The sequence below is a fragment of the Gossypium hirsutum genome, chromosome D04 (genome assembly GCF_007990345.1).
Source record: "Gossypium hirsutum isolate 1008001.06 chromosome D04, Gossypium_hirsutum_v2.1, whole genome shotgun sequence".
Lineage (NCBI taxonomy): Eukaryota > Viridiplantae > Streptophyta > Magnoliopsida > Malvales > Malvaceae > Gossypium > Gossypium hirsutum.
The window spans coordinates 51,881,048-51,953,136 of record NC_053440.1 but is presented as its reverse complement, the minus strand read 5'-3'; the positions used below and the strand labels follow the sequence as shown (position 1 = coordinate 51,953,136).

At 32.8% G+C, this 72,089-nt stretch overlaps 6 protein-coding genes across 9 annotated transcripts; 3 read left to right on the top strand and 3 right to left on the bottom strand.

Moving 5' to 3' along the window:
• Window positions 1-7,705: 7,705 nt before the first annotated feature.
• Window positions 7,706-11,025, bottom strand: LOC107898945 (uncharacterized sugar kinase YeiI). 3 transcript variants are annotated; one of them, XM_041090839.1, is made up of 10 exons: window positions 10,955-11,025; window positions 10,539-10,738; window positions 10,158-10,287; window positions 9,984-10,070; window positions 9,634-9,681; window positions 9,269-9,366; window positions 9,025-9,139; window positions 8,834-8,916; window positions 8,152-8,704; window positions 7,706-8,043 (listed from the first exon to the last, which is right to left on the bottom strand). In XM_041090839.1, exons 4-10 carry the CDS (start codon window positions 10,039-10,041, stop codon window positions 7,985-7,987), a joined length of 1,014 nt encoding a protein of 337 aa, XP_040946773.1. In that variant the 5' UTR covers window positions 10,042-10,070; window positions 10,158-10,287; window positions 10,539-10,738; window positions 10,955-11,025; the 3' UTR covers window positions 7,706-7,984. The 3 variants fall into 3 exon arrangements, with proteins under 3 accessions (XP_040946773.1, XP_016680010.2, XP_016680012.2); XM_016824521.2 differs by lacking the exon at window positions 10,955-11,025 and having other exon boundaries at window positions 9,984-10,086; window positions 10,539-10,551; XM_016824523.2 differs by lacking the exons at window positions 10,539-10,738; window positions 10,955-11,025 and having other exon boundaries at window positions 7,706-8,065; window positions 9,984-10,086; window positions 10,158-10,455.
• A 20,746-nt stretch (window positions 11,026-31,771) lies between these two features.
• Window positions 31,772-33,352, top strand: LOC107898948 (bifunctional epoxide hydrolase 2). Its single transcript, XM_016824526.2, has 4 exons — window positions 31,772-32,023; window positions 32,089-32,303; window positions 32,478-32,884; window positions 32,984-33,352. The coding sequence occupies exons 1-4, from the start codon at window positions 31,954-31,956 to the stop codon at window positions 33,225-33,227; spliced, it is 936 nt and encodes a 311-aa protein (XP_016680015.2). The 5' UTR covers window positions 31,772-31,953; the 3' UTR covers window positions 33,228-33,352.
• Window positions 33,353-45,828: 12,476 nt separating this feature from the next.
• Window positions 45,829-48,393, top strand: LOC107898947 (bifunctional epoxide hydrolase 2). Its single transcript, XM_016824525.2, has 4 exons — window positions 45,829-46,008; window positions 46,087-46,301; window positions 47,511-47,917; window positions 48,017-48,393. Exons 1-4 carry the CDS (start codon window positions 45,939-45,941, stop codon window positions 48,267-48,269), a joined length of 945 nt encoding a protein of 314 aa, XP_016680014.1. The 5' UTR covers window positions 45,829-45,938; the 3' UTR covers window positions 48,270-48,393.
• Window positions 48,394-48,523: 130 nt separating this feature from the next.
• LOC107898103 (tetraspanin-19) lies at window positions 48,524-51,755 on the bottom strand. The gene is made up of 5 exons (XM_016823649.2): window positions 51,601-51,755; window positions 49,455-49,539; window positions 49,164-49,244; window positions 48,992-49,100; window positions 48,524-48,705 (listed from the first exon to the last, which is right to left on the bottom strand). The coding sequence occupies exons 1-5, from the start codon at window positions 51,753-51,755 to the stop codon at window positions 48,539-48,541; spliced, it is 597 nt and encodes a 198-aa protein (XP_016679138.1). The 3' UTR covers window positions 48,524-48,538.
• Window positions 51,756-55,320: 3,565 nt separating this feature from the next.
• Window positions 55,321-58,688, top strand: LOC107898949 (uncharacterized). Its single transcript, XM_016824527.2, has 4 exons — window positions 55,321-57,253; window positions 57,802-58,065; window positions 58,217-58,336; window positions 58,435-58,688. The coding sequence occupies exons 1-4, from the start codon at window positions 56,162-56,164 to the stop codon at window positions 58,510-58,512; spliced, it is 1,554 nt and encodes a 517-aa protein (XP_016680016.2). The 5' UTR covers window positions 55,321-56,161; the 3' UTR covers window positions 58,513-58,688.
• A 3,479-nt stretch (window positions 58,689-62,167) lies between these two features.
• On the bottom strand, window positions 62,168-64,310 carry LOC107898950 (E3 ubiquitin-protein ligase RMA1H1). Of its 2 annotated transcripts, none has more exons than XM_016824528.2 (2): window positions 64,053-64,310; window positions 62,168-63,177 (listed from the first exon to the last, which is right to left on the bottom strand). In XM_016824528.2, exon 2 carries the CDS (start codon window positions 63,162-63,164, stop codon window positions 62,448-62,450), a length of 717 nt encoding a protein of 238 aa, XP_016680017.1. In that variant the 5' UTR covers window positions 63,165-63,177; window positions 64,053-64,310; the 3' UTR covers window positions 62,168-62,447. The 2 variants fall into 2 exon arrangements, with proteins under 2 accessions (XP_016680017.1, XP_016680018.1); XM_016824529.2 differs by lacking the exon at window positions 64,053-64,310 and adding an exon at window positions 63,486-64,006.
• Between the last annotated feature and the right edge of the window lie 7,779 nt (window positions 64,311-72,089).

Here is a 72,089-nt window from a genome sequence, read left to right as displayed (position 1 = left end):
TCGAATTTCTTCACGCCACTGCTCTGAAGTCTTTCCAAGCCCTGCAGTTCTTATTGACAGATGCAACTTCTTGTAATCTGTCTTCAAGCTATCTAGCTCCTCCTCAGCCTTGTTCTTCCCGTTTCTCAGTTTATCAACCTCGAGCTTCTGAACATCTACATCCAGTCTCAAATTCACTTTCTCTTCCTCCATTTGCTCGATTTTCTTCTCTAATTTGGCATTCTTCTTTTCAAAGTCTTGTTTTATGATCTCTAGCTCAGTGGGGACGACACGCAAATGCTCATCTATCGACTGACTATTTTTCAGACTCGGTCCAGGAATGTTATCATTGATCCTCTTAACCCACCATTTGTTGTACTCGAGAGTTGTCATTGGACCCACAGCTAACCTCTTCATTCGGCGAGTTTGATTCCACGCATTGGCCATATCACGAGCTTTCTTTTTGTAACCATCATCTTTATACGAGAATTCACACTCGGCCAGTCCATGAGTTGCAGGTACAAACTGTCTTGACCTGTATTGCCTTAACACTAACAATGGGGCATAACCAACAGCTCCCCAATTTCCAAGCAAAGGAACCCAGTCGAAATCCCCACACAGATATAGGACCTCATCTGGAAGCAACCATGGAGCTCTCCACTCAATATCCTCCTCTTGCAAATTCTGAAAAATTGCCATCCATTTCTCTTCCGAGATGTCATCTCTCCTAGGAGTAGCCACTACCTCTTTCAATGGTGAATAGCTTTCAGAGAAGACCCGATATAAACCTTATCATCCTTCCAGAAGTAACTATGGAACCAAGCAAGTAGAAGCTGTGCACATCCAATAAATCTACCCTCTCCCGCTCTTCGGCATGCATTCAGTGACCTGAAAGTTTCTGCCAAAATTACTGGGACCGGTGAAACTCTCTTATCAAGCCGATCGAATAAGTCAGTGACCGCTTCGTCAACATGCCCCAAAGTTTTAGGGAAGACAACCAAACCATATATACTTAAAGCAAAGATATCTACCTTCTTCCTAGTATCTGGGTGTGCTAAAATGAGGTCCTTCAAAATTTTCCAAGGAATGCATCTGCTATCCCCCTTTTGCTTAATCCGAGCTGTAACCCATTGCTCGCTCATCCCCGTTATATTCATCAGCTTCCTCAAGAAGGTTAGCACATTTATCGCTTTCGAATAGATTCTGTCACTTGAATCCTCGAACACCGAAATAATGCCACGTACTCCTCTATTGTAGGCACCAAATCAACCTTTCCAAACGTGAAGCAACTGTAGGCCGGGTTCCAAAACTGGGCAAGAGCTCGAAAAAAACGCTTGTCTACCTTCATATCAAGTAAATAAGGTAAATCCCCATAATTTGAATAGAATAACTGCCTAACCTCATTATTCCACTGATCCCAAATCTCCTTCAACTCCTGCAAGTTATTTTGAGCTACGCTGACACGGGTGAAGTCCCATAATTCTGATACGTACCCTTCGGCCAAACTATCACCTTTTTCGCGCTGTGTCATCTCAGCCCAAGTTCGGACAGCCGCATTGTCCTCCACTCTATCAAGAAACCCATTTCCCATGGTAAGCTTTCTGTTTAGCAACCGAATATGAACCAACACCTTTATAATGGAATGCCATGTAATTGTAATGCCATGCAATCAGAGTAAAACACAAAAAGTCAGTAACAATTAAATACAATACAACCAAGAAATAGTAAAAACTCCTAATTAGGTGTCTACTAAGGTTCAAAGTAATTGTACCTAGGGTAGGTTCCTAAGGTTCACTATATGAGGTTTTAACTTCTAGAGTAAGGGTACCCGAACCAGCAGATTCCTCGATCCTCACCCATTATAGGCTCATATAGACCGAGTTTAGTTCAGGGGGACACATTTCCCTATGGCTACACGGAGATGAAAATCTCATGAAGACATAGGTACAGATGTATCCTGAAAGCGATCCACTACCCTGCACGGAGGTGAAAACCTCACGAAGGACTAGCTTCTCACTCCCACTTAGAGGGGTAAAATTGACCATGAAATGCAAAATGCAAATAAACTAACAGCCTTAAGCTAATCAAGCAAATATATACAATGAAAAACCAATGAATGCAAAAGGGAAATCATGGTTTAAAAAAATTCTTTAATTTTCGACACAAACATACCAAGTAATCAATTTATGGCTCGACTCACGAGTTCCCCAGTGGAGTCGCCAAGCTGTCGAAACCATTTTTTTGAAAACAAAAATATGTTATCGACTTTAAAAACAAAAATTAGAGTCGCCACCGATCCTTTATTAAGGTGTGATCGGCTCACCAAAAAAAAATAATTCTGGTCTGCAAAATTTGAGAAAACAAGTTCGAGATAACGAAATGTCACGATCAGTAAGTTAGGACCCGACATTTTGAATTCCCGAGAATAAGGTTTTATTTGAAAATTGCGAATTTATTGTAAAATAAATACTTAGCTTTCTAAATTCATCGAAAAATGATCACGATCCAGTAAATTAGGATACGATCTTTCTCGAGAATCATGATTACCAAATATTTAAATTTTTTTTTTTAAAATGATGATTTAAGCATTTCGACCAAAATCAAAATATATTTTTCTTTAAAAGTATGATAAGATGTTGATGCATGTACATATATGTATACAAAAATAATAAAATAATATAAAATATATATATATATAAAGTTTACATAAAAATAAAAATGTAAGCATAATATACTAGTAATTATAAAAATAGGAACATATATGTACATATAAAAAGATTAAAAAATATATTTATAAAAGTGCCGAATAGCGTATATACATTATATAAAAAAATATATTTGGATTATAAAATATATAAAAACTATAAAAATATTATAAAATATAAATATAGGTGCGTATATATATGTATACAAAACTAAGAATAAAATAAAATTATGTATATGTAGTTAAAACCATTTAAAATATATATGTATATATATATAATAAGATACATATGCGGGTATATATATAGGTATAATAATAATATAAAAACAAAAACAACAAATTAATTATTAAATGAAAATAAACGAAATTTTAAAGCCAAGTTAAAAAATAGAAAACACACACACAAAAAAAAAGACCGAATTAAAATGTGCCCAACACGAGGAGGATCAAAAGAGAAATTTTCGCAAACTACCCAAAACGCTGTGGAACACATGGATTAAATTGAAACAGTAATAAAAGATATAGCAAAATTTAAGAGAAATAAAAAAAAGTAATTTAAAGGCATTGTAAAACAGGAGGACCAATCATGGAAATAAGCCATTTTGAACCTTATAAAACCCCATTTTAAAACCCTAAAATAATTTCCCTTTTCAACAACAGCAGCCACAAGGACTGCTTTCTTCCCCTCTTTGCTCCTCACTGAAATCTCCTTCCCTACTCAACTCCGATTCAGACGATGCGCAGCAAGGGTATTGACGGCGCACCACCACTGGTAAGAGCCTCCTTTCCTTACTCTTTTTTTTATTTATTCGTTTTAAGAAACCAGAAAAAAAAAAAGAAAGAACAAAGCAGTAAAAAGAACAGAAAAATTTGAGCAAAATCGATCACCTTTCCCAAAATTGCTTTTCTGATTTTTTTCTCTTGTATTTTCTTTTTTAATTTTCAATACAAAATTTTGGTCCCCAAAATCGATTTACAATCGGCCTCTTATACCCAAAACTAATAACCATTAATTAACTCCTATCCCTTGCCTGTTGTGATGTGATTCGTGGTTTATTTGCAGGTGGAACGAACGTGGAAACGGGCCTTGTGGAAACTGTCGAACGTGTGAGCAAAGACCTGGCTCGATGAACGGTTTGCTGAACGTGGGTAGTTGCGGCGCCGAAACCATCAGCCTCTTAGGGTTTCTGTGACCTTGAAAAATTCGGGCTGTATAGTGTTATTGGTTTGGGCTTTATTGGGCCTCATGTATTTGGTTTGTATTCAGCCAAATGTGGGCTGTAAACAGTTTTGGGCCCCGGGCAAGAATTGGGTATCACAAGATGAATATTAAGTTAATGGTTTCTCAATGGTAACATTAATCATACATTTATATGGTACAACTAGAAAACTTTGTGCCTGATGATGCAAAGTTAATTATTTTCAAATTAAAGAACTTCATCTATGGGTTTAAGCATACTTTTCGTCAATAGTATTACAAATTTTACCAAAGGATTATCTCATTCGGTTTAGAGATGAATTTTATCGATAATTGTATATACCATAATTTTAGTGGGAGTAAGGTTCTATATTTGATTTTATATGTTAATGACATACTGCTTGTCAATAATAAGTATAGTCTCAATCAATGCCCTAAGAATGATTTTGAGATTACAAAAATGCATAAGATTTTTTACATTTTAGCAATAGGAAGTCTAATGTATGTTCAGGTTTGTATACATTAGAATATTATGTACACTGTTGGGATGTTAGGCAGATATTTTAAACAACCCTGGTTTGGACCATTGGATAGCATCCAAGAGGGTTATAAGGTATTTTCAGAGAACAAAAGATTACATGCTCACATATCAGAGATCTAATCAGTTAGAGATCATCAGGTATACAGACTCTAGTTTTGATGGAATATAGATACAAGATTTTGTCACTAAGGTGTAAATTGTGAAAACAAATTGCAGCCTTTTATTCCAATAGACTTTAAGTTCCTGGTTGTTAAAGTAAAAGTTCAGAGTGGTTAGGTGCCTATAAAACATATTAGGACAAACTCCATGATTGCGGATCCGCTTACTAAGGGACTACACCTAAGGTTTTATAAGAGCACACTGCTCATATGGGTGTAATGTCATTTAAGGATATTTGATTTTAGTGGGAGTTTGTACTTTTAAATGCTTATGTTATAGACACATTTTCAATTATTTCAGTTTAAAGATATTAAGTTTATTTTTTGCAGAAATAAAGTTTATTTGGTTTATTCACACTTTGATTTTGGTAAGATTTGATCTCACTAAGGAGGACCAGTTGGAAATAGACATGTTTAGATCATATTGCATGTAATTTCCATGCTACACATCCATACTTGATCTATGTTATTTGGTTGTGTTAATATACATGATCATGGATGGATTTAGTTACGATATATGTAACGAAAGTCGCATTGGTTCTATGTTAACATAATTAATGGACGAGATTGTTCGGAATACCTTTTGGGTATAATAGTAAAATTTTGAGCTCATAAGGTTATATAATGACATATAATTATAGAGTAATTAGTATAAATATGCGGTCTAAGTGGGAGATTGTTGGAAAATATAGACATCACATATATAATAAGAGTAATTACATGTTATTATTTACTATCATGATAGGTTAGTTCAAATTAAAAGTGATCTAATTTAGTTAATCTTTATTGGGCTTTAATTATTAAATAAGTATGGGTCAAATATGTGTAAATACTCTAGTAATTGAGTTCTAATCAAATCTAGGAATTAAAACTAATATGACAAGGTTATAAGTATTAGGGTTATGGTCTCCAAATTACACACAAGATATCTTTTCTAATATCCCATCCTTAGGAAAGAACAAATATTCTCTGAATTTCTTGTGTGCTAATTTGAAAGATCAAATCCCCAAGATCCGGAAAAACTTGAAAGAATTCATGGATTCAGGTACGCTTCCGCATCTAGTTTTATTCTTGATGATTTGACATGATAGATCCTGATTTACAGTTCTAATTTTATTTTAGATTTATTTTACAATTCTAACACGTCTAACTGCTACAGGTAAACAATAAAAATCATAAATGAAGAACAAATGAATTTCAATAGGAAGGTTGACATGTCTATAGTCCTGTAGATTTCTAATGCTCCAACAACAAATTTCCAGATAAGAAAGAGAGAGAAAATATTAGTATCAAGGAAATGGTGAAGGGAATAGCCCAAATTTGGTGGTTAAGATGCATATTTTGATGTAAATAAAATTTGGCATAAGTAAGAGCATATGTATCTCATTGATCAAACTAGATTATTCAAAAAAAATCATGCACCAAGCTCCATGGATATTAGATAATTACATGATAATCAGAATTATCAAAGATATTACAAACTGAAACCTAGTAAACCATATTATGAAAAAGGTAAAGATTAACATAAGGTTGCATTAGAGAAAGGTTTAAAGGAAATGACATGGCATGTCAAATCCCAAAGCACTAATCATAAAAGGCTGAGCTCCAAGTTTTGTCACGCGTTCAGCTATATTTCTGGCCACGCCGCCTTGTACATAATGTACCTGAAGAAATTATTCTTTACTTCAATAAATCAAAGGACAAAAAGGAAAGGAGAGAGGGAAATGAGAAAGAGACTCGGTTAAGAGAAGTGGTTCTTAGATGTGGAGGAATTGAAGAAGTGGCTTGAATGTCCAAAACCATGCCACCTATCACTACCGGGACTGCCTCTACCTCTCCATCTTTCCTTTGCTTCTCCATTTTCACCCTGATTTTCCAATATTCTCAATAGTATGTATCAGAACTCCAGTTGACCTTTAAAATGCTTGTTGGGGCTAAAAAGAAAAATCACAGACCCAAAATCTAGCTTCACTCAAGATTGTACCATTGTATAGGAGGTATAAAACATTGTTTTTAGGTTAACAGGACAAATATGAAGTAAAGATTGATACTTAAAATGAGTCTCCGATGAAGCAAGGGATTTTAAAATCACAAAAAATAGAGGAAAAGAGACAGGAAAACTAAAGGAATTATTGGGGAGGGTAAAATGGAATTATTGGGCACCGAATCAACTATTTTGTGAAGGAACGGGATAGAAATGCCCATTATTCCCTGCATTAGCCCCTATTCACCATGGGTTGATTAGCTCGTAATAGTTCATTCCATTGAACCAAAAAATGGTTTGGTGGTAGACCCGCAAAATTAGGCTTTAATTGAATGGTAATGACAGCCAACTAAACATGCTTTAATGACATGTTTGGTTCACTATAATAGAATTGGACTGTAATAGAATTGAATATGCGTATTAGTGGTTTGGTTGAATAAAATGGAATGAGTATTGTAATAATATTTATACGTTTGGTTTACAGGAATAGATATGTAATAGCAAAAAAAAAATCCTCAAATGACGAATATGCCCTTTAACATTTTAATTTATTTTCCATATCAATTTAATATTAAAGAATAATATTTTCTATCAAACTATAATATTCAAACATAAAATGTTTTATTTTATATTTTTTGAAATTTGGAAATAATATTTTATATTAAAAGATTTAACATAGTTTACATAAATTAATTTAATATTTTATAATAAATTATATTAGAATATTTAGCATATTTTATATAAATTAATTTAATATTTTTTATATTAAATTATATTAAAATATTGTTTTTACGAAATGTGGAAGATTTGTCCAATCCTATATCATGCTGTAATTCTTGATTATGAGTTGGAAGTTCGTTATCTTCGATTGCTATGATGTGTTGAAGAATATCTTTAAGGACAAACTCGAAGCTGGAAAATGAAAGCTGACAACTCACAAGCAAAGCATTTTAATAGTATGCATCGGTAAAAGCAAAAATTTTGGGAAAAAAAAACTGAAAACACATGAATCCATGATTATTGAGTTAAAAAATGATCACATGTTATCTAGTCAAGGATTGGATCATGGTTTCGGAAAACAAAGCTCACCCTTATCCGGATGCATTTCAAAAAAGTAAAACCATGAGAAACAAACTTCATATCCCCAAAACAAACAATACCTTAGTAACAAAGGCAATCCAATTCCTTACAACAACAAAGATCAGTATATGTTCCATTCAGTTTAATAATAGACTGAGAAAACAAGATATAGTCATGCCAACAAAATATAAGGCTGCATTGCTATTTATTCTGCAAATATGGTGTATAAAAGCTCAAGTCGCAATTTCCAGGGTTTTTTTTGTATAACAATAAAAGAGGCAAAGCACATATAGCTCTAACTTTGGGTGTTTACCAAAACTCCATGCCCCTTCTTTGGACATTACAGCTTAGATTGATGTTGCAAAAGTTTGGCAGTTGAATATACAATCCTGGCATCACCTGCATAGTGGAATGGCATTTACTTCCACATTATTCAGATAAATATTTAAGTTGCAGATTAATGCTTAACCAATACCCAAAGCAGTGATGATCTAAAATCAAAGGTACCTGTAATTGTTGGCAAACTAAATTGAGAAGGTACATTGCTGTCCACCTCAACCGAAGCTTTGGCTGCAGCTATACCAATTGCTACACTCTGCATCACATCTAAACCTGTAGAAAGGGATGCAATCATTCCACCGACTAGACAATCACCAGCTCCTGTAAGCCTTACAACAGATGCAGGGAGTGCAGGAAAATGCACAGCTAAGAAATTTGGGCTTCTCTCAAGAACCTTAGAATCAGAATACAAATTTGAAGGACAGCTTGATGTCATATTTTCAAATAACTGTCGACTAAATCCATGTTGCTGCGTCTTTTCCAGACAAATTCTCCAGGAGATTGATTCCCCTTTAGTGCATAAAAGTACACCATCTGAACCAATAGTCAAAACAAGAATTTTGACACCCTTCTCCAGCAAAAGCCAGATTGCTGGTTTCAGCATCTGGAACAAAGTATCCGTAGAACAATTATTCCTTTCAATTGGACGAAATAAATTTTGAGAAGATAAAGCATTTGCCATAGCAATTAGTTCATCTTCATTAGGTGAAGCAAAAGTAATCTGCAGAAAACCTCTTGATTAGTAACCAAAAGATAGCAAGAGAGAGATAACTGCAAGGAAAGCACTCAACTGTAACTTACAAACAGTATCACGGATTAGTATAAAACTGCACAAAACAAGCATACTCACATACTTTACAATCGGAGCAATTCTTTTAGATTTTGCAATTGATACAGGCTCAAACCACACTGGGACGTTTGACTCAGCTGCTACTGCAGAAAAACAAACAAACATGTGATGAATAGAAGTTGTAATAGTTAGCAGAAAGCTGAAGACCAACCCAGGGGAGAGACAAATCTAAAGTGATGTTCTAAAAGTACGTCGACAAGAAACTTCTAAAGCAGGAGGACTCAAATTTGCATCAATCATCAATAGAGGAGCAGAATGTATTGTGTGCTTGAATCGTTGAATCCACTCGGGTGTAAGAAACATTTCCTGCATTAAGTCAAAACACACGCACATGAGTACAAAGAAGTTCAAATTTTAAGTATAGTTCTTAAAACTTATACAAGTTACTACTTTTAGTTATATATAAAACAAACAATTTGTTCAAACACTACTTACAACTGCTTCCACACTGGCAACACCAGCCGCCACCTCTCCAGTAACATCAAGTATATGACAGACTGTGGGAGTCTTAATATCCTTGTGCTTCCTAATGCCTGCTTGAAAACCAAAAACAAGTGGAGTATATGTAGCTGGTTTTTTGGTACATCTCAAACAAAAAACTTAAAGCTGTAAGATGTCACAGAAACCCAACTAAAGTGGCTCGTCACATCAGCACTGTTTCTTTAGAAATACAAGAAGTTCGATCAAGCTGACTGCAGTATATATCACATTAACAGGACTAAGATGACCATGTAGCTGCCGCAGATAAAAAAACAACCATAATAAATGACGAACAAATGAATTTCAATACGAAGGTTGACCTTCTGTCCGTAGTCCTGCAGATTTCCAATGCTCCAACAACAAATTTCCTGATAAGAAAGAAAGAGAAAATATTAGTATCAAGGAAATGGTGAAGGGAATAGCCCAAATCTGGTGGTTAAGACATATTTTGATGTAAATAAAATTGGGCATAGGTAAGCGCATATGTATCTCAGTGATCAAACTAGATTATTCAGATTTTTTTCCTGCACCAAGGTTCCATGGATATCAGATAATTACATGATATTCAGGATTACCAGAGATATTACAAATTGATTCCTGGTAAACCATATTATGAAAAATGTATAGATTATCATAAGGCTGCATTAGAGAAAGGTTTAAAGGAAATGACCTGGCATGTCAAATCCCAAAGCACTAATCATAAAAGGCTGAGCTCCAAGTTTTGTCATGCATTCGGCTATGTTCCTGGCCACGCCGCCTTGTACATAATATATCTGAACAAATTATTCCTTACTTCAATAAATCAAAGGACAAAAAGGAAGGGAGAGAGAGATGAGAAAGAGACCTGGCCAGGACAAGTGGTTCTTGGATGTGGAGGAATTGAAGAAGTGGCTTGAATGTCCAAAACCATGCCACCTATCACTACCGGGACTGCCTCTACCTCTCCATCTTTCCTTTGCTTCTCCATTTTCACTCTGGTTTTCCAATATTCTCAATAGTGTGTATCAGAATTCTAGTTGACCTCTAAAATGTTTGTTGGGGCTAAAAAGAAAAATCACAGACCCAAAACCAGGTTCCACTCAAGATTTTGCCATTGTATGGGAGGTATAAAACATTGTTTTTAAGCTAACAAGAACAACCCACTGAAATACAAGTAAAAAAACATATATCTGAAACTAAAACAGAGATGAAAAGGCAAACACAAAGTTGAAGTAAAGATTGATACCTCAAATGAGTCTTCGATGAAGCAAGGGATTTCAAAATCACAAAAAACAGAGGCAAAGAGACAGAGGAAAACGAAAGGAATTATTGGGGAGGGTAAAATGGAATTATTGGGCACCGAATCAGCTATTTTGTGGAGAAGAAACGGAATAGAAATGCCCCCTATTCAACAATGGCTGCATTCGCTCGTAATAGCTCATTCCACTGAACCAAACAATGGTAATGACAGCCAACCAAACACGATATATTGACATGAAAAAGGAAAGAAAGATTAATTACAAAATCACTCCTTCGACATTTTGGTAACTATAAATATTAGCTTAAACATATTGTGAAAATGTAAGCAACTTGAATAAAAAAAAGATTAATTACAAAAGCTTCTGTTTCTCTGATCAAGTTCTTAGAAACAAAAGAATTTACCTTTTTCTTCTTTTAGCTTTGATTTCGAGTTTGCATGTGCTAACTCAAAAATCTTCTATCACCCTGATGAAACCGTCACCACCTACACGATTAAACCACCATTTTCAGAAAATCATTTTTCGGGAAATAAAATATTAATATATATTATTATATTTTTCAATATTATTAAACATACATATTTAATTCTTTATCTTTAGTCATATAATAAATTATTTAATATTTTAATTTTATTTTGATAATAAATTTTTAAAAATAATAATTTTAAATAATATTCTTCACATACTATTTAAAATATTCAATATTAATATTTGAATAATAAATATTTATTACAATTATAAATATATTAATAATAAATATTTTTTAGTATAAAGGTTAAAATATGTCATAAGTCTATGTATTCTTCACAAATTTATAATTTAGTCTCTATACTTTTATTTTTAAGAATTTAGTCCATGTACTTTTTAGATTTGAAAATCAAGTCCAACTGTTGACATTCTTAATTTTTTTTGTCAATTTTATTGATACCACATTTTTAAATAAAAAATACTCACTTGGTAGTCATGTAACTAAAAACTGACGTTGTAATGAACCTGAATTTAATAAATTATTTTTAATATATGCAAAAACAATATAAATATATAAATTTATAGATATAAAATAAACTCAATTAAACAATAAAAAGATAAAAAAAATTTCAAATGTATGTCTGTTTAATTGAAAACAACTTTTATGAAATATTTTTAAAAAATATGTTAAACAACAGAATATATTTTACAAAGATTTATCCAAATAACCAGAAAATATTAACTTTTTCAGGAAAGTAAGTCATTTTCTAAAAATCATTTTCCTAAAGTCATTTTCAATGAAACAAAAAGACCCTTCGTGAAGAAAATGGAGAGGGTTAAATTCCTTATTTAGTATTTCTTTGTTTACATAATTTATATTCAGGTCCTTTTTTAGTTTAATGTAATTCTTTTTAATTTTAAATATAGTTTTAATTTTACTTTTACTTTTATATATTAAATGTAGTTTATAATTTTATTTTAATTATATATCTTATATGTAATTTTAATTTTAATGCTTAATTTTTATATTTGATTTGAAGTTTAATTTTATTTCAATATTTTGTTTCATCTTATTATTTTTATCGTTATTTATGTATTTTAATTGTATCCTTCTACCTATTTATTATTATATTTAATATATACCTATTTATTTATATAATTATTTATGTATTTAATTGTAATTTCATTTTTTTACGAAATTAATTTTTTCCTTATATATTTTTTGCATTAATTTGTACAAATCCCATTATGGCTACAGTAATGGGACAATTTACCAATAAAAACCCTTTTTTCTAAAAATTACCAAAATGGGTCCATTATTTAATTATTTATCAGAATGGTCCTTTTCTGCGAAATCGCGTCCATGTGGACGCGATTTCGCGGTTTCGCGGTTTTTCCCACGCTAGGTTTTTTTGGCTTTTAGGGTTTAGGGTTCAAGCTTTTAAGGGTTTTAGGTCTTGGAAGAAATAATTTCGAGTTGACGTTTCTGATAAAATAGTATAAAATCGCTTCTAGCAGGATTCTATTTGAGAAGAATTTGTGAAATCGCGCCCTTGTGGACGCGCTTTTGCTACAGTAGGTCACGGAAAAAATAATTATTTTTTTGACGTTTCTGAGAAAATAGTATAAAATCGCTTCTAGCAGGATGCTATTTGAGAAGAATTTGTGAAATTGCGCCCTCGTGGATGCACTTTTGCTACAGTAGCATGTTTGGGCTGAGGCTATAAATTAGGCAGAAAATGTTCTCAGAATGCATAAGTCATAGCAGAAACAATTTAGAGAGGCTAAGAAGGTTAGAGTTTCAAATATGAGTGAACGTATTAGTGCTGTTATTTACTACGATGGTGAGGTTTGCCACACCGAGAATGGTGTTGTTTTTTTATCGGAGAATACGGTGGGACTGGTTTTTAACCAGAACATAGATTTGACAGAACTTCGTAAAAGGATTAGGCGTAAAATTTTCGGAACGACGCCAATGAAAGTTCTGTCTATCACGTATCGATTTTGTTCTTCTGTTGATCCGGTGACATATGACTCATTCGACATAAAAGGTGCTCGTAGCTTTGAGGCAATGGTGCAGACTCATCTTGCTAGTGGAGCACATTATATTGAGTTATATGTACAATTTACATCGCCAACTGATGTACCAGCGACCGGTGTTCAAGATGTATACACCACCCCTGGCCGACACTCGGTCAGCGGGTTACAAAATACGGGACAACCCATGTTCGGTAGCGGTGTCGAATGCACATCCCCTGCAAGACACTCTGTCGGTGGATAGGACATGTACGTCAGTGGCTCGATGTTTGATGCTAGAAATACGTACTGGGGAGCGGCATCAAGTTCTAGCGGGTGGCAATCTACATCCAATTGGGGACGTTATCAAATGCCCAAAAGAAGTGATGATGTACTCCCTACGACGTCAACTGGTGAGGGGACCTCGTACACTGCAGATGATTGTGGGTTAGAAGATGACTCCGATGTGGATCCACCTCGAGAGCCCGGGCCGAATGGTGCAGAAGTTGGCTTATTTTCTGAACCGGTGCCTATTCCAACAGAAGCTGAAGATGCTGAAAGGAGTTCATATGAGGAAGAAAATCCACGATTCAGAGCATACTCACCTCCAGCCCACATGCATAATGTCGATCTGTCTGCAGATGATGCGTTAGAGTTTCCAGATCTACCACACCGGTTGCGTGATCGTACAAGTTCGGGGGTAGATTTCGGTGAACTTGAAGTTGGTAATCAATTTACCAACAATGATAGTTTTATTGGTGCTTTGAAACAACATAGCATCAAAAATGGCGTTAACTACCACGTCGTTAAATCAAAATCTGATAAGTTTGAGGTGAACTGTACAGTGTAAGACGGCACATGTTCATGGAAAATCTACGCCTCGTTAAGGAAAAGGACAGGGTTGTAGGAGATAAAAAAGTACAAAGGTCCACATACATGTGTTACAGGTACAGTATTTACTATATCTGAATAATACTTTTATTATGCAATGTTGCATTATTTAATGTACTCCCTTTGTAGGTGTTTCATAAGATCATCCCAAAATGGATTCAGCTATGTTAGCTAGCTTGATACTGCCCACGATAAAAACAGATCCTAGGACTTCAGTGCCGGTGTTAATTGCTAATATCCGTAGCCAAATGGGGTACACGCCCTCTTACCGCAAGGTTTGGATAGCTAAGCAAAAGGCGTTGGAGAAGATGCATAGTGGGTGGGACGCCTCATATAATGAAATATGACAGTGGTGTCAGGTGCTAGAGAGATAAGTCCCTAGTGCCATTACAGACCTTGAAACGGAACATGCGTACTACAACGGCCGATTGCTACGTGGATGCCGAGTGTTCAAACACCTGTTTTGGACCTTTAAGCAATGTCGAGACGCATTTCTATACTGCAAGCCGTTGGTACAAATTGACCGTACCTTCATGTTCGGTAGGTATACTCATCGGCTATTACTTGCAGTGGCACAGGATGGCGGTGGGAGAATTCTTCCAATTGTATTTGCAATAACACCGGGGGAGTCGTCTGATGACTGAGATTTCTTTCTCTCTAGGTTAAGGAGGCATGTGTGCCCCCAACCTGATATCTGTGTTATTTCAGATTGGGGCACCGGTATACTAGCTGCATTTGATAGAGAGGGAAGCTTATGGCAGCGTACACACCATAGATATTACCTAAGACACGTTACTTCGAACTATTACAGGCAATATCCATCTAAGAGCGAACGACGACAAGTGACCAACATGGGTATTTAATCTATATCCGTGTTATTTCGTTTGTCAATTTAAATTAGTTTTATTGGTAGAAGTGGTATAAATTATTCGCTATGATCTTATATTGGCAGGGTATGAAATAAATAAAGATCATTTTCACGAGATGTTGGCAATTTTACGATCCCAAAACGGAGAAGGGGCGGACTACCTTTGTAACATACGTTTCGAACAGTGGGCACAAGCATACAACAGCGGCCTACGATATGGCTATATGACGTCGAACCTGGCAGAATGCATAAATTTTGTTCTTAAAGGAACGCTCCATCTACCGATAACATCGGTTGTGCGAGAGGCATATTTTTGTTTGGCGGCGCTATTTCCAAAGCGAGCAGCAAGTTATGCAGACCAGATACAGGGAGGCCATGTATGGTGCAGTAAGGTAGTTCAAGAAATTAACAAGGCCAAGGCGATGGCAAACACCATGCACACAGTGTCTCACGATCGAGACAATTTATGGTTTCGCGTGACAGAGTTTGACAGACCGCACCAAGATGTTGTTGGCGAGCAATATCGTGTACACTTACGAAATAGGACTTGTGACTGTGAGATGCTTGATGCACTTCGTTATCCATGCGCTCATGTTATTGCAACTTGTCAGAAACTCCGTCTGGATCCGATGAGTTATGTGGACGAAGTGTACAAATTAGAAAACATGTACAACGTATGGAGACACGTTTTCCCACCGGTTCCAGATGAACGTAAGTGGCCGCCCGTATCTCTTGCTCCTTTTAAGCTGTTACCGGATAGAGAATTACGTCGCAAACCAAAGGGTCGACCTTATTCGACTAGAATACGTAACAATATGGATATCCGAGAAACAACCAGTCAAACGAAGTTGTGCAGATGGTGTAGGAATCCAGACCATACAAGTCGATCATGCCCTAATCACAATAGTTGAATGTAATTGTAAAAAAATTAAGTTTGTGAAATTATTAATTGATAAATTGTATTAAGTCAAAAAATTGTATTAATGGTTAGGAAAATTATCAAATTATATAAAATTATTAATTGTTAGTACCAGTCAAAACATTTTTCCAAATCTAACATTATGTGAATGTAAAATTATTAAGTCAAAAAATTGTATTAATGGTTAGTAAAAGTATCAAATTATGTAAAATTATTATTTGTTGGTACCAGTCAAAACATTTTTCCAAATCTAACATTACGTGAATGTAACATTGTTAACTTAGTTTAGGGTTTTTAATTAAATTAGGTTAGGGTTAGGGTTTTTAATTAAGTTAGGTTAGGGTTAGGGTTTTTAATTAAATTAGGTTAGGGGTAGGGTTTTTAATTAATTTAGGTTAGGGTTAAGGTTTTTAATTAAATTAGGTTAGGGTAGGGTTAATTAAATTAGGTTAGGGTTAGGGTTTTTAATTAAATTAGGTTAGGGTTAAGGTTTTTAATTAAATTAAGTTAGGGTTAGGGTTTTTAATTCATTTCTATTTTAAAATAATATCAAAATATTCAAAATATTTGTACAAATAAATTTAAATACGGCAATCAATGTCTATGCCCGGGGGATTCAGTGCCACATGGCAGTCGTTGACAGTTACGCGCTGGATTCCTCCTTTCTCTAGCTTCCGGCGGCGGTTGTTGTTCCTCCAGTGGGGATTCTGGTTTTTCCGGTTCGGTATCTGGTTGTCGGACTTGGGACGATGATCCACCTTCAAAGAATAGTGTATGTGGAGGTGTTTGCATCAAGAACAACGACGGTGTTTGAAACCCATACGTTGGTGGGGATTGGTAAAAAGGAGAGCTCCCCGACGGCCCCCCTTGCGATCCCTCGTGCGCCGCTGGCCTATACATCGGCGGTCCGCTCAGGATAACAGGAAATGGAGTTGAACCGGGCATTTGGCTCCAACCTGCCATAGGACTCGGAAAAGGATATATATAAGGGTTAAGGAACATATAAGGGCTAGAAAACGCACCTGGCATCATCTGAAAAGGAGGTTGTGTGGGTATCATCGGTTGAACTGCTGCGTCGGTGCTCTCGTTGGGCCTGGTGATTGCATGGCCGCTGATGATGAGTTGGGTGAATGTTTGGGACTCATTGAGGGGTTGCCTTCGTCTTGTCGTCTTGAATTTAGAGGCCCGCGTCTTTCCCTTTTGACACGTATTTGCTGATGCCTCTCCTCTGGCATCAGTAAATACGACTTGCCATGGATCCTAAACCATGGCATGTATTCTGGAACGCACGATAACTTTGGAACGATGATTGGTTCCTGAGTAGGTAGATATTCATACTGATCTCCCCACATTTCCATGTACTCAGACCAGTATCTCGTCCAATCCGTATTCAATTGTCGAAGGTCGACTTTATGTTGATCATCAAACACCTCAGGATCCACCGGAATAGGTTGTCTACATCCAAACTATCGTAGCACTCTGTCTGTCTGGTGCGGCTCCACGGTTGCATAGTTGACCAACACGACTTTCACGTGCCAAGCTTGTGGATTTTGTAAAAACTCTTCCGGGATTACTGCCCGAATTGCCGGATCCTCGTATGGTGTCCATTGAAACTATATAAACATGATAGAAATATTAGTTATATACATAATACTAAATACTAAATACTAAATACTAAATATCAATCGAATAACGAATGTATGGAAATATCTATTTGCAATAATACTTACTTTTGCTTCCGACCGTTGGTCCAATAAAAACCGTATATCTTCAAGAGAAGACGGTAATCGAGCATAACTTGCCTCGTTATGAGTAAAATGTATATGAGTAAAAATTAAATAAATTTTTAGCATACTTTTATTTTTAAAAATTTACATAACAATTGTAAAATGTAATATAATAAAATTTACCTCGTTATGAGTGGGAATGTATATGGGTGGTTCACTCGAGGACGTAGAAATGGAAAGCGAAACTGTACCCATGACTGCAGTAGTGATAGGCAACCTCCGATGTTTGCTCTCCTCGGTCGCGTCACCCCATACATCTCCCGATATAATGTTTCCAAGACGGTAGACCCCCAACTCAATTCCCCGACTGCTCTAAAATTAACGAGTTTTAGCAGTCATATTAGATGTATACGGCTCCGTGATGTGTCGGGCATCAGATAACCTCCAATTAATTGAAGAATGTATGCCCGAGCATATCGGATTCTTTCAATTTCTGTTGAATCTTCATCCGGATCAAGGAATGTGTCACGTAACCAGCCCATCTCGACCTTACCTCCCTCCATTTTCTTCGAAATAGTGCCCAAAAGCTCGTAGCACACCGCCTCCCAATTGCTAGATTGGGCAGACCCGGTGACTGGGTGTCCGTCCACCGGCAATCCTAACTGCAGACTAACATCTTTTAGAGTGATAGTGCACTCTCCACATGGAAGATGGAATGTGTGCGTCTCGGATCTCCACCTCTCGATCAACGCACTGATCAGTTTCGGGTCCAACTTGCATCCCGGTGTACCGCCGCCACGTGCCAGAAATCCGCTTCCCGCAGGTAGTTCTCTACCAACGGTGATGGAGGAGCATGCATATTTCGGATATTGCATTCCAATACCCGATCTACAGACTTTTATAACAAATAATAAATTAATAATTATCGAAAAATGCATAAATAAAAAATTCTTAAATAATATTTAAAAATTAAATTTAACACTTACCATTTTCATTTGTTCCATCGATATGTGATGCCTATCAAGACGAGTCAATGATCCGGCCATTGATGAAATCGTACAAATTTTTACGATTTATAAAAATATAAAAAATTTTAAAATTATTTTATAAAAGGAAATTGAGAGGAAATTGAAATTAAATATGGATTTGAGAGAATTTTGGAAGGAAATTGAGAGGAAATTGAAATTAAATATGGATTTAAGAGAATTTTGGAAGGAAATTGAGAGAATTTTGGAAGGAAATTGAGAGGAATTGAAAGGAAATATGAGAGAGGATTTGTTTATAGAAAAATAAAAAGGGTGGGGGTATTTATAGTTTTTTTTTGACAATTGGGGGGGCAACGGTCAAATTTTTGACCGTTGGGTACTGTTCACGCGCGGGTCGAAATCGCGTCCACGTCAGCAACTCGCGCTGACGTGGACGCGATTTCCTGGCGCGTTCCCTGTCATCGCCCTGACGTGGATGCGATTTCGCAAAAAAAGGACCATTCCAGTAAATAATTAAATAATGGGCCCATTTCGATAATTTTTGAAAAAAAAGGCTTTTATTGGTAAATTGCCCACAATAATGAACACTACCTAACCATGCCTCACAATTAAATAAAATAAAAAACCATCTCTAGTCTCTCTCAATTTCTGAATTGAGCAAATTGGCCCCTATTTAAAAAATTAAAATAATCTTTTTTGTCCTTAGTTGCTCACTTTCAAAATTGATAGGGATTAAATTGTCTTGATCTTGTTGATAAATTTGTTGTTGTGACATTTCAATAATTAACACTGCTAAGTTTTATAATTAACCTAGACTTAGCAAGATAATTTTAATAGTGTTAACAACTAGACTTAAAATTTTTAAAAAGTAGAGGGACTAAATTTCTAAAAATAAAAGTATAAATATTAAATATTAAATTTACAAAAAGTAAAGAAACCTAGGACATATTTTAATCTTTTTAGAACACATCCTATACTAATGAAACAGTTGGTATACATAAGACTTATACTAACAAATAAATTTAATTTGGCGTTATAGATATTCCTATACCAACAATAATAAGATGTGATGGTATAGGTTCATTATATACTAACGTATAAGTAATCCGTTGGTATAGACCTAGTTATACTACCTAATTGAACCATCAAAGCATTGATATATAACAAATTATTTGTGTAGTAGTTTTCGAATGTTTTATTTGTCAATTATTATGTGTTAATTTTATTATCATAAAAATAAATAAATTTTAATACAAAATAATTTAATATATTTTTATTAATAAATACAACAAACTCATCTTAAATAATTGTTAAATGTGGGGCAATTATTAAAAACAATACATTGAAATGATTTGATGATGTAAAATCAAAATTCATGTATCAAAATGAGTTCTAATTGAAAATTGTAGATATGCTACAGTCCGTCATGTTTCTTTAGAAAAGAAAATATGTCCGCCACTATGGTGGGTTGTTGATTTCTGCCTTCTGGCACGTCTTTGTCTGCTGACTGGCACATTTTTTTTATTTTTCTTTTTGATTTCTCTTTTCAGTTGTGTCTTTCTTTATGCTTCTTTGTTCTTGGTATTTGTTATTCTGTGTCGTGGAAAGTTTTTGTCTTTGTTGCAGGAAAGTGATGGAACGGAGTCTAACGGATCTGAGTTTGGAGGATGGTGAAGAAGAAGCTTTTTCTATTCCGAATAAGGTTGAATCACAAAGTTCAACGTATAGCTTCTATTTGGTAGGATGCTTTCTGTTTGGTAGGATGGAGAATATCTGGTACCCTTTGGAGCGAGAGCAAATATTAGATTTGGGTGAAAAACGTTTTCTATTCAAATTCTTTAATAAATTGGATATTAATCGGGTAATTACAGGCGCTCCTTGGACTTTCAATAATCATCTAATAATTTTCCATAGGATTCAGGAGAATGAAGATCCGATGTTTATTCCATTAGTGTACTCAGATTGGTAGGTTCAGATTCATGATTTGCCACCGGGGTTTTTCAAAGATTCAATGGCGGTGCAATTTGGAAATTTTATTGGAAAATATCTAGAATATGATATGAAGCAGTTATCTAACGACTACAAAAATTATTTATGCATCCGAGTCCAGATTGATGTTCGAAAGCCTCTGGAAAAAAGAAAAAAATTTATTATCTCCGATTCAAATTTTACTTATGCAAAGTTCAAGTATGAAAAATTAACTTTGTTTTGTTTCTTATGTGGCTTCCTAGGCCATAGTGATAGTTTCTGCCCAATGAGGTTACAATATGGGATGCAGGAAATAGAGATGGGCTAGGATTTGACATTGAGGGCTCAGCCGCGGAAGGCTACTATTGCAAATAGTATCTGGCTAAGGGAGGAGGGAGAATTTTTTTTTGGAAAGACACGATTTGGGCAGCAATCTGGCCAAAATTCAAGGCAAAATCAAGAGAAAGGATCATGGGCTAATATTAATCCAATTCTTAGAATTAATTTGGAAGGTACCAAATTTACAGATGTTTTGAATGGTCTACATCAGAGGCAGAAATCATGCCATAATGCTAGGAAGGATTAGGTGACTAGTAAAAGTCAACAGTTGGGGACTAGTTTGAATGGTGATGAATTAAGAAAAGTTCCAACTGGGGTGGGCCTTGCTAACGGATTGGATTTGACAATTATGGAATGTGAATTAGAAGATGATCAAATTGTCAATAAGGAAGGTAAAAAGAGACAAAGGTTTGATTCTTTGATCTCTAACGTTTCTACTGTTTAGGATTGTTGGACATTATAGGTGGGCATTCAACTTATCTTCAACAAATATCGACGGCTGCTAGTGGGTATGCTAACCGGAAGAAATGAAAATATTTTGCTAGAATGTTTGTAGATTGGGGAGTCTGCGAGCAGTAAGAAAACTTCAGCATATGCTGAAAATTTATCATCCCCAAATTATCTTCTTTATGGAGACAAAATTGAATACTAATAGAATGGAGAATGTTAGGAGATGGTGTGGGTTTTTTAATGGTGTTGACGTTCCTGCTAATGGTACACGTGGGGGTTTAAGTATAGGGTGGAATGGGGGACATTTAGTTACTTTGAAAAGCCTCTTAAAAAATCATATTGATGTTGAAATTCAAGAAGCGGAAAGAAATTCATGATGGAGATTTACGAGTTTTTATGGGGCACCGGATGTAAAGGATAAATTAGTTACGAGTTTTTATGGCTGGTTGGTGGTGACTTCAATGATATTCTCTTTGCGCATGAAAAACAGTGAGGATTGTTAATGGAGGAAGCTAGAATAGAGGTATTTCGTAGAATGTTGGAGGAATTTCAATTGGGAGACATTGGTTTTTCTGGGACGTGGTTTACTTGGGAGAGGGGTTGTGCAATGGAAAGAAATATAAGAGAAAGAATTGGCAGAGGGGTTGCTACTGATGCATGCTTACAACGTTTCCCAACTTACTCATTGAGGCATCTACCTCATTCTTTCTCGGACCATTGTCCATTGCGTATTGAGATGAAGGCTGAAAGAATGGGTAAAAGACCTAGAAGGTTTCGCTTTGAAGCTTGGTGGGTTTTAGAGGAGTCATGTGAGGAAGATATAAGGAAATTGTGGGAAGGAAGTTCGGGTTCTTTTCAAAATCGCATTTCAACTCTTGTTAATGGGTTGAAAAATTGGGCAGGTAAGATTAAGCACAAAAGAGGACGAGATGTGAAAAGATTAACAAAGAGACTTGAAGAGTTGAATAGTTATGAGTGATCAGAAAATCTTTGGCTGAGCTCGTTGATGTCAAATTACATCTGGATATGGAGATGGATAAAGAGGAAAGATATTGGGAACAACGAGCGAGAGTGAATTGGCTGAAAATGAGAGATAAGAACACTTCGTTTTTCCATAATTATGCTTCTCAGTGATGACATACTAATCGTATTCGAGGATTACAAGGGAATGATGGTTCTCTAGCTACGAATCGTATTGAGACTAAAAATATCGCTCGTGACTATTTTACGGACTTATTTTCTTCTAGAGGAATTAGCAATTTGGATCATATTCTTTCAGGGGTACATTGTTGTATTTCTGATAGAATGAATCAAAGCTTGATGGCTACATACACAGAAGAGGAAATAGTTGAGGCGTTGAAAGGAATGGGGCCTACAAAAGCTTTAAGTTCGGATGGTTTTCCGACAGTATTTTATCAAAAGTATTGGCATATTATTGGTAAAGATACTAGCGTTTTCTATTTGGATATTCTGAATAATGGTAAATCTTTGGATGAAATCAATAGAACTCACTTAGTTTTAATTCCAAAAACTGCAAATCCTCTCAATCTAAAAAAATTTCGTCCAATTAGCCTTTGTACGGTTATCTATAAGATTATTGCCAAGATAGTTGCCAATTGACTACAAAAGGTTCTGGATGTTTGTATTGATGATTCTCAGAGTGCCTTTGTGCTAGGCAGACTTATAACTGACAATGTGTTGCTAGCGTATGAGGTACTTCATTCTTTCAAGAATAAAAGATCAGGGTGAAAAGGATTTATGGCTCTAAAGCTAGATATGAGCAAGGCTTATGATCACATGGAATGGTCTTTCCTAAAAGGTATGATGTCAAAATTGGGTTTTACAGGTCCGTTTATTGATTTTATTCTCCACTGTATTAGTTTAGTTCAATATTCAATTTTACTAAATGGAGAAGAAGGTTCAAGTTTTAATCCATCGAGAGGACTATGTCAAGGGGATCCCTTAAGCCCTTACTTATTTCTATTCTGTGGAGAGAGGTTATCTGCACTGATGAGATTAGCAAGTTTGGAAAGGAAATTCTTAGGAGCAAAGGTACTTAATGTTCGTTGTTCGACAGATCCGGAGAAATACTTAAGATTACTGAATATGGTGGGTTGAAGAAGGAAAATAGCATTCCAAGGTTTGAAAGACTGATTGAAACAGAAGATAAACAGCTGGAGTATAAGACATATCTCACAAGATGGAAGAGAGGCATTTATCAAAGCTGTTTTGTAAGCAATTCCTACATACACAATGTCTTACTTTCTTTTGCCAAAATCTTTTTGCATGGAAATGGAAAACATAAATAAGGTTTTTCTGGTGGAAAAAAAGTCAAGAGAAGAGAGGCATGCACTGGTGTGAGTGGAGGTCTTTATATGCACTTAAGAAAGAGGGTGGTATGGGTTTTCGTAATTTGTCTTTTTTTAACATTGCATTATTAACCAAACAGGGTTGGCCAAATATTTTAAAGACTCTGATTTTTTAAATTTCAGTTTAGGAAATTTGCCTTTTTTTACCTGGCAGAGCTTATGACTGCAAAATGGCCTCTCTTGAAGGGTTTGAGCTGGAGGATTGGCGATGGGAGGAAAGTTTCTATCTGGAGAGATGCTTGGGTTCCTAAAAATGATGATTTTAGATTTTAGAATATGAATGTTAATTCGAGCCTAATTAAAGTTGCAGACTTGATTGATGCCAATACAAGAAAATGGAATGCTGAGTTGATTTGTAATACCTTTACGGAAAAGGATGCGAAGAGGATCTTATGCATTCCTTTATCCATGAATCTGTATGAGAACCATATCATCTGACGCGATGAGCCAACGAGGAAGTATCCGGTCCGTAGAGGGCATAAGTATCTTTTACACGATGAACGGAACCAAGAACAGTTTAATTACAGACAATTTTACAAGAAATTGTGGAACTTAGATCTACCCCCAAAAATTAAAATTACAAACTGGAAGATTTCCTGTAACTATTTGCCTACTTATAGTAATCTACACTTTAGAAGGATGATGGGTTCCCCCACTTACCGAAGATGTTAGACTAGAGCGAAAATGAGGGAACACTTGTTTAAGTAGTGTTCTACAACAAAGGAGATACGGGAGAAGTTAAATATTACCTGGTCTATTGCAGATGCAAACACAGATTTCAAAGAATGGATTAAAAACATTTTTTTATTCAATTCTATGGCTAAATGCAAGATGATAGCATGTGTAATGTGGGCGATATGGACATTAAGAAACAGATTCATTCATGAAAGAGAGATGAAATCGGGTTCTAAAATAGCAGGCTTCGTGATCAACTACCTTAAGGAACTTGATGGGTTGAGTATACACTTACCAGTGAGAAGGATACATATGGAGAGATGGGTCGCTCCGAATGGGTTAAGGGTAAAACTCAACTTTGATGCTGCATTTAATAGGCAAAGGAATGAGTCTTGCTCTGGGTTAGTGGTTCGAAATGAAAGAGCAGAAGTTATTTGCTCAAGAACAATCATGCACGTGAATATACGTCTACTTTTGCAGCAGAAGCGATGGTGTGTCTTCAGGCACTCAATCTTGGGTTACATCTTGGACTGAAGGAGATTAAAATTGAAGGGGATTCTCATTCAGTGATCCGTAAACTGGAAGCGGACGAAGAAGACAGATCTGAGATTGAAGCTTATATTAAAGACTCTAAGCAACTAAGTTTAGGTTTTGGGTCGTGTGTATTTCGATTTATCCATAGAGAATCTAACAAGGTTGCTCATATCATAGCTACAGAGGGAATCAAAAAGAGTGAGACAACTTATCTGATGCATATGGTTCCTTCTGGCGCCGAGGGAGCAGTAGATGCCGACTGAAGATGGACGGAATCCATGAGGGAGTGAAGCGACTTGAGCATTGAAGGAGAGATTAGAAATGAACTTGAATGGTTAGTGGGTTCGATGTACTTAAAGATGCCTTGAGGTAAGTGACTGTTTCTAATGAAAGTTACTAGAGAATAATGATGAAGTTTCTGCGGTTTCCCATGCGTTTTGTTGCTTTTCAGGAGAGGAGTTAATTAATTGGATAATAGCTGGGATGTAGATGTCTCTAGAGCTTCCCCGTTCTGCAATTTGGATCTGTTAAGAATCGTCCCGATTAAGCAACAAACAAGTAAAAATAGCGGAAGAAATTGAGAAGATGAACACACAAATTTAACGTGGAAAAACCCCTCCAAAGAGGATAAAAAACCACGGGCAAAGATAATTTTACTATAATGGCAAAAGAATGAAGAGTACATAAGATGGAGATAAAACTAAACCCCGAAAACCCGAAAAACAAAGAACCCTCAAAACGTAAACACAAAATTCTCTGAATGTGTTATGAGTTCTAATCTAATGGGTGTATTTACTAAGGTTGTAAAAGAGCCTATTTATAGGCTAAATTCATATGTCAAATAATAAAATAATCTAAACTAATCAGTGTTTGACTGAAACAAATAAACAGAGTTTAACTAAAAGATTATTTCTCAAATTTGACTGAAAATAAGAGTCATACTTAACAAATCTCCACCTTGACTCATATTTCCACAACGCCATCTTTGCCAAAGCCCGCCACGAGCCTATCTTGAAGTATGCAGGGAATTAACTGAGTCGAATCTGTGCTTAGAAACTGGAAGACTTCTAGCTTTCGACTTGTACACTGCCAAATCAAAACTAACCCGGGTCTGATTTTCACAAACATAGTGCCCTAACTTTTTAAAACTTGCATTCAAAAGAGAACCTCTTTTCAAAGAAACGGTCATACATTTTTCCCTCCTATGACCAAGTTGCCTCCGCTCCAAACAAGTTGACTTCGACTTTGTAACGGACGAGGGACATCCGATTTTATTGGTCACTGTAGAACCTTCCAGAATATAAAGACTGTCGGTTCTTTTACCTTTTAACAAAACGAGAGCTCCACGAGATACTTTAAGGCCGCTTGACTCGATGTTGATTCTGCATCCTTTCAAGTCTAAAATACTCAAGGAGATGAGATTCTTTCGTAAATCAGGTACATACCTGACATCTGAGAGTGTCATAATCGTCCCATCGTGTATCCTAATTTTAACAGTACCAATACCAATTACCTTACTAGATGAATCGTTTCCCATGCGCACAACTCCACCTTCAACCGAACTGTATGTAGAGAACCATTCTCTATTGGGACACATGTGGAAAGAACATCCCGAATCTAGGATCCACTCGGACGTGAGCTTAGAGTTATCGCTCGTTGACACTAACAAGAAATCATCACCGCTTTCATCAATCAAATTAGCACCAGCTACATCTTCTTCGTTACTCTCAGCAGCTCTTTTATTTCGCAGTTTATAACAATCTGCTTTGATGTGACCTAACTTTTTACAATAGCGACACCTTTTGTCTCTTTTCTTTGATGCTATCAAAATGGAAGCTTGCCTATCTGCCTTGCTATCCAAATGAAGCTCATTGTTGAGTTTGTCCCTACTCAACAAATGACTCTTTACATCTTCGAACGAGAGTTTGTCACTGCCATAAATCAGGGTCTCCTTGAAAGACTTGTATGAAGGGGGTAAAGAGCACAATAATAGCATAGCTTGATCTTCATCATCAATATGAACCTCAACGTTCTTTAAATCATTTAAAAGAGTAATGAATTGACTGATGTGATCTCTAAGAAGCTCACATTCGTTCATGCGAAACGTAAATAGACGTTGTTCCAACACTAAACGGTTAGCCAGAGACTTAGTCGTATAAAGAGTTTCTAACCTTTTCCACAAGGTGGATGAGGTCTTCTCCATCAATACCTCCTGCAATACCGTATTCGTGAGGCACAACTGGATTGCAGATAAGGCTTTTTCATCAAGCTCTTCCCATTCTGTTTTATTTAGATTCTCAGGCTTTTTCCCGGTAACAACCTTTTTCAGACTGGATTGAACTAGAATTGCCATCATCCGAACATGCCACAAATTGAAATTTGTCTCACCATCGAACTTCTCAATTTCAAACCTTGTTGTTGCCATATCTGAATGGGCTGATCTATGAAAATTGAACTAGCTCTGATACCACTTGTTAGGAATCGTCCCGATTAAGTAACAAACAAGTAAAAATAGTGAAAGAAATTGAGAAGATGAACACACAAATTTAACGTGGAAAAACCCCTCCAAAGAGGATAAAAAACCACGGGCAAAGATAATTTTACTATAATAGCAAAAGAATGAAGAGGACAAAAGATGGAGATAAAACTAAACCCTGAAAACCTGAAAAATAAAGAACCCTCAAAACGTAAACATAAAATTCTCTGAATGTGTTATGAGTTCTAATCTAATGAGTGTATTTACTAAGGTTGTAAAAGAGCCTATTTATAGGCTAAATTCATATGTCAAATAATAATAAAGTAATCTAAACTAATCAGTGTTTAATTGAAACAAATAAAAAGAGTTTAACTAAAAGATTATTTCTCAAATTTGACTGAAAATAGGAGTCATACTTAACAGGATCCTTGTTTTTTTAGGTTGTTTTTGTTCTTGACTTTTGTTTCATTTTCTACTTGTTTTTGGGCTTGTTTTTTAGGTTGTAGTGTTTTTTACTTTTGTTTAACTTTTTGCTTGTTTTTTGGGCTTGTTTTATGAATAAAGATCCAAATATTATATTAAAAAAATAATTTGATGTAGCTTTGGAAGTAATTTTATTTATACAATAATAACTTTCAAAACAAATATTTTAGCTTTTCTTTATGTAGAAAACAATAAAGGCTTACATATGGATATTCGAGGTTAACATGCCCCTTGATCTATAATTCTTTATAATTTCTTGAATTTTTGAAGAAGGGTTGTCAAAAAGGCATAGCTCTTCCTTGGTCACGAAAGCCAATTTGGCCAAAAAAATCTGCTACCTGATTATTCTCTCCAAGAGTGTATCGCACGAGCCACTTATCCACATGTTTTAAGATTTGTTGGATTCACCTTACAAGTGAAATATTTGATCTGTCTAGCTTCCGATCGCAGATAGTTTTGACCATTTCTAAGTTGTCTAATTGGATGAGTACCCTGTCATATCCTTGCTTTTGGAGCTGTGTTAGACTATCCAATAATCCATACAATTCAGCAGTAAAAACAGAACACTTTTCCAAGAACCTGTTGTATCCAAGTATCCACTTCCCCATGTTATCCTGAATCACACCTCCTGCAGCCGATAACCCTATATTTGTTTGAACAACACCATCCGTGTTGAGATAGAAACACATACATGGGAAAGATGGCGCACAAAGGGAACTAGAGTCCCCCTCGACACACCCCTATGTACTGAAGAGAATTGATTAGCCCAGCTGTATGAAACATTAATGATCTCATTCAGCCTCATTGAGATACCTTGAAAAATATAGAGATTTTTATTTTTTTCAAATGTGCCATACAAGTAAACTGAATAGGCAAGCCCAGCTTAGATCTCTATCATTACCACCTACATGATCCTCCAAGTTCGAACTCAACCAATCTATAAGACTGCTAGAGAAGAAGGTCGTCTGTAAATTTGAAGAAATAACTTGTAGCCAAACATCTTTCACAACTTGACAGTCTCTTAGTGCATGCAAGGCGTCCTCCTGTCTATGTTCACAAAGGGAACATAATTTATCATGGCTAATCCTCCTTCAGACTCTCTCAGCGTTGGTTATTTAAGAACTATCCAAATGAAGTGCCTAACTCGCTGAGGCCCAAGATACTTCTACGTAAGCTTCCAAATTTCATTATTGGGATTCCACGAGTCTAGTTTCAACAACCAGTACGCAATTTTGATAGAGAAAGTGCTTGTTTCAGAACGAGACCAATAGATTGAATCCGGTCTTGCAGAAGGCATTGGTGGAGGGACACTAACAATGTGTTGAATAATGTCTTCTGTCAACCATAATCTGAAAAAATAAGGTTCCATGTGCCAGCCTCCGTGACCATCTCACTAAGCTTGTGTTCTTGGTTTACATTCGCATGAGCGAGAACAAGTCTTTTTAATGGTCTCAAATTTGGAACCCAAGCGTCCTCCCAACTGAAAAGCAAATTGTCAAAAAGCAGAGGTCATACCTTAGAGATAGACTTCCACAAGAAAGAGCTTCTGCTTCTTGAAATACACTCAGGTAATCTATCAGTAATACCATACTTTGCTCTAAGTACGCGAAACCATAGAGCTTCAATTTTTGTGACCAAATGAAATCCAAGCTTCATTATAAATGCAATGTTCTAATCACTAAGGTATCGTATTCCAAATCCACCACGCGATCTAGGTTGGCAGATGGCTTCCCAACCCACTAATGTCATTTTCCTATTATCACCAGAACATCCCCAAATAAACTGTTGCACCATTCTTTCAATGTCATTGCATATTCCTGTCGGAACCATTAAGGTCTGCATTAGGTACCTTGGGATCGAGAGAAGTATTGATTGCACAAGAGTAACCCTTCCAGCGAAAGATAGTTTTTTAGCTTCCCAACTAGACAACTTCCTTCGAACTCTATCCACCACAAAGCTGAGCTTACCTTTAATAATTCTTTGGTGCAAAAGAGGAACTTCCAAATATTGGCCAAGATCGTGGACATGTTGAAAACCAAGAATATCAATAATCTCCTCCACTAGATCCTCTTTTTAAGAAATCGTAATGTAACCATTTTAATGTCCCAAAAAATATCCAGCAAACATTTCAAATAAACCTCTTTTTTCTATAATCACTAACACTTTATCATGTATTTCAGTAGTTATGATTATATAAATATTTCAATGTTAAAATATGGTTGTCTAAAATATGCAATAATTACTCCATATTTGACTATAAAATACGGTAAGAAATAAATAAAATAAAAACTATATTATATTTAAATTATAAATATGATTACTAACTAATAATGTATTTAATGTCTTTTTATTAATCATATATATTCATATCTCTTTTACTAACGTCATAAATATGGTTAATTTAAATCTTGGATAAAAAATTGATTATTAACAAATTTAACATTAAAATAAATTAATTTAATAATATATAATAAATAGACTATATATTATTATTTAAGTTATAATAAATTAATATTAATATTGAAAAAAATTGTATTATTTTAATATTAAATATTTTTAAAGTTAAATATATTAATATAACCGATAATAAATTGATTAAATATTTTTAAAATATTTTCTAATACATTATTTTCTTCAATTCATTAACGTTTTTTAAAGAAAATTTATTAATGATTTTAACTATAAATTAATATTATAAAATTAATAAATACAATAAATTTGCACATCTCACGTGAATAAAACTAGTAATATAACTAAAATAAATCCACCCATCAAAGTCGAATTTTTTTTTGGTAGATAAAGACAGGCGAACTAAAAATTACAATAATCTTTCAAATCTTTAACATAGTCCAACTCAACTAAATCTCAAACTGACTGTGGGGGTTCTCAAAACCTTTGAATCCCTGTGAAACTTGTCGTCATAAATTTAACCATATGATCAACAACTGCATTATGTGATCTCGGAATGTGATGAATAAGAACCTTTCAATTAATAAACTTGTCGCCATAAACATATTCAATGTTAACATCTTCATGCTAGTCACTTACCCAAAAATATAATAAAAAATGGTATAGTGATGTTTTTTGCCCTCCAACTTTATATATATAAATAAAAAAAGTCACATTAACTCTCCCTTTAATTTTTCGTCTCTTTTATCCCTTGAATACTTATTTTTTTATCAAATCACTCCAAAATGGATGAAAAAAATTAACGTTTGTTAACTTTGCTAATGTGGCATACACGTGGATTGCCACGTAGATGACATGTCAGTATTTATCTAATTTTTATATTTAAAAAACATATTTTTTATAATAAAAAATTTAATAAATTTAATAATTTTTAATTTTTAAAAAATAAATTTTATAATTATTTTTTGAAATACTAAAATTTAAAAAATTAAATGTTAATGTGTCTTCCAAGTAGTAATCCGCGTGTATGCTATATTAGCAAAGTTAAAAACATTAATTTTTCTCAATCATTTTGGAGTGATTTGAAATAAAAATACAATATTAAATTCTAAAAAAATAAAAAATTAAATAAAAAACTAAAATAATTCTTTTATAAAATTAGAGGGACAAATAAATCATTATCCCATAAAAAATCAACGTTTGATTTCTTACGATACAATTTATTCCGTTAGAACGTTTTAATTATTATTTTTATTTTTTACATTTAATTAATAAAATATTCCTTTTTACGGAATATAGTTTACCAATTTTCATTTTTTTTCCCCTTTTTATCATAGCTAATAATATTGAACATGATGTGAAAACGACGTCAAAGAATTATTAAAACTTTTACTTAAAGGGATTAAATTTGTCACCATCTTTTCTATAACCGGTCTAATAGTGAGCAGAACTTTTATTGTGTGTTGGGGAACCGATTTATCTTTTTCGTGTAAATTTTACAAAGATTAAGGGTAGATTTTGATGAGTAAAATATTAACTTGTGATTAGTGTAAAAATAGTGATGACAGTAAAATTAAATATTGTAACGATATTATAGCATAAGATAAAAAATAAGCTAAACACATTGCACGATATACACCACCCATCTAAAATCACCCTAATAGTTACCTCTCAACAATAATGTCCAAGATTCAACAGTACAATGTGACTTAAAAAAGGAGATATATACATCATCATCACTCTTTGTGAAGTCCAATAATCTCAATCCAATTCCCACCCCATCTTCTCTCTGTTTCCTTTCAGTTAGTTTCCTTTGATTAAACAATGGAAAAGATTCAGCACAGCCATGTCCAAGTGCGAGGATTAAAGCTTCATGTGGTACAGACTGGAACAGGTTTGAACCCAATATATATATATGTATTGATAGGAAATAATGGGATAACTAATGGTGTTGTGCAGGTCCTAAGGTGGTGCTTTTCCTGCATGGCTTCCCGGAAATTTGGTACTCATGGAGGCACCAGATGATTGCTATGGCTAATGCTGGCTATCGAGCAGTTGCTTTTGATTTCAGGGGCTATGGACTCTCCGATCATCCACCGGAGCCCGAAAGAGCTAACTTCAATGACCTTGCCGATGATATTGTGGCCCTTCTCGACTCCTTGGCCATTGATAAGGTAACCATTTCTTCAATAACCCTTCTTTTTTCTTGTTTGTTTGTCTTCTTCTATTGTTCTTCTTGCCTTGCAGAATATGCCTTTTCATACTCAATTCTTCATACCAAATACAAGACATTTGGCTTATTTGTTGTAATTTATACATTAACTTTAATCATATAAGGAAACATGTAGGCTTTTCTTGTTGGGAAGGACTTTGGAGCATTTCCTGCATTCACGGTAGCTGTTACCCACCCTGAAAGGGTGTTAGGTGTCATAACACTAGGCGTTCCTTTCCTCATACCTGGTCCTCTTGGTGTCCAATTTGATCTCCTCCCTAAAGGCTACTACGTTATAAGATGGGCAGAACCAGGAAGAGCTGAAGCTGATTTCGGCCGATTTGATGTTAAGACGGTCGTTAGAAACATTTACATTCTCTTCTGCAGAAGTGACTTACAAGTAGCCGGCGACAATGAGGAGATAATGGACTTGGTTGATCCATCAACTCCATTGCCTCCATGGTTCACAGAGGAAGATCTTGATGTCTATGCAACTTTATATCAAAATTCTGGTTTCCGAACTGCACTGCAAGTTCCCTACAGGTAAAATGGCTAGCTATGAACCTTTTGAACCCTTAACTTTCAACTTGGTAGACAATTCTTCATTTCTAACCCTTAATCTGGGACTTATGGACTTTGCAGGTGCATGCAATTGGATTGTGGTATAAACAACCCGAAAGTGATAGCTCCATCATTGCTGATAATGGGGGAGAAGGATTATGTTATGAAATCCCCAGGAATGGAAGATTACATTAGGAAAGGGATAGTGAAGCAGTTTATGCCTAATCTGGACATCATTTTTATGTCAGAAGGGAATCACTTTGTTCAAGAACAACTGCCAGAGCAGGTTAATGAGCTCATCCTCTCTTTCCTCACCAAAAACTAGCAGTATTTGATATGAGCCATGCCATGCCAAGGCAACTTGCCTTGTTATTCTCTAAACTTTATATGTATTTGGATCTTATTTGCTATATTAATTTTAGGAATAAAATGCTCTATATTATGAATAAATTATTTTAGTTTTTTTTTAAGAAATCGTAATATAACCATTTTAATGTCCTAAAAATATATCCAGCAAACATTTCAAATAAACCATTAATTTATGTATAGAAAAAATACAAGTATGTTTTTTATTCCTTCAATATTTATTTTTTTTGTCAAATCACTCTAAAATGAATGGAAATTTTAACATTTGTTAATTTTGCTGATGTGGCATACACATGGATTGCCATGTAGATTGTCATGATTCAATATTTAATTAATTTTTTAAATTTCAAATTTTTTTATAATTTTATACTTTTTAATAAATTTATTTTTTGAAATTTTAAAAATTTTAAAAATTAATTAAATGTTAACGTATCTTCCATGTGTATGCTACGTTAGCAAAGTTAAAAATGTTAACTTTTCTATCCATTTTGAGGTGGTTTGATAAAAAAAATGTAAGTTTAAGGGCTAAAAAAGATGAAAAATTAAATAGAGAGCTAAAACGAAATTTTTTATGAAATTGAAGGGTCAAATAAATCATTATCTCATAAAAAAATCAAGCTTTTTATTTCGTACTATACAATTTAATAATTAAAAACGTTTTAATTATTTTTTTTACATATATTTCATAAAATACTATTTTTTTATTGAATATAGGTTACCATTTTTTTTCCCTTTTATCATAGCTAATAATATTGAACATGATGTGAATACAAATGGATGAAAATGTTAAATTTGATATAATACAATTATTAAGTTATAAAAAGTTATATAAATATAAGTATTTTATATATATAATCTATACCTATATATGGAAAAGAAAAATCCCCAAAATGGGTTCATTGATGGACACCTGTCTATATATAGACTTTTAATGGCTCCAGGGCTTTTTTTTTTCTTTCAAGTTTATTGTTTTTAATTTATTTAATTCTTATAATTATATTAATATAAATGTTTTTACAACTTAAAAAATATTTATTTAATTAATTCAGTGTCAACGAAATACACATTAACTATCACGCTAAATGCCACATCAACATTTAGTGCAATTTCTAACTAGGCCTTTAAATTGTAAAGGAATTTGTTTAATTTAACAAAATGAAAAGATAAAGAGCCAATTAAAGCAAAAAATAAAAGAGAGTAAGAGTTAAATTGATAAAAGAACTTAAAGATTAAGGGTTAAATTTGTTATTATTATTTTTTATAACAAATTATATAATGATGCAAAACTTTTATTTTAAAGGTTTAATTTATCATTATCTTTTCTATAATCAGTCTTATAGCAGGACGAGACCCTTTTTTTTCTTTGTTGGGGACTAATATCTTCTTCGTGTCCATTTTACAATAAATAAAGACTAACATTTTTAGTGTTGGTTTCGAGATTACCCTCTCAATAATAATGTGACTTAGGGTGGGTTTGGATGGGTGATGGGGTAAGATGCAATGCGATGCATTTAGCTTCCTTTTTGTTTCACACTACAGTATCGTTACTATCTAATCTCATCGCCACCGTTATTTTTACACAAACCGCGGTTAAACACACCACCCATGTAAACCCACCCTTAAAAGGAAACATATTTTTTGGTTGTGTGTGGTTAAAAGGACACCATCATCACCATTCTTTTGTGAAGTCTTATAATCTCATCCCAATTCTCACTTCTATCTTCTCTTTGATTCATTTGTCAGACAATTTATAAAAATAAAATAAAATCCTTACAATTTTAAAAAAAAAAATTTAAAACATTCAAAATTATGAAGAATAAAATCTTTTACCTCATATTATTTTTAAAATTTGTAAAGAGTTAATTGCACCAACATCCTTAAACTATGATCTTTATTTTAAATTGATCCTCAAACTTTAAAACATTCTAATTACAACCTCAAACTATCAATGTTATATTAATAAGGCCCTTCTATTACTAAAATCGTTAATTTAACCATTAAATGAGACGTTAAATCTTATGTGACATAATTTAAAATTAAAATTTTAAATAAAAATGGACATTATAAAAGTATTGGTTTGAAATTTTCGAAGCTTTTACAGAAACTATTGTTCACTCTCTCTTTTTTCAATTTTACTTTATTTTTAGTTTTTAATTTTAAAAGTTATGTTGCAACAATTTACTTTCCCTTAAAATTTTCGTTTTAAATTATATCACATAAGATTTTATGTGACATTTAATGGTTAAATTAATTGTTTCATTGATGGAAGGACTTGGTCAATATAACATCAATAGTTTGGAGATGAAATTAAAACGTTTCGAAGTTCGGGGGCAAGTTTAGAATGATAGTCATAGTTTGGGGGCTTTTGGTGCAATTAACTCATTCTTAAAAATATGAAACATCTTTTAAAATTTTAAATTTAAAAAAAATAAAAAATTATTTTTTGTAATTTAAATTTTTATAACATATTTTAATGTATTTTAAAAAAATAATGTCTATAATTTGATTAAATTTAAAATTTTAAAGAATTCCATTAATCTTTTATATTTTTTATATTTTATATTTTATATTTTATATTTTATATTATTTAGTAATGAGACATATAAGACATATTAGTGCTACACCAACAATGAAACACAGTTTGCCTGTCACGTGGCTGTTACATCAACGTTTGGTGCAATTTCAAAATGGGCCTTTAAATTGTAAAAGAATTTGCCTAATTTGACAAAATTGAAAGGTTGAGAGAAGCAAAAATAAGGGTCAAATTGATAAAAACTTTAAAGATTAAAAGTTAGATTTGTCATTATAACTTTTTATAACAAGTTGCATAATGGTGCATAACTTTTTCTTTATTCATTATATCTTTTCTATAATCAGTTGTATAACAAATGTATCTTCTCCATGTCCATTTTACAATTTAAAAAGACTAATATTTTCAGTGTTCATTTTAAAGCTACTCTCTCAACAATGATCTTTAAGGTTTAACCCTAAACTCTCTTTTTAACAATATAACACCCCTTACTCGGTCCGATTGCCAAACTCAAGTAATGAGATGTTACAAACAATTACCAAATAATTTCATACAATATATTAATGAAAAAAATCAAATAAATATTAAATAAACACATACAAGCATGTATAATACGTTATTCAGTCTATTTCAAGTAAATATTGAGTATACAAAAGCCTAAAAAACAATTTGAAAATGAATAAGGATCGATTTAAATTAAAAACAGAAAGTTGGGAAAAAATTAGAAACAAGGGACACACAGCCGTGTGGAAGAGTTTGGCCACACAGCCATGTTCTAAAGTCACATGGTCGTGTGAGCAAACCGTGTAACAACCTAATGCCGTGTGAAATTGGGGTCACACAACCGTGTGGGTAGACCGTATGACAAAGCACGACCCATGTGACTTTAGAACATGGCTGTGTGGCCAAACTGTGTAACTCTCTAAGACCGTATGCAACAAAAATTACCAAAATTTACAGGCCACACGACCGTGTCTCCAAACCATGTGTCAGGCCGTGTGTGCTTGTAATTAACATGCTTCACTTAAGCTACAAGTCATCCATTTTAAAACACAATCAACCATTCCAAAAGCAATCAAAAAAAGCTAATTTCATCATTTATAATCACCATCCTAAGTGCCTAACCAATACGCCACCAGTGGCACATCAATCAACAATTCAAAGCTAACCAAATGGATATATACAAATGCACCAATATGCTTTCAAGGCACCTCAACAATTTTCATCATTCTAACACAACCAAAAGAGCATACAAATAAAACCTCAATAGTTACTAAATGATATACTCATCTTCAACTTCTTAAGCACCAATTAACCATTTAATCAATCTCAAACATTAAGCATTAACTTACCAAAACATCCCTAAACATAACCTAAAAGTATATCATTTATCATTCACATCCAAGCATTAATCAAAACACAATGCATACCATGATATTATCTCATCCATTTAAACATTAGACATAAAACAAAAGAACCTAACAAGTCATCAACAATAATACCATTAACATCACATGCATACATATATATATACATAGCCTTCAAAATGCCAACCAAACATATAATGACCATTATAAGTATAAAAATATTCCTAGGTACATGCCAAGACCAAAAGAATAATTTACCAACACTTGAGTTTGGGATTACTGCTGGATGCTGAGTCGATCATTGATTCTTTAAGTACCTAACCTGCGCACGGAAAACAAAACCATGCACTGAGTATAACTCAATGGTATTTCTATAATCCGAACATTTAAAACATAATATAATTCATAATGATGCATAAATTTAATAAATATAATATGCAATATGTAAACTCAATAGGCTAATTCACATAGTCATTAATCTCAATATGCTCATTTTACCAATATTAAGACAAAACAATCACATTTCAAAAGTCATTTGCAAATTCAACTAATGTAATGGCACATTTCATCTCAAATTCTCATTTCAAGTGTTCATTTAACAAATACAATCAATATTCATAGTCCAATCCACTATTTCATATTCCATTTCACATTTCATTTCATTCCATATTTCAATAGCATTGCCATTTCAAAATCATTATTTCGATTTCACTATTTATTTCCCTATTAACACAACTTGGACTTGGACAGATACACGAATTCAACCAACAAACTAGTTTGGCACCCAGTGCCTTACGTGATAAATCCGAGGCAAGTAGTTGCGCCCAATGCTATAAATAAGTTTGACACCTAATGTCTCATCGGTTAAACTGAAGCAAATTGGCACCTAGTGCCTCATTGACTCGTAGTCGAAGTAACCCTGAACTCTTTCTATTCTATGGCATGCCAACTATATCTGACTCTGCCCAAATAGTTAATAGGGTGTTCAATTCATTTTTCAATATCATTTAATAACTCAATTCACATCACTTTAATCATGAACTCATTCATTCAAACATATGGCAGCATCAAATATCTCATTTTGTATTCAATTTCCATATTTATATAAATATACGCATTTTTTTACATATAATCAATTTAGTCCCTATAATCATCAATCAATTCAAACCAATTGAACAAGGAACCTCACCTGATATTCTTACCATGCATAACCAAATCAAAATGCAACAATTACAAGTTAGTTCAGATTATAGAAACACAAACCATAAACTCCAAGTTATTCGTCATCAACTTTGTCTTTTTCTTTCTTTTTCAAGGAATCCGGGTTGATGTTAGTTACAGATTAAAATAAACATAATAAATTATCAATACAAATCCAATTTCACATTCAATTTCTAATTTATGCAAATTTGAAATTTTATTTGATTTAGTCCCTAAAACCGAGACTAACATAACTTTCATATTTAACCTCAAATTTTTATACCATTTTCACTCTAGGCCTAATTTAACTTCCTATTTCACATATCTACCACCAAATTCAAAATTTGTGCATTTTAGCCCCTATTGCACAAATTTAACAATTGACTTTACAATCTAGTCCTTTTTATCAATTCTAAACTTAAAATTTATCAAAATAACACCTCAAACTCCAAATGTTCAACAATGGTAACATCCTAAATCTTTAACAGTTCTAAAAATTTTGACATGGGTCAACTAGTTCGAAGTACCGGGATTCTATAAACAAAAAATTTACAAGAAAATGACTAAATTGAACTAACCAATTTAAAGTTTGAAACTTTAAAAACCTAGTCGTGCGTCCTCTCCTTTTTTATTTTGCTTTGAAATATTTTGGATGAAAAGATAATAATGTTTCTCTTTCAATCAACTAATATCATCTTTTAAATTTCTTTTAATTTCATTTGTTTTTATTTTATTACTATTTTTTAAATTTAACTAAAATTAATAATATAAAATATATATAATACTAAATTTTAACCGGCCACATATATATTCTTATATAATGGTTTATTTATTTTATAAGTCTTATATATTAAATTCTAATTGTAATTTATTAATAATTCTTACTTTAATCACTTACGCGATTTAGTCCTTGTCCACTGGTTAAACACTATTTCGATAAAATTACCTATTCAAAATTCAATTCACTCTTAACAAGCTTCGTAAATATTTATGATCTAGTTCACAGAAACAAAGTCCCGAAACCACACTTTTCGATACCATTGACTTTCAGGTCATTACAGATAGTACAATATGACTTACCACAAAACTTGTTTGAACGGGATGATTGACTAGACCGAAAACCAGTCGAGTAGCCAGTTCAAACACTAGTAAAAAATTATTTAGATTGGTAAATGAGAAAAATTGCAGTTGAACTTTAAACGGGGAAGACTTGTAAAAAATTGGTTGAATAAGTTTTTTTTTTTAAATGGGCTTCTCCATGTTGAGCCAAGCTGGAAAAGAAGCCTAATAGGCCCAATTTTCAAGAAGCTCAAAATTATTTTGAATCCAACACAAAAAGAAAATGAAAAAATAATTAAAGAAATGTTAAAATGTGCCATACAGCACTATATTTTTTAAAAATTAGGAGTTTAGTTCCTCTACTTTTATTTCATGAAATTTAGTCCCTTTACTATTAGATTTCAAAATTTAGGTCCAACGGTTAACATTGTTAAATCCTTTTTGTTAAATTCAAGTTAATTACAAAGTCATTTTTTAATTATATGGTTATTAAGTAAGTTTTTTTTTATTTCAAAAATGTCACATTAAAAAATTCAACAAAATGAATTTAGCAATGTTAAAAATTAAACTTGAATTTTGAAATATGAAATATGAAAAATCTCCATATTTAATCTCGTTTCTTGTTTTCCATATCCTTTCTCTTTTTCAATAATTCAATCTCCGAACATAATTCTCTACACAATCATATGCACTTGAAGAAATGTTTCCTTTCCTAAATATAGGCTTTAGATGAGTTCTACATATATCATCAGAACCCACTTATCATGGCCTTAAGAATTAAGATCTTCAATATTGATTGCAAAAACACTTGATCATAGATAGAAATATTAGTGAACACTTCATCAAAGCATTTCACTTATGAAATTAGTATAAAATATGATCATAGATAATTGAGAAAAAAAATTGAAATAAAATGAAGTTCTAAAACACCTTTCAAGAAATTGATTAAAAAATGCTAGGGTTAAAAAAAGGGTAAATTACACCAATAGTTACTCAACTTCGGGGTAGCTAACAAAATAGTCACTCAAGTTTCAATTCAGTCATTCAAATTTCAAAAAATAACAAAACAATCATTTTAACCATTTTCCATTACAGACGTAAGGGAAAAGTGACATGGCATCCTACTGTAACAGTCTGATTTTAGCTAAATCGGAATAGTAGTTTTGTAACCACAAATCCGAAGTTATAAAATTTTTTTAATATTATTTTATGTGTTTACAGCATGTGAGTTAATATGTGTGAAATTTTCGTGAAATAATTTTATCGTTTGCATGCTTAATTCGATAAAGAGGACTAAATCGCGTAAAGTGCAAAACTTGAGTTCTATAAGTTAAATGCACTAAATGGCTATAAAACCTTAATATAAGAGAAATTAGGTGGTAATTATACCTTTTTTGTGTTAGTGGACATTTATGAGTTTGGTTTTATGGAAATTATTAAAGTTTTAAAAGGGTATAAAGGTAAATAGGTAATTAAGGTTAAAATTAATAAAACAAAAGCCATTTTATTTCATTCATCTTTTTTCTCCACCGAAATTGAAGAATAAAGAACACATATAGGGCTTTGAAGCATGCGGTTCAATCTCTAGCTTGCATGTAAGTGATTTTTGTTTTGTTTTTAATGATTTTTATGTTTTTGAGATCGTTGCTTCATATTCTAGCTAGCCCATGCCTTAATTTTTGGATTGGTTGATGAATTTGTGAGTTTCCATTGATGATAGCTTGATGTTTTTTTTTATGATGAAAAATAAATATTTGATGTTAGATTATCATGTTTTACTAAATGATTTTTGATAAAAATGCTTATTAAGGATTAAATTGTGAAATTTGTAAATTGAGGGGTTAAAATGTGAAATAAATGGAATTAATGGGCTGCTAGGGACCTAAGGAATATTCAGCAAAACATGGATTAAATGAAATTTTGAGTATTTTATGTTGTTTTGAAATAGGGACTAAATTGTGAAAATGTGAAATGTTAAGGGCTAAAGTGCAAAATGCCCATTTATGTGTTTTTGGATAAAATTGAATGAATATGTTTTTGAATAAGTTAAATTTTAATTGATTTAGATCAAGAAAGAAAGAAATCGGAGTTAGATCGGGGAAAGTTGAAAGTTATCGAATAGTTGTTTTGATCAGTTCGTTTCCGAATGAGGTAAGTTCATAAGTAAATAAATATTTTTGAATTTAAATGTATACGTTTTATAAATTGCTGAATTTGATTAATTATAGATATACATTGTCAAATTTGATTGTTTTATATATTGCAGAATTCGAATTGTTTATAGTTATACGTTGTCGAAATTGATTTGCATATGGATATAAGTTGCCGAATTGATTTGTATATGATTGTACATTGCTGAAATTAATTTGTATATGGTTATACATTGTTGAAATTGAATTGTATATGATATAAGTTGTCGAATTGATTTGTATATGATTATACATTGCTGAAATTAATTTGTACATGGTTATACATTATTGAAATTGAATTATATATGGATATAAGTTGCCGAATTGATTTGTATATAATTGTACATAGCTGAAATTAATTTGTATATGGTTATACATTGTTGAAATTGAATTGTATATGAATATAAGTTGCCGAATTGATTCGTATATGGTTGTACATTGCTGAAATTAATTTGTATATGGTTATACATTGTTGACATTGAATTGTATATGGATATAAGTAGTCGAAGTGATTTTTATATTATTATATATTGCTGAAATTAATTTGTACATGGTTATACATTGTTGAAATTGAATTGTATATGGATATAAGTTGCCGAATTGATTTGTATATGGTTATATATTGTTGAATTTAATTTGTATATGATTATACATTGCCGAACTTGATTCGTATATGGTTGTACATTGTCGAATTGATTTGTATATAGATATACATTGCCAAATTTTGTTCGTATATGAATATATATTGCTGAATTGATTTGAGCATTGGATGACTGGTTTCGTGCATGAAATGATTTAATTAAGAAGTCTATAGCTCTGAATGAACCTTAGAAAATGTATTTGATATTGATGACATGATATTAGAACTTTTGCGGTGTGATTTCGTGTAAGACCATGTCTGGGACATTGGCATCGTATATGATTCGTATAAGACCCTGTTTGGGACAGTGGCATCAATATGCGTTAACATGTAAGACCATATCCGAGATATGGCATTGTACAATCTTTATATAATTTCTATGTAGTTAACAAATCCGAATGTGAATTTGAGCTGAATGGCTCGGGTACGTATGAGGTTTATATGTTTATTGAAAAAAAAAGGTAAGTGAAGTGATTTAATATGGTAATTTGGAATATATGAATTAAATGATTTTATAAATATATGATATTAGCTAAATTTCAGCCTATTTTGAATTAAATTATATATGTTCTCGTGTTGAATTAATTGCTTATGATTTATTAAGCTTTCAAAGCTTGCTTTGTGTGTCTTATTATTGTTTTATAGATTTTGAAAGCTAGCTCGAGTTCAGGGATCATCTAGGAACATCGTTACACTATCGATCGCTATTTTGGTACTTTAAAAGTTTGTACTTTCGAGTTCATGTATAGGCTAGTTTCGATATGGTTCTTTTGATCTGTATATATGTGGCCATGCGGAAATGGCTTGATAATGATGTTAATGTTTGTGTATACTCGGTCATAGTATAAGCTCATTTTGGGAAGTATGTTTCGCGATATATATGTATGGTGTATTGGTTATATGTTTTGGATGAGTAACGATTTAGTTGATGGATGTGTTTTTACTATAATGCATATATTCCCATAAACTAAATTATGTATAAGTGATTGCTTGCATAGTGGTTGTTTAGGTACGGTTTGTGATGGCAAAGTACGAATATGTTTTATAAGTTATTGGATGGTTATCTAGGTATGGACATAAATGGTAAATTGTGTATGAATTGTAATAAATGATCGTGATGAACTATGTTTTGTTCGGTAATGCCTCATAACCCTAATCTGGCGACGGATACGGGTTAGGGGTGTTACACCTACTGTGTAAAAGACCCCAATTTAAAACCCTAGTTGGGTTGGATAGTAAAAGGAAAAAAAAGCAAAGAAGAAAAAGAAAAGAAAATTTCCAAAGCTCCACTCATCACCAACGGTGTATCACCATTATCTTCAAAGCTCCACTCATCACCAACGGCGTATCACCATTACCTTCAAAGCTCCTTAAACCCACTTTCAAATCCCTAGAATCCATCAATTCAAAGTCTCATTTGGGTTTCTCAAATTTTGATTTCGTCTATAGAGGAGAAGAAAGCCTCACAGAGAAGAAGTGGTGGCCAAAATTTCATCTATATCTAACAATGAAGATGGTAGATGGGGGTATTTTGATTTCTCAAATTTTTGACATGTTTTTTATTCTCAAATAGATGGGTAAATGGTCATATAGATGGGTAAAGTTTCAACATGTTTTTTGTTTTCTCAAATTTTGCAGCAATGGCTTTGCTTTCAAATTCTTCCAAACAATCCCTTCTCCCAACCTTCCTTTACTCTTCCCCTAACTCTTTCTCTCTTGATCAATTCCACGATGCCAACAACTCTGCCTTTGTTGCTTTGCACGAATCTCTTGATGCCAACAACCTGCTCAATCTTGAGTTCCCTTTCAACAAGTTCAACCCAGTTGAATTTCTCCATCACTTCCCATTCCTTAGTTCTTTTTTTCTCTAGCAGGAACCATTTTTTCTTCAAGGCTTGAACAAGGTGAGCTCTTCTTAGGTGCTTTCCAAACATCTTTTGATCTAGATTGTTGATTGTTGAATGGATGATAGAGATGAGGTGGTAGTGATTTGGAGGTCAACAATGGTGACGCCAAAAATGGTTGTGGCGGAGGCATCGACAACAAGATTCTTGGGATGGAGAAGAAGAAGTATAAACATATTGGGTCATTTAAGTAAAAAGTAAAACAAAAAATATTGGGCCATTTATTAAAAACGAAAAAAAGGACGAAAAAAATAGTCACTAACTTTGCCTTGTCCAACGTGGCAAGTTAATTGGCCACATCACCTGTCCCATTAGGTTTGTAACGAAAAATGTTAATGAGTGACTGATTTGTCACTTTTCGATAATAATAGTGACTATTTTATTATTTTTTTCGAAAGTTGAGTGACTGAATTGAAACCTGAGTGACTGTTTTGTCAGTTACCCCAAGTTGAGTGACTATTCGTGTAATTTACCCTAAAAAATACTATGGGATTTGATTATTTTGCCTACATGTAATGATGACATGGAAAAAAATTTAAAACGATAAAAATTTAATTGGTTGAGTCTAGTAAGCAAAATTCGATTCGATTCGAAAAAATCGAAAAAAAGAATTGAACTTTGAATTATTCGAATTGAGTTAATCAAATCAACTCGAATTCTTTTTGGAGATTTTAACTTTCTGGTTTCAAGATTCAAACATGAAAAATATCATCATAATGACCCCCCAAAAAAGCATCCCTTTTGAGATTTTTTCCCTTATTTTATTTTCTAAACAAATAATTTAACTCGAACAAATATATTTAATTCGGATTCAATTTCACTCGACTCGATTCGAGAAAATTTCAATTGAGTTATGATGATAAATATAATTCATCAACCCAATTAACTCAAAAAAAATTTATTCGATTCGATTTGATTGAACACTTACCTCTAATTGAGTCTATAACTTATGTGTTTGAAACGACTTATCAAATAAATTTTCGGGAAATTGATAGATTTAATTGAGAGAGAAATAAGAGATATTGAAAGATTTGAAAAGAATATAAATAATATTTTATTAGATATGAAAAGATATGAAGAGAAAAAGTAAACATATTTAATTTATATTTATTTCTCATGCATGCATTGACTTTTCAAAGTTTTCTCACTATTTTTTTAATTTTATTTTAAATATACTTTTAATCTTAATAAATAAATAATATTATTTTATAATTGAATTGGTTTTGAATCAATTAGACTAGTTGATCCATTTTAAAAAAGAATTGATGATTTGATTGGTTTCAATCACTAATCCAGTCCTCAAAACCATGTTTACTACCAAGGACAACACCAAGAGAACCTTGTAAGGCCACGACTCCGTAAAATGTAAAATTTAATTTTTGACACTCTAAATTTTATACGATTTTAATTTAGTAAATGATAACATTATACTTTAATCCTAAAATACTAAAATTTTAATTTAAATTTTTTAAATTTGTAAACATATAAACTAATAAAATTATAAAATTATATTTTAACTCTCGTAAAAATATATTACTTAATTTTAATACAAAAAATTTTCCAGCTTTCCCATGTGCAAGATACGTCCTTGTATTAGCTATACCTTGTAGTGAGTTGTTAAAAGGACACCATCATCACTCTTTGTATTAGCTATATATAGCTTGTAGTGAGTTGTTAAAAGGACACCATTATCACTCTTTGTGAAGTCCAGTAATCTCATCCCAAATCCCATCCGATCATCTCTTTGTTCCCTTTCTCGGTTAGTTTCCTCTGATTAAACAATGGAAAAGATTCAGCACAGCCATGTACAAGTGCAAGGATTAAAGCTTCATGTGGCTCAGATTGGAACAGGTTTGAAGTCAACTATATTATTTACATATATATAAAAGGTTGATAGGAAATAATGGGATAATTAATGGTGTTGTGCAGGTCCTAAGGTGGTGCTTTTCCTACATGGCTTCCCGGAAATTTGGTATTCATGGAGGCACCAGATGATTGCCGTCGCTAATGCTGGCTTCCGAGCAGTTGCTTTTGATTGCAGGGGCTATGGACTCTCCGACCACCCACCGGAGCCCGAAAAAGCTAACTTCAATGACCTTACCGATGAAGTTGTTGCGCTTCTCGATTCCTTGGCCATTGATAAGGTAACCATTACTTCATTATAACCACAAATTAATTGCTTACAAATGTGAATTGGTTAAGTTGCTGAAAATGCTTCAGTTCGAATTGCAATTCTTATGTCTGTTCTTCAATGATAATTTCATTTGGCCATCATCAAGTTCGTCTTCTTCTATTCTTCTTCAGACCTTGCAGAATATGCCTTTTCATACTCATTCTTGATACCAAATTCAAGACATTTGGCTCATTTGTTTTGTCCATATAAAGCTGTAGTTTCAAAACCATGTTGTATCTATCTTAACCCACAAATTGTTAATTAAATTATATATTTTTTCCCATGTTGATATTAAATTATTAATTAAATTATATATTTTCCCTAATATTAACTTTTTTATGGTCAGAAGCTAAACTACTTTGTTTTTTTTCTCAATTTTCAATTTGGTACTTTGGTTAGGACAACCATTAGTCAAATCATTAAATTTGTTTAAAAAAAATTATCCTATAAATTAGTAATTAAATTTTACTGTTTGCTTGCTCAACTTAATGGATAGAAAAAATTCCTTCATTGATTAAATCAAATCCAATCAGACCGATTAGACTAAGAACCGATAGGAGTACCGCTCTAGAGATAGGGAGTGAATTGATTGGTCTGTAAACCGGTACAAATTGGTTTAACCAATTAGCTTTATTTTTAAAAAAATATTAATTTTTAATAATTCATTTGATCAAACCAGACAAACCGATCAAATTAATAACTGGTGACATGATTGGTTTAATCATCAATCCGATTCTAAAAACCTTTCAAAATCATGAAACTTAAAATGCTCGGACTCGTATAAGAAGTACAAGATAAGAAGAAAAAAAGAAGAAGAAAGAATATATATATATAAAGAAGAAAAAATATTTTTTTTGTCATTTTTTTTGTCACATGACAATTTTTAATTGAGTCTTTTTAAAATAGACTTCTTAAACTAATAAAAATACTAATTTAGAATAAAAAAGTTTAAGTATCACTCGTGATAAAAAAGATGTTTAGATATCGAAATAAGAAAAAGGACATAATTTAGGTACTAATTTATAAGTTAAACTTTTTTAGAAAATTAGAGTTAGCAAGAAATTACTAATTTGGAAAAAAAATGGTTTAGATATCAATATGAAAAAAAATATAAACTTTTTTGAGTTAAGCCATACATTAATTATGCAAATTAACATTAACCATATGGGAAAACATGTAGGCTTTTCTTGTTGGGAAGGACTTTGGAGCATTTTCTGCATTCATGGTAGCTGTTACCCACCCTGAAAGGGTGTTAGGTGTCATAACACTGGGCATTCCTTTCCTCATACCTGGTTCTCTTGGTATCCAACTTGATCTCCTCCCTAAAGGCTTCTACGTTACAAGATGGGCAGAACCAGGAAGAGCAGAAGCTGATTTCGGCCGATTTGATGTTAAGACGGTCGTTAGAAACATTTATATTCTCTTCTGCAGAAGTGAGTTACAAGTAGCCGGCGACAATGAGGAGATAATGGATTTGGTTGATCCATCAACTCCATTGCCTCCATGGTTCACAGAGGAAGATCTTGATGTCTATGCAACTTCATATCAAAATTCTGGTTTCCGAAATGCACTGCAAGTTCCCTACAGGTGAATTGGCTAGCTATGACCCTTTTGAACCCTGAACTTCCAACTTGGTAGACAATTCTTCATCTCTAACCCTTAATCTGGGACTTATGGACTTTGCAGGTGCATTCAATTGGATTGTGGTATAACCAACCCAAAAGTGATAGCTCCATCATTGCTGATAATGGGGGAGAAGGATTATGTTATGAAATTTCCAGGAATGGAAGATTACATGAGGAAAGGGATAGTGAAGCAGTTTATGCCTAATCTGGACATCACTTTCATGCCAGAAGGGAATCACTTTGTTCAAGAACAACTTCCAGAGCAGGTGAATGAGCTCATCCTCACTTTCCTCAACAAAAATAGCAGTACTTGATATGAGCCTTAAAGGCGCATGCTAAGGCAACTTGTTTTAGTACCATCTGATCTTAAGTCGACATATATTAAGTCAAGAGAACTCGTATAGAGTTTTTATAAATAAAATGTATTAATCTCAAAAATGTTTTGCTTACAAATATCACCAAAATATGCATATGAAATGTATATATAAATGATTTTTAAGGAAATAAAAATAATAATAAAGAAGAAAAAGGGGCTCGCCAATTGCATTACCAAACCGCCAAGAAGCAATCACCTAAAGATGTTTCAGGCAATACTTTTGGATCCAGAAACAGGCCTGCCAACAACATAAGTTGGGTGAACATCATTTTTTAGTAATGGCATGCTCTCAGGATCAATATCATCGTCACTTTCATAATTTTGATATGGTCCAACAGCTTTAAGTAGCACTGCCGATACCACACATAATCCCCCTGTAAATGGAAAGAGGTATTTTCAAGCATATGATAACCAAACTTACAAGAAGCATACAACTCATCAAGAAGCACTTAAGAAATTGCTTCTACCAGTGATACGAACTTGAGTGTGAGTGTTGGATACAAGCATCTGACACGAGCAACACGAGTGTTCAAATTCTTTTTGAAGTTTTTCATGTATTTCAAAGAGGGTCCTATTACCATACCCACATCTACATATGTGAACACTTGAAGTGAAATAAAATGCACAATGTACTATCACTCATATTCCAAGACGAGACACATACCTGTATGAACACAACAGACAAGCCTATCCACTTGCAAAATTCGAAGTTCGACCGGACAAAATCTTCGAACTTGTTAAAACTTTCAGTTGGTTCCACTGGAAAGTCCTGGTAGTGTTTTTGTAAGCATGATATACATGTATATTCATAAGACATGCAGAAGTTATAGACCTTCTCCCAGTCATGACTGAAAAACACATCAGTGGTCACTCCAGCCTCCAGCATAAGAAGCAAAAACAATAATGTCATGTACTAAAATGCAATGAAGGTCAATAACAAATTTACCATCTCCATTAACTTGTGATTTGAGTTCATGAAGCTGCAAACGTATTCACTATCATAGTAGTGAAGAATAAAATCATATTAGCAAAGGGCTAGTTATTGATATATAGATATAATAATCCACAAAGTAATACTGTCATTTTTAGAACAAAATTTCAGTAAGATTGGATAAAAGGATACAAGATATAGGCAACAGCCAGCAACGTGCCCCGAATATGTGATCAAACACAGGGTAACACCAAGGCCAAGGAGAGTGTAGATAAACCTGCAATTCATCCATAGAAATGTGGTTGCTTTTAGCAGTGAAATCCCATTGACAAAGAGAAAATCAAAGAAAAACTACCTGAATTTCTACAAGTTTATGTTTATGTTGGTGCATGATTTAGGGTGGGTTTGGATGGGCGGTTGGGCGCGGTGCGGTGCGTTTAGCTTACTTTTTGTCTCACGCTACAGTATCTAATCTCACTGCCTCCGTTGTTTTTACACTAACCGTAGGTAAACACACCGCCCATCCAAACCCACCCTTAGATGGTAACTGAGTTGGTTAGTTCATTTTCTTCATGGTTAGAGTACGGAGAAAAAAGTGGTTTTCTTGGAAAGAGGGAGATAAAAAAATTTCTTCAGAAGTGGGGTTTTTTCGGATTCCAGATTGAATTAAGATATAACATTTTTATTTTCTTTTCCTCATTTTCCCATAAACCAACAGAAGTTGGGAAACAAATAATAATTCAAAAACAGAGGAAACACTGAAACATTCATTAAATCATTAATAGGACAAAAGGGCAAATTTATCAATATCTTATAGCTGGATATACTTCATTTAGATTAATCATGTAATTTTTGTTTCCAAAAAAAGCTTAGAGTTGGTTTGAGTACTCGCTCGAGTTGCACCGCCAATCTTACCCTCCTATAAATTTTAATAAAAAACAAATTCGAATACCAAAATTAATTAAATAAATTAAGTGACAAATTTACTTGTGATTCAGTCACAATAACATAGAATCATACATTTCAAAAGGAAAATTATGATAACAAATTTACCTTTTTAACCTTTAGATCAAAGCTTTGCCACTAACTCTAAAAAAAGATAAACGTATCGTGAATTTTTTTTTAAAAATAATATGAATAGACCAGTTAGCTATTTAAAAATATAGATAGAGTTAGATAAAATTTTAGACTCATATTTCGAGCTGAACTAAATTTAATTAATATAAAGTATATTATATTGTGTCTAGAACGAAAATCCATATCCTCCATTTGACAAACCTTAAATTGAATTGAGAATCATTGCGAAATCAACCATTCCAATAAATGAAATTCAACAGCTTCAATAGTGATTGTGTGGGGTTCCGCAGCAATCTCATCATTTTTTTTATGATCAGTTGAATAAAGATTTTACCCAATTTCGTTCTATTTAATCAATATGTAAGGAGAAAATCTGGATAGAACCCTAGATTTCCAAATCTAGGGCTAGGCGTGTGATTAGCACAAGTACGTTAAACTTTTGAACTTATTTGAATAATTACCCAGTAAATCCAACAATTCTATCCAAAATGTCACCCTTTTAATTTTATTTTTAGTGAACTACAATAATAGGGTAAAACTCGAACAACTAGTATGACTCAAACTCAAACCACACTTGAAGTGATGAGCATCCTTAATTATCAAACCATCGTATGAGGTTCAAATCTCACCCTTTAATAAAAGATTATGTCTCCTCATATTTTAATGTTTAACGTAGTGTTCAATATAATATGCATGCATTATGTCCATTTAATTGTTTTAATGTTTCTTCCTTTTATAAAGTAATGTGTCCTTCTATATATGTGACATAAACAACACATGGTTAATCATTGAAAAATAGTGGAAGTAATGATATGCTTATCTATGTAATGCATGATGCATGGAACACAATGATTTGCTTAACTAATGTGTGTTATTTGAAAATATTTATGTATAATGCACTCTGTAGAATTTGTTTTATTGAGTGAAATTAAGTTGTATATTTTTATCATAATAAAATTGTAATTTTTTATTTCAAAAGTTTATATTTTTATAATTTTTAGAAGATTAAATCAAATTTTTATCATTTTTGAATAGTTAAAAGTGTGTAAATTTGTCATTACTAATTTAAAATTTTATAGATGATAAAAAGATTAAAAAGAACTTTTCTATTTTAAGGGGGTTGGACCGATACTAGCCTCTAACTCGGTTAAATTAGTCATATATGTCGTCATTTTTTTAATTAGCCAAATAGGTCATTTTTTTTTTGAAGATTTAGAGAAATAGACTGATTTTAAAGAGAGAGTGTGTGTGAAAAGCGCACCCAACTAAGTGCACTTTCTGCACAGTTGGCAGGAAAGCTCGTCCAGTTGAGCAAGCTTCCACACAGTTCTCAGGAAAGCTAGTCCAGTTAGGTGAGCTTTCAGCACAATTGGCAAGAAAGCACATCCAGCTAGACGAGCTTTTGCTGACATGCATGTTAGAGAAAGTGCGCCCAGGTAGATGCGTTTTCTTTGAAATTTTCAGAAAACGCATCCAACTGGGCTCGATTTCTTGACATGTCAGCAAAAGCTCGTCCAGCTAGACATGTTTTTACATACTCTCTCCAAAATCGACCTATTTCCCTAAATATTGAAAAAAAAGGGTCTATTTGGCAAATTAACAAAAAAAGGGCATATATGCACAATTTAACCCCTGACTCTGCCCCTATTAAGAAGTGACCAGAAGTAACAAATTTCTCTTAATGAATTGATCTAAAAGTTATGATGTAACACAATCATTTAAGAATAAGAGAAGAGAGATAAGTTAAAGATTTTTTTTTTTAGATTAAGTGAGCTCCATCAAATAAAAATGAATATATTTGCAAGATGAGGCCTGAGGATCAATTATGAAATGGGTGTGACAAATTTAAATCTCCAACTTAGTAAAATTGCAATTCACAAATACTACCAATATATAAACCCCATCTTTAATACTAGCAAGAAATTATCGCATTTCATAAAAACCACGTGTAAAAGGCAATCGATAAAAGTACCATTGAGGCCATTGTATTAGAGTTAGATTGTATTTTTTCTCCTCTGTTCAAAAAATGAGTAAATTAATCATTATACGTTAGATCAAATAGTAAATTAATCATTTTGTTAAAAACCATCCCTTTAAACTATTAAAAACTTGTGTGGCTGATAAAATAATCGAATAGTGATGTTTGGTATGCCATATGTACCTCCAGTATACCTCATATTGACATATAAAAACTCGTTTTTAAAAACAAAAATTGATAAAAAAAATTGGTGAATAAATTGATAAATTTTTTAATAAAATAACATAACTCACATATTGGTTATGCATGTTAAAATAGAATCTGGTAACATGTCTTCCAAGTCATTGTCTGGTATGATTAGTGAGGGGAAGAATATTTAATATCAAAATATAACCTGGAAGATAAAGGCTTACACGTACAATAAAGTCATGAATTTTGTTTCGAAGAGGTTGGGAAATTTTAGAGAGTGAAAGTTAATATATATTATATATTAAATAGCTAAAATTAAATTATTAATTTAAAAAAATCATTTGACCAATGGACTAAAATGTATTGAATTAAAATATTAATATTTTTTAAAAATAGAAAATAATTCTACCATTCCCCCTAGCTTCATCCATGTGCAATTATAAAATTATAAAATTAAATTATTCATTTGTTAAATGGGTTAAATTTTATTCCGAAAATTAATTTTTTTATTTAACCTCAATTCTATACTGTCAAACAAATAACTATAGTGTTCATACTTTAGATAACATAATCATAAAGAGTTATTTAGGTTAAATTATGTTATTAATCCTTTTATTATGTACAAGTCATGGGTTAAGTCTTTATATTTTTCAAATTGATCAAATTTAGTTCATGTATTTTTTAAAATTTTGAAATTTTAGTATTAACTTAAATAGTAGCAATTAAATCATTCTAGTTAAATTATGCTATTAGTCATGTACTATGCTTTAAGTTGAAGATTTAGTTCATTTTTTTCTAACTGGACCATTCTTTTTCTTTAAGGGTTAATTGGATCGTTTTTAGCCCCTATACTTTTTGAAATTCAAAATTTAAAGCTTGACGCAAACAATAGTCGTTAAATCCATTAGTTGGATTTTTTTAATAATATGTAGAATAGGAAGTCGACAGGCAATTTACCAAAAAAAGATTTTTTTTTAAATTACCGAAATGGGCCCGGTATTTTATTATTTACCGGAATGGGCATTTTCTGGCAAATCGCGTCCACGTCAGCGCGATGTCAGGGGACGTGCCAGGAAATTGCGGCCACGTCAACAAAGCGCGCTGACGTGGCCACGATTCCCCCCCCCCCAATGGTCCAAAAAAACTATAAATACCCCACCCCTTTTTTTTTCACAAATTAATCCTCTCTCAAATTTCCTCTCAATTTCCTCTAAATTTCCTCTCAATTTTGGTGTTGAGAGGAAGCATTGCAAATAATTAAATAAAATATTTCAAAAGAATGTGGAAAGGAAGACTAAAGCATATTGACGATAAAGTTAAAAAAAATAAATTGAGAGAAATTTTTAAAAAAAATTAGAGTCAAAATTTTAAATGGTCAAAAAGTTCTTTCACAATTATTCATAGTGATTTAAAAATAAGAATTATAAAATTATCAATTAATAAAAATAATGAAATAAATTTTAATTATAATGACATTAATGATTAAAAACAGATGATAAAAATTTTCTATTGGTGATGGTTAATAGTAAAAAGGAATTCTTTTTAAGGAAAAGAAAAAAGAAAAAGAAAAGCATTCAAGCAATAGGTAAAAAGATCAACAAGAAAGTACAAATTGAACGAACTTCCGATTATTGACCTGATCATGGCTTGGGTTGTCTAGCTTGGGTCGAAGGTCCGCCCAAAAAATAGTAGGATTTGAATAAAAATATAAATTCGAAAAATGTGTTTGAATAAAAAATGAGGCCCGTTTTCTAAACGGATCGAGCCTCAGGTAAAAGTTTTTAACTAGGGCCCGACCCAAATAAATTAATTATTTTTAATAAAAATTATCTTGTTGTTCCTGCTGTTATTTTTCTGTTGTTTTTGCTATTATTTTTGCTATTGTTTTTGTTATTTGTACTGGCCAATTTACCAACAAAAGCTTTACTTTTTTTATAATTTTTTATAAAATCACGGCTACGTCAATGCGCTTTGCTGACGTGGCCGTGATTTCCTGGTACGTCCTCTGACATCGCACTGACGTGGACGGGATTTGCCAGAAAATGGCCCATTCCGGTAAATAATAAAATATCGAGCCCATTTCGGTAAATTTATAAAAAATTAAGCTTTTATTGGTAAATTGGCCAAAGTCGACATGATATTACACATGATTTGTCAAGATTAAAATTTCAAATGTATTTGTTAGGATAATTATCATCACCGACCCAGAACCCAAATGGATTTGGGCTAGATCCTAATGAGCTCGCAGGCCAAGCTTGCTCTCCTGCGAGGTTACACACGCATAAGATCATATAAATACGTGTTGAGTCCAGAGAATGATACATACCTAGCATGTCATGTCAATGAATAGTATTCATTTCATATAAATATACAGATACCACTACTTGAGGGAGATAGAGAAAAACACTCAATAATATTAAAAAATACAAAGATTAAAAATGATCAAATTAAAGTATAGAGACTAAATGAACAATTTATGCATAGTAGAAGGAGTAGTAGCATAATTTAAGCAATTGTTTATATACTAACTAATGTGAGGACACGTAATTTCCTTTATTTATTTCACAGACCACCCATTCCAACTGTCTTTTTCTATAACCAAATTTTAAAATAATAATAATAAAGTTGTCCTAATCTTTACTCCTTTCGCGGTATCCGATTATCCGAAAATTCGCATCTAAGTACTAATCCGTTTAAGTTCAATAATTTCAAAACCTAAACCGTAGACCGTTTATCACAATCAACAACTCGTACGGCAATCATCCAACGGTCAATAAGTATTGGCAACATTTTACCCATATATTCCTTTGCGTACCCTAATTTTGATTTTGTCAATTTATTACACGAAACTGAATCTGGGCTGCTCGAAAGTCGAAACCCTCAATAAACTAATCCAAATTCAAAAAATCATTTTTCAAGTTTAAGTTTTCGCTCATTTTTCTCTTGTAATCTCCTTCCCTTTTCTTTTTCTTTTTTAATTTTTAATTTTCTCGTTATCCAAACAGTCTCATTTAACTGTTATTCCCTCTCTTTGCCGCTCTGAGAAATGGAGATGGCTATGGAGGATTCGCGTTCGAGCACCTTGCATCCTATTTGCTCCATGGCTTTCGAGGCTTTCTCTTCCGCTGTTAGAACACGACGGTTTGCTAAGAATCCTATACCTAGTTCTCCGCGAATATCTTTAGTTGGAGTTTGTTGAAGTGTTTTTTTTTTTTTGTCTTTCAATTTTTCGTGTTCTTTTTGAGAAATTTGTTGTTTGGAATATTTCTTTGCTTGAAACCTGGAAATTTGGAGAATTGAAGTAGAAATCTCTTGTTTGTTGGTAAATTCTGTGAGAATTTAGAATTTTAGTTTTGAAAGGATCTGTGAATTGAATTTCTAGAGATTTCTGGAATTACCGATACTTTGGTTAGGGTTTCATGTGGAATTGCTGAATATGTTTAAGCTTTCATCTGTGGAAGAAGTTGAAGAAACTTAGAGATTTGTAGTTGGTGGCCTTGTCGTTATGAAATTTGATTCTCTTAGGATTTTTACATGTCTGTAAAATCTTAAAAGGAGAAAAGAAAATTACTGAAGTTGAACTTAGTTTCTCTGGAATTGTGAGTTTACTTGGGTTAGGGTTTCAATCATATTGTTTAGGGTTAGAAAATTTTGAATGGCTGAAAGGAGGGAATTAGGATTTCAAAGGACAGGTGGTTGTAGTTTAAAAGAACAATTAGCAAAAACCACTCTTAACAATGTAAGATCACAAGGGCATACTTATGTAGAACTTCGTGAGGATGGAAAGCGGTTCATATTCTTCTGCACTTTGTGCCTTGCACCATGTTATAGTGATTCAGTGTTGCTTGACCATTTGAAGGGGAGCCTTCACACTGAAAGGTTAGCTGCTGCTAAGGTTACATTGTTAGGATCAAATCCATGGCCTTTCAATGATGGTGTCCTGTTCTTTGGTGCCACGAATGGAGAAGAGAAACAGTTGGAAGTTGTAAATGATAACCAAAATAGGTTGTTGGAGTTTCAAAACAGTGATAACAATCTTGCTATAGTTGAATATGTTGGTAGTCAAGCTAGTTCCTGTAACAAGGAAGTGAATGGTAGAGCAGGGGAATCTGATCTGGTGATACCAGGTGTGCTAATCAAGGATAAAATTTCTGATTTGAAAGTGAGTTTTTCTGGTTTTGGGAGAATTGCAGCGAGATTCTGTGAGAAGGATGGAATCTCAAATGGTATTAGCAGAATATGGTGTGAATGGCTAGGGAAAGAAGCTCCTAGAAATGATGATAGGTTCAAGGTTCCAAAGCATGAATTTGCTGTTGTTACTTTTCCTTATAATTGTGATCTAGGCAGAAAGGGATTGCTCGATGATGTCAAATCACTATTAACATCTGGTTCAACAACAGAATTGGATAATGGTGAAGCTGCCATTAGGAAAAGGAAGAAGTCATTTTCTGACCCAGAGGATATAAGTGGATCTTTAAGTAATCAGTATGATTCGTCTGGGGAAGACTCTTCAGCTTCAAATGGTGATTCTTCAAGACTGGCATTAGATCGATATGATGACCAGCTTCTGCTCACAAGATTCATTTCAAGTAGGACTATAAGGAGAGAGTTGAGGCGGCAACAGCGTATAGCTGCTGAAAGAATGTGTGATATCTGTCGGCAAAAAATGCTTCCTGATAAAGATGTAGCGACACTCATGAACTTGAATACCGGAAAACTTGTTTGCAGTAGTAGAAATGTTAATGGGGTATGATTCTGTACCCAACCTGTCTCTGGATCTCCTTCTTAGTTATTCAGAGCACCTTAAAGTTGCATCATATTTGTTAATAGGCATAATTGCACAAAAACCCTCAACGTTTGGGGGCTTTTGGTTTTGTGCCCTTGACCTTTTTATTTTTTGATTGACACCCTTAAAGTTACGATTTTTTCAGAAAGAAAATGGAAACAAAATGTTAAATAGATGACATCATATATGACGTCGTGCGCTTATGTGGCATGCCACATGGGCTACTATGTTGACCTACAATTTGATTAACGGTCAACTCATGTTGACCGTTAAAAGTGGGCTGATTTCTGAAAAAATCGCAACTTTGAGGGTGTCAATCAAAAAATAAAAAGGTCAAGGGCACAAAACCAAAAGCCCCCAAACGTCGAGGGTTGTTTTTTACAATTATGCCTTGTTAATGCTCAATATGACCTTTTTCTTTTATCTCAGCTTGAAGCATTGATTAACTTGTTAACTTGTGTATATTAAGTTCAAGTCTTATTTAGTTTATCTTTTTCTTTTACTTGTAGGCTTTCCATGTATTTCATACTTCATGCCTTATACATTGGATTCTCCTTTGTGAGCTTGAGAGGATTGAGAACCATTCAGTTAACCCTAAAGCAAGACGAAGATCTAGGAGGAAAAATCGAACCAAATGCAAGAAGATGGGGAAGGATGGAGAGACTAAACCTACAGGGACCCTGATTAATTCTGTACTCTGCCCAGAGTGCCAAGGTACTGGTATTGAGGTTGAGGGAGACGAGCTGGAGAAGCCGGATGTCTCTCTTTCTCAGGTACGCATTATGTGATTGTAAAACATTGAACAACTGTTGTACAAAGAAACATTTTGGGGTTCAATTCTTTTAAAATGAGTAGAACTGAGTTATGCATATGTTTGTTGCATAAACCTAAGTTGATTTAACATGGTTTTTATTTCCCTTTCAGATGTTTAGATATAAGATTAAAGTAAGTGACGCTCGTAGAGCATGGATGAAAAACCCTGAAATTTTGGAGAACTGTTCAACAGGCTTTCATTTCCCTTCTCAGTCTGCAGAGATGGTTCAGGTTTTCTGGCACTGGCTCACCGTTTCCTTTTGCTTTTTATGGAAAAAGTAAACTTGGAGACCTTATATTTATGAAACTTTGGCATGTCTTGGTTGCAGGAGAAAGTAATGCCCCTAAAATTGCTGCATTTCTACAGTGCCGACAAGCTTGAATCAGGGACAAGTTACCTTGGGTGAATTCTGCAATTGATCTTATGTTCGATGTTGGGTGGAATAGGAATGTAAGTACCTTTTGTACATTGTAATGACTGAATGCTATATTTGACTTTTTTACGAAGCATAGTTTCAGCTCATCTTGTGTCTTCCTTTACTGTACTAGTTTCTGTCATTTAAATGAAATGCAATTTTTAGTTCCTGATTGTTAGGTTTTGAGAACTAATCATCAATTAGGTGGTTATTGCAAAATTGTGTGTTGATTTTGATATTTGAACTTACATTTTATTTTCATATAAAATATCCATAGAATTGGACTAAATGAGAGGCAATTGATTTGTTTTTTTATACTTGAGGAGTTAGTTGGCTGGAGGTTGGAGTAATTGCATTATCGCTAAAATCTGCAAGTGTTAAATGATGTGGCAATAATCGGAGTATGACAGGTTACCAAAAAATCATGTCTATACCACATCCTCATTAAAATTTCTAAGGAATTTTTTTAAAAAATTTCATGAATTTAGAAAACATTTTTCTTTTGGGAATAAATTCTTTTCATTGATGAGTATTCATGTTGTCCTGGTAAGTAAAAGAGGGAAAATCAAGCTTTCGAATTAAGCCTGTGCAATCCTCGAGAATTTCATTTAGAATTTAATTGAGTCGAATCAAGTCAAAAAATTTTGAATTAGTCAAGTTGACGAATCCTATTATCTATTCTCAATGTTGTGTTTTTACTTAGACAAAATACAAGATTATTGATGGGTAAATATTTATTAAAACGATTTAGTTTTGCCTTTTAACTTAATGATTTTAACTTTTAATTTTTAACTTTAGAAAATATAAACATTTATTAAAATAACGTAGTTTTGTTTTTTCTTATTGGATAACTCGAATTGTGTAATTCATATTTGAGTTAAACCGAAAATTTTGATTTTTTTTAATTCAAGTTTATTCGAATAACTCGATTAACTTGAACTATTTAATTCAAAACTTAAATATTTTATTGAGTTTTCCGAATCGAATTAAATTTTTGTTCACCCCTACATATGATTCAATTAAGCTCCAACTATAATTGTTATGATTTACATTTGATTTTATCTTAAATTCAAGTTGATTGAAAATTTGATTTTTGAAATGTATGAGTTAAATGTTTTTAATTCGACTTTTATGCCGTTAGCTTTGATTCGTTAAGTTTTTAATATTAAAAAATTGTGAATTATTTGGAATTCAGATGAAAAAAACTTACAAATATCTTCAATTAGTTCTAGCATGGTGATTTAAAAGTATTTCAAACTTTGTTTTTAACAGTTTTGGAGTATAAATTAATACGATTAATGTGGTGTAAGTTAATAGTTGTATTTTCTCTCCTAGTGGGAGATTTATTCCCTTTATATGGATCAATAATTCGTTTGTAAGAATTCATTTATTAAATTTCCTTCCTTATTACATACTTCTGGTAGTAACTCCTTTGTTAGATTATACTTCTAATCATCATATTATTAAAAAAAAATCCTACAAAATTTTCATATAATACAAAAATATTTCAAAAATTCACACCAAAACCCAATAATATGTAATTTCAAACCATAAACCTAATAGTGAAATTATAAAACCACCTACTTGGATTTAAGTTACTCCAAGAGGTCATTTACTTATTCTTCCCATCGTATATGCGCTCCTTTCTTGATTAACTCGTACCATTTGAAAAGCTATTAACATTGATTTAAGACTTCAAAGAAATTGGGTTTAATGGAAGAGAAAGTTGAGGTTGGGAGTTGAAAGAAATGGGTAAATGCTCATCACTATTTCAATTGTGAATTTGGCAAAATAAGGTGTCCTATGAGCTCAAAAATATTATCCCCTCTTCAACTTCAATTCACAGCATACTAGTTTGTTGTGGTATTTTAAAAATATTTGTTCTATGTTTTAGTTATTTCAAGTAACATTGGTTTTTATCATATTTACTTTTGGTGAATAAAGCAAATTAATCTATCATATCAAAGTCATGTTATTCTGGTCATTTTCGGCTAAGTCATCATGAATAAGAGACAAGACATGATCAGATGATTGCAAGAAACTACAAAATCCTACCTCCCAACCAAGAACTTGCTTAACCAATGCATCTGCAACTCTATTACCTTCTCTGTTAACGTGTTGAACCTTAATTTTCCATCGTTTATGAATCGGCATTTTCACATCACAGGCCACTGCAAACCGAGAGATATCATATATAGGTTTATATATTAGCTGAATGGCCTCCAAACTATCCATTTCAAGAATCACCTTTCTTGTTCCCAGTCGCGAAGCTTGTTGTAGCCCGTCATAAGCTCCCCACTTCCATGACCAAACATACACCAATCTTGCGTGCGAAACCTATCTTCCACTCTCCATTATAATCCCTTACAACACCACTAGATGCCGCATAATCCAGCTCCAACTCCCTTGCACCATCTGCATTAACCTTGTACCAGTCCATCTCTAGTTTCTTCTAATTCGAACACTCTGGTCCCCAATCTCTCCCATGTGTTGTGGTGTCTTTAGTGATCTCCCAGCTAGTCGACGAGCTTGACAAAGGATACCATTAACGTTCTGATAATTATTATTGAACAGGATATTATTGCGATTTTTCCACAAACACGGCTCCAAACATGCTACTCCAATTGTCATTATCCCGTGCAAAATTAGGAGGTTGAAATAGTTTACATTCTAATTAAATTGAAAATCCATCAATTGGGTGGAAATTAATTGGATTCAGCTAAATATTTAAATTCATCTTTTCTTCTAATGAAAACTATTTCAACCTCAAAAGACTCACGTAATCTTTCATTTCCATTCATTAACAACGCGCTTAATAAATTTGGTTAGATAAAATTAAATAGCTTTTAGATAATGATATGAATAGCAACAAATATGTTAATTGTTAAGCATTATTAACTTTTTTAATTCTTACAACAACAATTAATAAAAATCAAGCTCAGAGACCAAACATAGGAGTATAAGGTATTATTTCTTTTTCATTTTTATTTTATTTTATCTTTTTCACTAAATAGATACATTTTACTCTCTCTATAACCATCAATATTTTACTAAATAAAAGCATCGGAGTGAGTGTTAACTTCCATGCCCCTTATAACCTTGCAAATCGAATCAAAATCCTCGAACCAACTCAACCAACTTGATCTATACCAGCTTACTAACCATCAATAATAATTTTCTGACTTTTTCTTTCAATTTCTTAATCAAAATCACCACAAAACAAAATTTTCCTTTACAACCAAGAAAAAGGAATTCCAAAATACCAAAAGATGTTAAAAATAGGAAACAGTCTTATAAAGATAAGGATGGAATGGGAAGGACATATCACGAATATAAATTTTATTTATAAAATAATTTAATAAAATTAAAAAAAAAAATCTTACAACATGAATCCCGAAGGAAGCAATCTCTTTCAATAAGAAGGATCCAAATATAATATGCCAAATTTTACATTCACAATTGTTTTAAATGGTGACACCTTTAATAGCTTCAATATAGTCCATGTATATAAAAAAAAATATTATCCGGTAGTGGGGTGGAGAGAGCTTTTTAAACCAAGAAGAATACCTCAACAGATAAGCATCTCACTTCAAATTCAATTTTTTAGAGGTGGACTTAAAACAGGATTTATATATAAGAAGTAATGTTATCCCAAATGATGATCTAATCTCATCTTTGTAAGTACATTTCATAGACTTTAATGCCATAGAAAACATGAAAGAGATGGGACAATTTCATTATTTCAATGCATTAAACCTCTCTACATCCTGCAAGAAATGGTTTTGGAGGTAGAACATGACTTATAGTTTACACATGATGTCACGGCATATCAGTATGTATCGGTACATACGGTTTTCGTATTTGTATGTATTCAATCTGGCTATACAGGGTTCTACGAAATGGGAAGTGGGAGCCGAGGATGATGATCAGAACAAAAGAAGGCAAAGGAATATGCAACAGAAGAGGAAAAAACTTATTCTGCCGAGCGATTTATCGGCTTGCATTACCTGCCTTCTAATCCTAGGACTAGTACTCCTTGTTAGATTGTACGAATTTGGGTATGTATAGAAGTTGGTAACTGAGTTCCCGAATACTCTCGTGTATACCATTTCACCGAACATTCGGATGACTGGATCAGGTACGTTTATAGGTGTCCCACCGGGACTAAACATCGGTGAATCTGGATAACCATCCAGTGGAGGGAAGTAGGCTTGAGGTTGATATGAATATCCATGATGATCGGTAGTATTTGGGGATCCTTGTATCGTGCCGACGCCATTGGTTGGACCAGGAGGTCTCTTCGGTATGACCATGCCGAATTGCGAAGCCTTTGGTCTCGACTCCTTGCTCGTTACGCTGCCCCTGCCGTAAAGTGGAATCAGTGTGGTATCCGAAACTTCAGCTTTGCATACAGGACATTGGTGTTGTTTCTGGTCTTGGTTTCCAGTGGAAAGCCATTTATAGATGCAAGGCCAACAAAACAGGTGACCACAAAATGTGACCACCGGATCCTGCACTGAGTCGAGGCAGATGTTACAGTCGAAGCTTCTCGACGGGTTATCATCCAAAACCGAGACCGAACCTGGTGAATCCATCCACTCCTGCAAGCAAATCTTACTTTCCATGTACTGCTCAATGATCATGTGCTACCAAAATCTGCAGCATATATGTAAAAACCAGATTAGAACCTATGAAACATAAAACCCTATACATACATAGGTACACACACACACACACACACATATATACACGAAACAAGGTCAATTAAAGCCAACAAAACATGTTAAACTTTGTCTTCAATAACCAGAAAGTGCTGTTGGGTGGTAAGAAATGGGCTATGCATAAATTCATCCACACAAACTACTATCAAACACTTTATGAGCTCTACCACCCCCTCTTCTCTAACTACATGAATTACTTATCATCCAATAGTGGGGGCACCTTAATAAAGAAACACAACTAACCATGTCATATAAAATTGGCATCCCAGAATGGATATCTAAATGCAGAAGATGTATTATGGTCGTTTAATCTTCTTCCAAGTATAGATTATCACAATCAAACTCCATTAAGCCTTGATAAGGACTTTAAAAAAATTTCCATGTAGAAGATGACAGCGAATTTTAACAGATTGTTAAAGCAATAGCTTTCTTGATGCTTTTGGAAGCGGGTGAGGATTTCAAGGGAACATAAAATCAAAAACTTTCTCAGCTTTCCAAGAAAAAAACAAAAGAAGTTGTTTTGTTTTTAAGAAACATTGAAATTAACTTTTGAGATTTGAAACCCTTGAAAAGCTTTTGAAATTTTGATTCAAAACATTATAAGATATTCATCAAGCTTCAATAAGAAAAAAAAAACATCGTCCATAACTAGATTATAGGAAGTTTAAAAAAAAAAGGAAGCCTTTGAAACAGAGACTGATGGGGGGATAAATAAAGATTATCAATCCAAAACTTCAAAAACAAAATCAAACCCAGAAAAGATAACAAAAAACCCGATATTTATACGTAGAAGAGTTTGGGATAACATACCAGTTAGTTGATAAGTCTCTTTTCATGTGAACTTTGATCAATAGAGAAGCTTTGTTTTTTATTTCTCAATGGAGAATATGATGAAGCTCTTCCCTGAAGAAACCTATATATATATAAAAAGTGTATATAAAGGAGTGAGTGAGTGATTGAGGTTGAGTTGAAAAGGAATAAGATTTTAAGGCTTTATGTTAATGAAAGACAAACAGAGATTTTTTCTTTAGAGACCAAAGGAAGCAATCTGGGTTTGCTTTTATATATAGAAGACAAATAAGGATGTAAATGATAATATAATAATAATTTTCAAATCAATAATAATGACACCCAGAAGATAAACATTAAATTAAAAATTCGATAGAATCAAAACTTATATTATAATTGTAGATAATTTAGAGTCAATCATGATCTTATTTACTTATTTACTATGGAGGAGGAAATCATTTACCCTTCAAATTATTAAGCTTGTTGATTAATGATTTCACCTTTTTATAAAGACTTATAAAATATTTTTATAATCATATATATATATTAAGAATTATATCTTTACGGAATTTTATTTATTTAATTTTAACTCTATTAGCATGAGTATTATTGTCAATACGGGAGGATATAGGATTGAATATGTTAAAGTGTATTATCCTCTTATTTATGAGTTAGGAATGGACTATGGATACTTCAATGCATTATCTTAAAAAGAATAATGATTAGAACCTATAATAAAATTGTTTAAAAAAGGTATAATTAATTTATTATGAATTTATTTATTAGTATAGATGGTTAGACGGTGGCTCCCTAAAATGAAAATTTTTTTATTTAGGTCCTTTGGAATTTTTAAAATTTTAAATTAATAAAGGTAAAATTGTATTTTGGTCTCCCTAAAAATGATAAAAACTTGATTTAATCATTTACAAATTATAGAGATAGAGACTATTAAAATGGTGAAATTATATTTTTACTATCATAAAAATTACAATTTAATTTTCTGGCTTCGCCCTTTGCCCTTGTTGTTACATTTTAAGTAAAGGCTTGGGATATAACTTTGTTTTAGGAAAACATTTTAGGTGAAATATTTGGAAAATGCCTGTTGGCATCAAATATTATAATTAAACAAATTACGTTATTGGTTGAGTGATAAATTTACGTAGATTTCAAGTTGATTGGTATAAGGGTTAAAGTTTCGTCAATTCTTTTTATAATTGTTTACTTGTATAAAGAAAATCATAATAGAGGTTTTGAAGTAGAATTTTATAAAAGTTTGTTTTGCAATTTGGTTATAATTTAATTATTTTAGTTATATTATTTTTTGTAAATTTTGAGGTCAACTTATTTTTCAAAATAATTTAAAATGATTTTTTTTTGTAAATATGTACTAATGTTAACATTTTGTCATAAATGGATTCGAGTAAAAAAAGTTTAATTTTAGTTTTGAAATAAAATCTATTTGGATAAACAATTTAGTTAAATTTATTTTAATTTGATAATAATCGAATATCAAATTCAAATTTTTTGAATTAATTACGTCAAATCGAAAATAATTTGAATTTATAGCATTCCTTAAAAGTTCTCCCAAATTAGAATACGCAAAGGGTTTGGGTTGAGGCAACTAAGTTTAAGTATTTTAAAAAAATATAATGAAATTAACTGTTATAGCAAATTATTATTACGTAAGTAAATAGTGGTTATGATATTCAATTTTCTATTTTAAATTATGAAATGATTTAATTATAATTTATATTATCAAATATAAAATACCAATTAATGCTTAATTACATTTGATGATTTAAACATGTATTGAGATTTTTTTTACTGATTTTAAAAAATTGAATAATTATATATTATAGAATTTCAAAGTAAAAGGAGGAGATGACGCAATGGAGTGAGTTGAAAACATCTACTCAACGCTTCTTACGTGGCCTCCTGTGCACTACTCACTTTTTTATTTATAATAATTACATACTTTGTTATTATATCAATTTATAATTTCATAAAAATTTGAAGGGTTTATATAGTAAATTCATTTTAAAGAGACTACTCTTGTTTTTTGTCTTTACCTCTCGACGAGGAATGTTGTCTTCGAAATAATAATAATAGGATAAAATTTGAACAATTAACGCGACTAGCGTTACTTAAACTCAAGCCACACTTAGAACGATGAATACCTTTAATTATAAAACCATCACATGGGGTTCGAGTACTTTATTATTATTATAATAGAAAATCCAATATTTATTAATTGCTATTATTGTTGTTGTTTTATAATAATGGGATTGTGAAATTGCATCTTAATCAAAGTGGCTTGGTCTCCATTTTCAAGAGCAATTATTCTAGAATTTGGATTTATTTATTGTGATTTTAACTAATTTTAAAATTGGGAAGTTGATGTTTATAAGAATAAAGAATGGGATGATGTCTGGTAGTCAAATATAAAATTTAGATATAATCGTGGTCTTTTAATTCTCCACATTTTATGTGATAATCCATAACATATATTAAAGGAATATACATTGAAAGTAACGTAGATGTTTCGCCCTTAAATACCTGTTATTATTTAATTATTTGGGGTTTAGGGATGAAGTGAGGAAGAAAGGCAACTAGGCAAGAAGAGAAAATGAGGGTCATGAATTTTTTTAAAAAAAAGAAGTGTTATTTTTTATGTTCAAAGTATTACTTAATTTTAACAACAAAATATATTCCATTATTAAAGGAAGAATTCAAGTTCGAGCCTTGAAAGTAATCAAAATGAATCATTACAATATATATTTGGACTAAAAATTGGAATACATTAAGATAATTTCCACCGAGATTTAAATCAAATAATTCTAAAGAAGATATATATGATTTTACAATGAGAGAAGTCTGTTAGTTGCATCAGTGGGTTCACGGTGAAAGTAGGTAATGAACAGTTTACAAGTAGGGGTGAGCGTTCGGTTGAATTAAGTGAAAAAGTTTCAAGTTAATTGAGTTGATGAGTCTTATTTTATCATTCTAACTTGATTTGAAATTTTTTCGAATCGAATTGAGTGAAATGAAATTCGAGTCAAATCGAATCAAATTGAGTGAAATTGTTTGAGTTAAATTAAGAAATCAAACATGTCGAATTAAAATCTGGTTACAATATAACTGATTCCATGTTAAATCACATAAATTTGAAATCATATATATTTGAAAGCTTTTTCAAAACAAAATAATAAATAATAATTTATTGTAGTATGATAAACTTGAATCATTAATTAACTTATTTAGATTATTGTTTCAGACAATTTTAAAATTTTATTTATATATTCTTTAATTTTTTTTAAAAATATATATATATTTTAGAATTTTTATAAATATTTTGAATTTTGAAAATTATTTTGAATTATTTTGTATTTTTTATTGAGAAAGAACAATTTACTCATTTTTAAAATTGAGAAGGATCAAAGGGATATTTACATTAATTTGTTATTCGAATTGTAAAATGCAACTCGACTCGAACTCGAAACTCAAATTACTTATTAAGGTAACTCGAATAACTTGAACAATTCAATTCGATTAACTCAAAATTAGATTCTTTTTAAATTTTTTCAAATCAAATTGTGTTTTGTTAACCCTTATTTACAAGTATAACTTTGGGCAGTTGGTGAGGGTGGATCAGTGTCTTCAATTGGCCAAACAGTTATAGATTCAACAGATGATGGTAGAGGTGGATGCTTTGCTAGTAGTGTCACCTCATCCAACGTCCTTACTTGCACACATATCAATTTCAGAACCTGCTCAATGATTGTTGGAAGCTTCTTCGGGAAGGTTGGGTCACTACGGTTAGGGTAATTGTGCGGATCACCTTGCTACTTTAGCGCAGAACGTGGACGTTGGCATTAGTATTGTGACCATACCGCCTCCGAGTTTGCTCCCGTTGCTACAAGCGGATGCTTGTGGTAGGGGTCGTTTGCGTTTCTAATTTTACTTATTCTTCATTTTGCACCAAAATTTTTTTTTTTTGGATAACTATTAAGATGCTTTCATGTATTCTTATATTTAACAAATAAAAAAAATTATATGACAAAATTTCAACCCAAAACTTTCACAATAATTACCTATTTATATAAAACATTATAAAGTAGACATTGAAAAATAAAGTTATCAAAGGTATGAAATTCAAAGAGAAAAAGAAGAAGAAGAAGAGGCATTCTTTTGTTGTATTAAAATAATGTTTGGACTTTGATTATTATGTATATGAAAATGAAAATGTTTTTTTTTTGTAAGTCAACTTCAAACAAACATATAAAACATTAAAGTAAGATGAAAATGTGAATGATTTTAGAAGCACGTGTGTCATTATATATAAAAGTCATTATTGGTAATTACATTTCAAATTTTCCACTTCTAGTTTGTTATGTGTTCCTAGATTTGCTAGGTACGGCATTGCCAAATATTGGAGTTGGAATTTTCAAAGTCTGTGGGCTTGTAGGTTTTGCAAGGTTCTCTGTTTTGCCTCTTACTCCAAAAAACAAAACAAATTTAGAAAATCAAGATAGGAAGGATAATTTTATAAAATTATTTAAAAAAATGTTGATATTATCTAAATCATTTTTATATAATATCAAGCATAAGGATGAGATAACACAGTTTGAACTTGAATTAAATAAATATTAAGAAATTTAACTACTGCTCCATAAAAATCAATCTTAGTGAATAAAATATTTAGATATTATAAATTTACATAAATAAATAGAAGTCTCTTTGGAATTCTTACTATAATAAAGAATTTCTCTCTCGAGGTTTCTTCTAGAAAAGCCTCATCTCCTAAGGCTTTATCCTAGGCCCGTCACTGGCGGCGGTTTAGCTTCTCGAAGTTTCCTGGACTGCTACAACTCCTTTTCGTTTCCTTCAACCTTACTTCTACATTTAACCCTCTTGCATTTACTCTTTTCTGCTTACAAGTCTCTTCATTTTCCCCATTCCAATCCACGTTTCCTTCTTCCCTTGTTATCACTCTATCTATTCTCTAAGTCCTTTGATTTCCTTGTAGCCTTTCCCTTAATCTCCTCTCTGTAAACGTCCACCTTCATGTCGGTTAGGCTTTCAAGACCATCATGACTAAAAGGCTCATAAAACTTCAAAAAGCCTCCCTACATGGTTTGTTTTCTTCATCTCATTATTTGTTCTTTGTCTCTAACCTTCTTCATTTGCGACATCCTTCTGTTTTCCCATCTTCTTCACCTCCAACCCACCTTAATTTTTACCTAGAAAGCCACTCATCAATAAAAGTCCTATCAAAGATTGTACCCACTCTTATATCTTTGAGTCTAGATCATCTTCTAAAGATGATTCCAGCATGCAACACACTATTCAGGTTGGAATCTATCCTCATGCCAATGTTGCAATCAAACGAGGACTGATTATTTCTTTCAACCAGTAGGAACTTGAAGTAAGTAGATCTTACTTGAGCCATTGCCTCATCAAATGCATTCATGACTAAAGAAACTTCGACCCTCATCTCCTTCAACGCATTATCAATAGAATCTAGAACCTAATAGGATTGGTAACTGTTGACTTTAGGAATGATGAATTTATCATCTTTAGATTTGACTACATTTGGATCTTCACCTTATTTTTAGGGAGGAACCTTGGGCTATTGAGGGGACCTTCCTTATGCTTGCTAGATAGTCCCACAATATCACCCCAATCAAGATCATTTTCTAACCCTACTTATTTGAATTCAAATTTAGGGCCTCCCATTTCAATATCTTAGATCTTTTGTGGCCATGAAACTTAGACATATTGTTAGTAGAGTTGTTTAAGTCTATCACACTCGGTTTTCTTTAAACCCTAAACCCTAAACATTTAAGGATTAAATTGAAAGAGACCTAATTTGGCACTCTCTACTGAAAGATTAAGAAAAGATAACCACTGAAATGGAACAAGGTTGAGAACAAAGTCTGGCTCGATTGGATTAGAACCAACCAGTCTTTTAGTGGGAGACACAATGATTGTCACTAAGCGGATTTTACATGGTTGAAGACCGTGCGAAAAGGGCTATAAATAGCAGAGATGTGACTTCTAGGAAAAGATTCATCTCAATTCTATTTCATTTTCTTCCATACATTCATCTTCTTCGTTGCTCCAAAGACAAGATGATTATGGGAAGCTTTACATAGAGCAAAGATAAGGATGTTTGAGTAAAACAAGTAGAGAACCAGTAAGCTGGTAAAGTTTTTAATCATTCTATATACATAAGGTTAAAAAAATAAAGATAATAATTTCCCAAAATCATTTTAGGGGTTTTGCATGTTTCTAAAAAATTGAGGTTTGAGTTAAACATACTGGGTTTAACCCATAATTTTGGTTGTCATGTTTAGCTATCTGGAGAATGGAAGCTCTGTCGTTCAAAAAAGCCAAGTTGAGGAGGCAATGAAGCATCAAGTGAGTTTTTGCACCCTGCATCCCGATTGATAAACGTTGTTGTGTGATCATGCTAGTTATGTGTTGATTATTGTTAGTAGGTAAATTGTATTGTATGCATGATTAATGTATGCATAGTATGAGAGGGAAATATTGACGGGTTAGAATAAGCTAAGATAGAGAAATAAGTGATTACCATGATGTACGAAGCCCTGGGATTTGCGGGGGAGACACTTCGGTGTTCGAGCATCAAGGTGGATATATGATAAGACGATATTAACAATTATTAGGTTCCCTAGAGCAACACCATGACGGCGGTCACTAGGCTCTATGGGGAGACACCGCGACAACGGTAAGGTTTTTCGGGGTGACACCTCTAAGAGGTTAAAGGTGTAAGACCATAGCTAGGCTATGACAACTAGAATAGTCTGTAGGGATAGTAAACATGGTATAGTACGCTAGGATAGTAAACATGATGATTATGAGGTGTAAGATTATAACTTGGCTTTCGCAACCAACGAAGTTCACTAGGACATTAAACATGGAACTTGACGAGTAAGACCATAGCTCTGCTATGACAACTTATGGAGCCCGTCGGGACATTACACATGAGGTAATTAGTCAGGACAATAAACATAGGTGGTCAACGAAAATGGTAATCATGGGAATTATGCAAATAAGGGAAAATGGGTTAAAAGAATACTGAAATTATAGAATGCAATCATCAGCCAGTGGGTCGAAGGAATCCACCAATGAATGGGAAAAGTAATAGAAATGAGAAAAGACTGTTAAAATAGTAGTCATGAGAGACGGAACGGCATATGTGTGCTAACCCAGCAAGACTCAAATAGAGGAAGTGACGTGCCAGTAATGACTGGAGTAAAGACAAACGAGGGGAGAAGTATCCAAGGATCGTAAACGAGGAATCCAATAACAAGGATCGCCAAAAGGTGTTCAATCAAAAACTTACTTCCTCCTAAAAAAATTTACTTTCCCCCAAACCCTCAAAATTTTTTCCTTTTGCTTTTTCCCAAAACTTTTACTTTTTTTTAAACCCTCAAAAACTTTTTTTTCGAATTTATGTATGCTATTTATATTATTAATTAAATTTCACATTTTGTACTATTTATATTATTGAATTGTTTGAGCATGCTAAACATTTATCAATTTCTGTTAAAATTGAATTATTAATGATGCCATAAAATATTCATGTTAAAATTTTCTGTTAGTATCAATTTCACATTTTATCTTTAAAATAACTTTTATTAAAAAATCACATTTTTTTATATTTAATATATTATTTAATTTCAAAATACATGGTGATAGGAATCAGAATATAATTGAAGCAACTAAGCAAGCAAAGAAGTTTACCCATATATAAAATATTAATAAATAAATTATGAACGAATGAAAGTTAATAACAAATTTGATTACAGTAGGCAACTTTAATTACGGTGGGTGGCAGTGGCTACAAGGACCCAAAATTATTTTTTTTAATTTAACTCGAACAAATATATTCGATTTGATTCTATTCGAATTTCATCTCACTCGACTCGATTCGAAAAAATTTCAAATCGAGTATTTTTTTTGAGTTAGGATGATAAAATAAGATTTTTCAACTCGATTAACTTAAAAAAATTTCATTTGATTCGGTCGAAC

Coding starts and splice junctions, on each gene's coding strand:
- LOC107898948 (XM_016824526.2), top strand. CDS start 31,954: ATGGAAAAGATTCAGCACAGCCATGTCCAAGTGCGAGGATTAAAGCTT. Junction 32,304..32,477: donor ACTCCTTGGCCATTGATAAG/GTAACCATTTCT, acceptor GGAAACATGTAG/GCTTTTCTTGTTGGGAAGGA. Junction 32,885..32,983: donor GCACTGCAAGTTCCCTACAG/GTAAAATGGCTA, acceptor TGGACTTTGCAG/GTGCATGCAATTGGATTGTG.
- LOC107898945 (XM_016824521.2), bottom strand. CDS start 10,280: ATGGAGAAGCAAAGGAAAGATGGAGAGGTAGAGGCAGTCCCGGTAGTG. Junction 9,367..9,633: donor TGCAGGACTACGGACAGAAG/GTCAACCTTCGT, acceptor GTTTTCAAGCAG/GCATTAGGAAGCACAAGGAT. Junction 8,705..8,833: donor TTGCTCCGATTGTAAAGTAT/GTGAGTATGCTT, acceptor GGTTTTCTGCAG/ATTACTTTTGCTTCACCTAA.
- LOC107898950 (XM_016824528.2), bottom strand. CDS start 63,164: ATGATCATTGAGCAGTACATGGAAAGTAAGATTTGCTTGCAGGAGTGG.
- LOC107898103 (XM_016823649.2), bottom strand. CDS start 51,755: ATGCATGTCAGCAAAAGCTCGTCTAGCTGGATGTGCTTTCTTGCCAAT. Junction 49,245..49,454: donor CTGGCTGTTGCCTATATCTT/GTATCCTTTTAT, acceptor ATTGCATTTTAG/TACATGACATTATTGTTTTT. Junction 48,706..48,991: donor TGTTGTGTTCATACAGGTAT/GTGTCTCGTCTT, acceptor TTCCATTTACAG/GGGGATTATGTGTGGTATCG.
- LOC107898949 (XM_016824527.2), top strand. CDS start 56,162: ATGGCTGAAAGGAGGGAATTAGGATTTCAAAGGACAGGTGGTTGTAGT. Junction 57,254..57,801: donor GTAGTAGAAATGTTAATGGG/GTATGATTCTGT, acceptor TTTTACTTGTAG/GCTTTCCATGTATTTCATAC. Junction 58,337..58,434: donor AGTCTGCAGAGATGGTTCAG/GTTTTCTGGCAC, acceptor TCTTGGTTGCAG/GAGAAAGTAATGCCCCTAAA.
- LOC107898947 (XM_016824525.2), top strand. CDS start 45,939: ATGGAAAAGATTCAGCACAGCCATGTACAAGTGCAAGGATTAAAGCTT. Junction 46,009..46,086: donor TGTGGCTCAGATTGGAACAG/GTTTGAAGTCAA, acceptor GGTGTTGTGCAG/GTCCTAAGGTGGTGCTTTTC. Junction 47,918..48,016: donor GCACTGCAAGTTCCCTACAG/GTGAATTGGCTA, acceptor TGGACTTTGCAG/GTGCATTCAATTGGATTGTG.